At 45.3% G+C, this 72,089-nt stretch overlaps 1 protein-coding gene and 1 pseudogene across 1 annotated transcript; both read left to right on the forward strand.

Annotated features, from left to right (window-relative positions):
* Window positions 1-10,549: 10,549 nt before the first annotated feature.
* Window positions 10,550-29,023, forward strand: LOC147979464 (uncharacterized; annotated as a pseudogene).
* Window positions 29,024-30,794: 1,771 nt separating this feature from the next.
* On the forward strand, window positions 30,795-46,066 carry LOC147979465 (uncharacterized). The gene is made up of 2 exons (XM_087515218.1): window positions 30,795-31,445; window positions 45,785-46,066. The coding sequence occupies exons 1-2, from the start codon at window positions 30,795-30,797 to the stop codon at window positions 46,064-46,066; spliced, it is 933 nt and encodes a 310-aa protein (XP_087371344.1).
* The last annotated feature ends 26,023 nt before the right edge of the window (window positions 46,067-72,089 follow it).

The raw sequence follows: 72,089 nt of genomic DNA on the forward strand, positions 1-72,089 counted from the left end.
CGACCGAGATGATGGAGGAGGTTTAGGTGGGTTTTGAGCCACTTTGGAGGGTGTTGGGTTGCAACAGACACGAGGTCTTTTCGGTCCCTCGGTTAACCGTTGGTGTATCAAAAGAAGTCCAAATGGCACGAAACTTGACAGGCGGTCTACCGGTAGTAAACCAAGGCCGCATGACAAGTCTCGGTCCAAACCGAAAACGTTTAACACACGCACACAAAAAGAGGTAGAAAGGGACACCGAAGGACATAGGGGCGCCGGAATGCAAAATGAACAACGGGGAAAATGCTCAGATGCATGAGACGAACACGTATGCAAATTCAATGCACCTGATGAAATGATATGAGATGGATGACACGCAAGCAATGACAAGGCAGCAACAACGAATAACTGGAGGACACCTGGCACATCGGTCACGGGGCATCACATTGTGATGGTTTGAGAAGCACCATATTTAAGGTGGTGAAAATTCTGTTCGCAAAGCGAGGTGGGACTAAACTTTGGTCTTATTAGGAGGGGACTGAATATATTAGTAGCGCTGGTAGGGGAAAAAGCATTGTTGCTAAGATCAATAGAAGTAGCGCTTCTTTCCCATGAGCGCTACTAGTATCCCTAGCATACCTGGAACGGTCTGTTAGTTTTAGTAGTAGCGCATTTTGCATTTCTAGCGCTACTGTTATGCCCATAGTAGCAGCGCTTGTAGTGCAACAGTGCTACTACAAAGTAGCAGTAGCGTTTACTCTTTTCCAGCGCTACTACTATGGTACTGTGTATAAGCATTTTCCTAGTAGTGTGGCCTTGACCACGGCATCGTGACCTGGCATACTAGTGACGGCTGCAGCCTGCCTGGGGACCGGGACCTGTCGGTGTAGAGCACTAGGCTACCGCGAGGACTGAAAGGGGGGACCGAGCCAAAGCAAGACACGCAGTCATAGATCTTCATAAGAAGGGAAATATTAACAAAAGACACTATAGACCCTTTACACGCCCCCATGGGGTTCATCTCGACTCCTTGTAGGGAACAAAATAAGATGGTTTCTAGGAGCCCTATCTACATGCGTCACCGTCGATGCCATCATCAATAGTGGGCCATGAGGGGCCGACGCCAACCCCATCCAGATCAACAGTGACGGCGGCCAGACGCCGTTGCTGCACTCCGGGCACGGTGCGAGCTCGGGGGCACAAAGCTTTCGTCGCTGGTCTCTATAGTCTCGTCGGACTCAGGAGAGTCGCTGGACCACCAGGAGCCACCGCTGCTGCAAGAGGAGATATCGGTAGGACTAAGGGAGGGCTGAGCGCCTACCGCCGCACCGTCTTGGCGGCCCCCTCCAGGACAGCAATCCAGGCGATTGGCCTCCTCATCGAACTCGAAATGGATGGCGAGTGCCCCCTCCGCATGGCAGACGCGGGCGACCTCACCCCATCCGCGGGCCATGAAGAACTTGCCAGGGGAGACGACTTCGTCCTTCGCCCCTGTCGGCGGGGTGTCGCACCCAGCATGCTGCAGCCACAGCTCCAGCGGCCCCCTCTACGGAATCACGTCCGTGAAGAATAGCGGGAACCGGATCCACGTGCTCGCTGGCATCGCCGCCCACACCACGAGTTCACGTGAGGAGCCCTCGGCGTGGGTTCGCGGGGCGACAGCACGGGCCGCCACTGCACGACCACCACGGCTGTACCGCGGGGGGCGTCGGTTCTTGCTACCTCCTCTGGAGCCCTCTACCTGGGTGTACAAAGGCAGTGGATAGCGCGGGGGAGGCCGTTCGTGCCAAGGCCTTGTCACCCCCGGCCTCACAATAACATCACGCAGGTGAGCCAACCTCTTCTTCGGCGGGAGAGGCCCAAGATCTTCACGGGGGGCTTTCCCCTTCTCGGTAGTGGAGAACCTCCATATCAGCGCCACGGGTGATGCGGCGTAGCAGCGAAGCAAGGAGGAAGAAGGACAAGCAGGAGGAGTGGAAGAAGAGATGGGTGACGGGGGCTCCGCCCCCCTTCCCATTTATAGCCCGGAGGAGGCCAACCACCGGCCTCCAAGATCTAAGGTAATGATGAACTTTTGCTGCATGCAACAGTGACTCGTCAAGTCGGGCAGTTGCCGAGGCAGCATGGCTAAGCGGAGACGCCCACAACCCATCAATCGGCATGCGTCAATCAAGGTCGCACGCTGTTAGGACCCGCGGTGCTCCGCACATGCCCCTTAGCTTTGCCGCGAAGCCAAGCACGAGCGCGCATTGGGCCCAAGGGATACTGTCAGCGTCCTGGAAAAGGGGGTACCTAGTCTTGCCTGCATACGGCCTAGGCCGTGGCTCCACCAGCGGCCTGGTATGGCCCATCTTCATCAACCAACACTCAAGACCCTCGCGAGGAGCCAAGCCTCGCGAGGCGGACGACACAATACCTCCACAGGGGCAGCCTCACTAGGCAGGCTCGCGAGGAGCGGAGAGATCAAGGCATGGGGCACCTCGTGAGGTTTCCGTGGCGTGAGCCATGACGACCAAGGCCAGGTGGGCGCTAGCGGGCGCAGAATGCCAGTTTCCTCTTCGGTGCTAAAGAGGCAGGCACAGGCAAGGAGTCCTGAGGCGTCAGGCAAAGGTTTCCATATCAGTGCAACGAGACCAAGACCGGTAGGACGGCAAGACGGAGGTCATCATGGAGCCCACGACGGCGTCATCGCCAGAGCCTTTGGCAGGCAAGACCACCTTTTGTAACGATAACTTGTACTTGTTGTCCCCCTTCAAACTGGCTGTTGTGGGATCCCTTCTCGTCTAATATTTGGGAAGAGGACCCGGGCCTCGATAAATAGGGCTAGCCACCACCATAGTCAAGGGAGGCTCATCTAGAGACGGATCATTCAAATCATCCTCCACCACACAAGCTCATCGAGATCAAGAACACCTCTCCTCAGGAGGTTGTTCTTCCCTTCTACTTGTTCATCCCTAGCCTACAAGGCAATCCACCACTGCACATTGGAGTAGGGTATTACACCGCAACGGTGGCCCGAACCAGTATAAACTCTTACGTGCTCTGTTCCTTGGGTTCGGCAAGCTAGGTTTTGAGATCGTTGCGAGGGCATGAGCTAAGGGGGGACAGATCTTCGTGTGCGCCCCAGTGTTCGAACCTCAATGGTTTGCTGAAACCCGTAATCCAAAAATATCGTTGTTCAGCCGTCCCTAAGTAGCCAAAACATGTTAGGAAACAGAAATCACAACTCAAATTCTCAAGGACCAAAATGTGTCAAAATTTGTCGAAGTTGCTAGCGGGTAAGCGATGGTGGTTTTGGAAGTGGTGGTACGGTTGAGTATGTCGAGCGGTTAGCAGAATTGGGATGGTGGTGGTCGGAGTGGGTATGCGATGGCGGAAGTGGCGGCGGTGGCTGAAAACTGCACAATATGCAGTTTCGTCAGAGGTAGCCGGATGATTCGGGCCAGGAGTCGGATGATCCGGGCGAGTCCGGATGATACGGGTCAGGGTCCGGATGATCCGAGCAGGTCAACTGCGCGCAGGTGAGGCTAGGGATGAGCTCGAAAACGAGGAGAAATTCGAAGATTTCGTGGGTTTTGATGGATTTCGTGGTGGAGATGGTGGGGAAAGGGTAGATGAACTTCATCATACCAACAAATCACAAAAAATTGGGGCTATTTTTGTGGGGATTTTCGAAACTGGGACAAAATCAACAAAATTGGGCTTGAAATCAAAGGGTAGGGGCTCCAAATTTGTGATCAACCAAGGCTCATGATACCAAGATGATGTAGGGTGGAACCCTAGGGGCTGATCTTTCAGGATTTGGAGGGGGATTCCCAAAGAACACATAGGGAAAAGCAGAGGAACCACCCAAATAGACTTGCTCCAATCACACATGTGCTAGATCCATGAAGACAAAGAGAGACACATGATTCAAATCCCACAAAGGGGGATACAAGTAACTAGTTCTTCTCCAATAGGAGGTCTTGAATCCACTAGGGGGATCTTCTCTGTGAAGAGGTCTTGAATCCACTTGGCGGATCTTCTCCTAGATGGAGGGCTTAGCCTCCAATGGAGTAGGTATAAAGTGGATGAGCAAAGCTCTATCTCTCATATGAACTAAACACAAATGCAGGTGGTGGTCCGGATGATCCGGATGGTGGCCCGGGTGATCCGAGTGTCAGGGGCCCGGATGATCTGGGTAGCCGTCCGGATCCTCGGATGTGTCGCAGCCGTTGAGGGAGGTCCATATGACCAGGAGATGGTCTGGACGTCCGGGTGGTTCCAAATGATCCTGGAATCGATCCGGACCGTACGGCTTTGCGGGAAGGCTTGCTGGTGTCTGGTGCCATTTATCCGGATCGTCCGAGCCAGGGTCCAGTGTAGCACCAAAGATGCGATTCTATCCCAATCACGTGATGAACTCATGATTGGGGCAAAACCACATTTCGGGCGCATAGCAAGGTTGATATCATTACAACATACCATGTACTGAATAGATGAGAATACAAGATAAAGGCTTACACTCGCCACAAACTACAACATGAGTATAATAGTTCATCAATACATAGCAATCATCATATAGAAGAGTAGGATCTGACTACACATGAAATCAAACGAAAAATAAGAACGACATCCACCCTGCTAATCCCAAGCTCCCGACTTGGAACCTATCCCTTGATCGAAGAAGAAGAAGCAAAAGAACTCCAAACAAGCAATCATCTCTCTCACGTCAAAGCTTCGCTTTACCTGTACCTACACCTGTTGTTGTAGTAATCTGTGAGCCACGAGGATTCAGAAATCCCATTACCATGGGTATCAAGACTACCAAAGCTTCATGGGTATGGAATGGATAAGTGGGAGGTTGCAGCAGCACTAAGCATTGTATGGTGGCTAACTTACGAGTACAAGAATAAGAAGAGAAACTACTTATAATGGTCGCAATCTAGTAATGATCAAGAAGTAATCCTGAACTACTTACGAGTCAGACATAACCCCACTGTGTTCTCTTTCCGAACTCACTCTAAAAGAGACATTCACAATTACGCATGCGGTGGTGTATTTTAAATGGGGTTAGTTGTCAAGTTCTCTACAACCGAATATTAAAAATTCCCATCTGCCACATAACCGCGGGCACGGCTTCCAGAAAGATTAAACCTTGCAGGGGTGTCCCAACTTAGTCCATCACAAACTCTCACGATCAACGGAGGAAAATCCTCCTCCCGGAACAACCCGACCAAGCTCGGAATCCTGGTTCACAATACATTTTGACAATGGTAAAACAAAACCAGCAAGACCTCCTGATGTGCCGACACCCTGAAAGTAGCCGCGCGTATCTCGTCTCAGGACACGATTGAATAGGTCAGCCTATGAGTAAAACCAATCCTCGAGTTTCCCCATGGTGGCCCCGAAGTCTGCCCATTTTGGACCAACACTCATGAGGAGCACTTCCCCGGCATTGTTAATTAATTATCCTCGGGGTCCGGAAAGTCCCTATGCAAGTTTTAGTTGTTATTACGCAAATGGTAAAACCAATGTTAGGCCTTGCTGGAAGAGTTTTATTTGAAGCGAACTGTCAAGGGGGCCCATAAACCCCGACCGTGTTAGGAACGCAAAATCAAGGAACATAACACCGTTATGACGGAAACTAAGGCGGCAAGAGTGGAACAAAACACCAAGCAAAAGGCCAAGCCTTCTGCCCTTTACCAAGTATATAGATGCATTAATTAAATAAGAGATATTGTGATATCCCATAATATCCATGTCCCAACATGGAACAACATGCATTGTACCTGCAACAAGCGACGCTATAAGAGGGGCTGAGCAAAGCGGTAACATAGCCAAACAACGATTTGCTAGGATGGTGAAAAAGGTTAGAGGCTGCTTCATGGCAATTAGGTAGGCTTGATAATAAGTGGTAGGTAGAGCGACATAGTGATAGCATCGAGACAACTAGCAAAGCAAAGATAGTAGTGGTATCCAGGGTAACAGTCATCTTGCCTGAAATCCTGCTAGGAAGAAGACCGAATGCATGAAGAAGACAAGCAACATAGTTGAACAAATCCTCACACTCCCAATGTAACCGGAACTATTGAGAAGAAGCACAACCAGAAAGAAGCAAACTCCATGGTAAACAAACAAGCATAAACATAGCATGATGCACAAACAAGTATGATGCATGTCCGGTTTAATGAGTCATGGCATGGCGAAGTGCAACGAACAATACTACAAATTAAGTGGACCCAACAATATTGATGAAACTTCACATTCAATTATTTAGTTCGCTCCCATTTATGTACCCAACAATATTAAATGTTGTTAAACATGGAAAGAGGTGAAGAATAATAAAACTACCTATCTAGGCAAGTTTAAATGAGGCTGGAAACAACAAACAATAAGTCCAGAAAATCCCCATGTGCATATTTTGAATTTGCACTGTTCTGCCCTAAACCATATTTTAGAGTTGTTAAACAGCAAAATAAAATGCACCATGCTAATCTATACATTTTTCTAGACTATTTACACATATAATTTATTTAATTTGAAGCTAGGGTTAATTAGTTATGAAATAAACCATTTTAACATGTCATTATCCAAAATAAATGCAAACAACCATTCAAACATTTTTAACATGGATGAAAGTTGCAAATTGTGAAACTAGATGAAATTCTAAGCATTTTACATATATAAAGTATTTACATATGATGCACGGTTAATGAGGTATTAATGCATGAACATGGAGGGGTTTTTTTGTAAAACCGATGTTCTCTGGATAATATCTAAAGTCGCAACAGGAAAAAAACACATCGGGCCGAAACTGAGATCTAGCCCAGGGTGCGGGGGAGCTGCTCACATCGGGCCTTGAGGCCTTGGAGAGGGGCGCAGCCCATGCGAGCAGGGGAGGCTGCTCGTTCGATGTGTAGGTAGTCAATGCGGGACAACAACAGTCTTCTCCTCTCTGCATGAATGAAGCATAGGTGCGGCATGGCGGGGCTGCAAGGCACAGAAAGGCACAGCTCCGGCGGACAAGCGCCGGAGACGAGGCAGCGGAGCGTTGCGGATCCGACGCTCGGACTAGTCCAAGACGAGTTCTAAAGGGCGGCATCCATGCATTGGGGCGATGTGCTCCTCGTTCCCTGCACGGAGACAATGACGGGACAACGAGGTGAGTACGGGGAAGGAGAAACGGATGGAGACGACAAAGGAGATGGGAGAGATGGAGAGGGAGAGGTGCGGCTCACCGGCGGCAGCTGGTCCAACGCGGCATGGCGGGCGAAGGTGGGGTGCGCGCGAGGAGGCCAGACGAGGTGGTGGAGGCATTGTGGCTCGGCGCACTGCATCTTGCTACCTCTTGAGCATGCGTTTGTTTTCCCTTGAAGAGGAAAGGGTGATGCAGCAAAGTAGCATAAGTATTTCCCTGAGTTTTTGAGAACCAAGGTATCAATCCAGTAGGAGACTACACACAAGTCGCGTAGTACCTGCACAAACAAACAAGAACCTCGCAACCAATGAGATTGTCAGATCGCGGGTTCCGGTAAAACCCTCAAGGTTCAAACACTAGGGTGCGCACAAAGATCTCCCCCTACCGATCCACGTCCTTGTTTCGCTAAGATCTCAAGGACTAACTCGACGAGCTCGCGACACAAAGGACACATGATTTATACTGGTTCGGGCCACCGTTGTGGTGTAATACCCTACTCTAGTGTGGTGGTGGTGATTGCCTTTTGGGATGAGGATGAATAGTACAAGGGGGAAGAACAGCCTCCTGAGATGAGGTGTTCTTGTGCTTGGTGGGTGTGAGGATGAACTGAATGAGTTCCTCTCTCCGCTCTCTCTCTCTCTCTCTCTCTCAGCTTGCCTCCCTATGGTGGTGGCTAATCCTATTTATAGAGGCCCTGGTCCTCTCCCCAAATATTGAGCGGGAGGGGAGACAACAACGGCCAATTTGAAAGGGGACAGCTAGTACAAGTTATCCTGACAAAAGTAGTCTTCGCCTGCAAAAGCCTCTGGTGGTGACGCTGTCTTGGGCTCCACGGTGACCTCCTTCTTGCCGTCGCGCTGGTCTTGGTCTCGTTGCACTAACATGGAATCCTTTTCTTGAAGCCTCGGTACTCCGCACTTGCGCTTGCTTCCTTAGTACCAAAGAGGAAACAAGGACAATGTGCGCGCTGGCGCCCGCCTGGTGCCTGCCTGATCTTGATCGTCATGGCTCACGTCCCTGAAACCTCGTGAGGTTTTCCTGGCCTTGATCTCTCCGATCCTTGCGAGCTAGCATGGTGAGGCCGCTCCCAAGGAGGTCTTGTGTCATTCACCTTGCGAGGGTCTTGGGTGCTTGTTGGTGAAGATGGGTCGTACGGGCCCGCTCACAGAGCCACGCCGTGGGCTGCAGGCAGGCAAGTCTGGGGACCCCCGTTCCTAGAACACCGAAAATGATAAAGGGGTTGTCAATCCCTTCACGGTCTCTTACGAAAGTGAGATCTCATAAAGATAGTAAGATAAATATTTTTGGTATTTTCAATGTATAGATTTGAAAGTAAAGGTTGCAAAATAAAATAAATAATAAACTAGAATTGTAGATCGGAAACTTATATGATGTAAAGTAGACCCGGGGGCCATAGGTTTCACTAGTGGCATATATTACGGTGGGTGAAAAAATTACTGTCAAGCAATTGATAGAAAAGCGCATAGTTATGAGAATATCTATGCATGATCATGAACATAGGCATCACGTCCTTGTCAAGTAGACCGAAACGATTCTACATCTACTACTATTACTCCACACATCGACCGCTATCCAGCATGCATCTAGAGTATTAAGTTCATAAGAACAGAGTAACGCATTAGGCAAGATGACATGATGTATAGGGATAAACTCAAGCAATATGATATAAAACCCATGTTTTTATCCTCGATGGCAACAATACAATACGTGTCGGTTCCCTTTCTGTCACTGGGATCTAGCACCGCAAGATTGAACCCAAAGCTAAACACTTCTCACATTGCAAGAAAGATCAATCTAGTAGGCCAAACCAAACTGATAATTCGAAGAGACTTGCAAAGATATCAAATCATGCATATAAGAATTCGAAGAAGAATCAAATATTGTTCATAGATAATCTTGATCATAAACCCACAATTCATAGGATCTCGACAAACACACACCAAAAAGTATTACATCGAATAGATCTCCAGGAACATGGAGGAGAACTTTGTATTGAGATCCAAAGAGAGAGAGGAAGCCATCTAGCTAATAACTATGGACCTGAAGGTCTGTGGTAAACTACTCACACATCATCGGGGAGGCTATGGTGTTGATGTAGAAGACCTGAGTGATCGAATCCCCCTCCAGCAGATCGCCGGAAAAGGTCCCCAGATGGGATCTCACGGGTACAGAAGGTTGCGGCGGTGGAAAAGTGGTTTCGTGGCTCTCCTGGTTGTTTCCAGGGTATGAGAGTATATATATAGGCGAAAGAAGTAGGTCGGTGGAGCTACGAGGGGCCCGCAAGGGTGGGGGCGTGTGACGCCCCAAGACCGGAGCTTCAGATGCCTTCCAGGGTTTCCGGGTTTTGTCGTGTGATTTGTTTGGTTCCTTGCATTCATCTTTGCATCATGTGCATTGCATCATGTCATATTTTCTCAAAGCTAACTAAAACTCTCTTAAATAAATTGCACGCATCTTCGGTCCATTTAAATCGAGGGAATTCACATGGTGGTTTCTCTTTAGAACATATCCTCCCGATAGTAGGGAGCTATATTCAATATTTCTTTGTTTTGAAATTCACCATAACACACGTGCAAAAATAATCCTCATGACTATTTCCACTTTGAGTTTGACCTTCAAATCTTGTCCACAATTCTGTATCTCTTCTATCGAGGCTCCTCTAAAAAAATCGAACATTTTTGGACCTTCCAAACCTCTACTTCCTATTCACCCATTTGAATTTAATTCAAATGTGTTTGAATCTAAACCTTGCATCCATGCCCACTCCTACTTTCTTGGATTAAACTCATTTTTCTGAGTTTGAGAATATATTCTTTCTCCTACCATATTCTTTTCTCTCTTTTCTTTCTTTCTTGTTTTTCTTCTCTGTAATGGAAAGGAGGGAAGAGGGAGATCTTTTTTCTCTTCTTTCGTTGAATCCAGCTGGCCTGGTCCCTACGCCCAACTCCTGCGGCCTAGCAAGCCTCTCCCTTGCTCTAACCCTAGCCATCGCTCACTCCCTCTCGATCCCATCTCTCCCTCGCATACTCCCACACTGCTAGAGAGCCACGCTCGACCCGCACCTCTCGCCCACTATCCCACTCCCCCTCGATCCCCTTTTTTATCCACCATCGCGCCATCCTCCTCCATGCTTCGTCGTCTGCTTGAGCGCGCCGCTCAAGGGACACCCGCGGCTACCCGAAGTTGGAGCTCCTCCCGTCGCCTGAGTACGTCCCCGCCTCCGGCCATAGCACCCGCGCCCGATACCCCTGCACGCGAGCCTCCGCTGCGCTGCCATATCACCATGATGCACCCGCGCCATTGGGCTCCTCCTCTCAGACCCTGACCTTGGCCTTCGGCCATGGTGCCGCGCCGACGACCACCAGCAGGATGCCGACCTACGTGCGCGACCATGCCGACCTCTCCTTCCTCCTCGCCTGCGTCGCTGCCTTCCCCCGCATCCGCCTCGGAGCCGACCTCCACCACCAGGAGTTGGCGGCTTCTTCCCTGTCACGAGCCTCATCGCCGGAGTGCCTCGCCATGACGCCCTCACGGCGAGCTTCCCGTGTTCGCCGTCTCCCTGCATACAAGCACCCAACGCCGCCACTCATCGACCTCCTCTGTTCCAGTCATGGACAGCTCTTGCCCGAGACCCACCTTCAGCCTCGCCTTGTTCTCCATGACCTCTTCCCGTGCGCGACAGAGCTGCCCTGCCTCGTTCAACCACCACCATCGCCTCACTGTTGCTGCCCTTTTCTGCTCTCCCTTGAGCGCGCCCGCTCCATCGCCTTCTTGCCATTGCCCAACTGAGGCCTTGTGATGCTTCGTTTCGGAACAAAAGACCATCAAGACCGGCAAGACCCGGACTCCGAACGCCAAGTACTACTACAAACCCAAAGAATTCGGATGCATCAAGTCCCCGAGGAGACCCGTTTTTCGTCAAGTTCGACTACCCGTATCATCAAGTACCACTATGGCCGGATACCTCGGACATGCCAAGTACCCCTTCAAGCTATCAATACCGCAAGTGCCAAGTAACACGACGACCCTCGAAGACTACGAATTCGACAAGTCCGATGACGCTCTTGTACAACTACGTTGCCGAGTCCGGGACCGGCAATACCGACGACACGGAAACGTCAAGTACCCCTACGCGCGAAGACGCCTAAGACCATTTCGGGATTCATCAAGTACCGCTACCGATGACATGAACCCCTACGAAAACGTGCTCCACTACCGTCGCCGAGATTGCGAGAACCTCTACCGACGACCTCGGAACGTGTACGACGACCATTGTCGAAGACTCGTACCTCTACCGCTTCCCGAACATGTACCGCTACTTCCACGAGGGTCGTGAACGACTACTTCCTCTACGAACCGATCTACTTTGAAACACACGCTTCGAAGGTATAACCCCGAGACGACCGCCATGGACGAATGCATGTGTTGTATGAGATGCATGTTTGGATGTTGTATCCTCCCGTGAACGTTAGTTGTTTCCCTCGCTTGGCATCGTCGTCGACCCATGGGAACCCGGTATCCGGGAGCACCCCACCATCCTTGCTTGACACGCTCCCGTCACTTTCTTTTGCACCAACGTCTCAATGAGGTGTCGGAACCGGAACGTTGCCGTGGCACCGTTTCATTATTGTCGCTGTGGCACCCCTTTCATTTCTGCCACGATGAAAAATGCTTCATAATATGCTCTTGTTAACATTTTCTTAAATACTTCATAAAACTTGCACATGTCATTCGCATCATAATAATAACATTTAAATGTTTAAAATTTTTGTTGCACCAAATTGATAATTGCATATGGGGATTTACCGGATTTGTTGTTTGTTATATCCGGCCCCATTTAAATTGTTTAGATGGTATAGTTTTGTTATGCTCCACCTCTTGCCATGTTAACCAACATTTGATTTTGTTGGGTTCATAACCCAGAGAGAACTAAATAATTGATTGGGTGTTTCGTCAATATGCAACTCGTTGCATATTGAGCTCCACTTAATTTGTAGTATTGTTTGTGCACTTTGCCATGTCATGCATATTTAAACCGGACATGCATCATACTTGGTTGTGCATCATGCCATGTTATGCTTGGTTGTTTACTTTGTTTCTTGCTTCTTTCCGGGTTGCTTCTCTCGTTAGCTTCGGTTTCGTTCCGGAGTTGTGAGGATCCGTTCGACTACCTCTGTTTGTCTTCTTCATGGACTCGTTCTTATTCCTTGCGGGATCTCAGGTAAGATTACCATACCCTCGAAATCACTTCTATCTTTGCTTGCTAGTTGCTAGCTCTATTGCCATGCCTATGCCGCCATGCCTAACACTTTCTACATCATGCCTCCCATATTGCCATGTCAAGCCTCTAACCCACCTTGTCCTAGCAAACCGTTGTTTGGCTATGTTACCGCTTTGCTCAGCTCCTCTTATAGCGTTGCTAGTTGCATGTGAAGATTGGAGTTTGTTCCATGTTGGAACATGGATATGTTGGGATATCACAATATCTCTTATTTAATTAATGCATCTATATACTTGGTAAAGGGTGGAAGGCTCGGCCTTATGCCTGGTGTTTTGTTCCACTCTTGCCGCCCTAGTTTCCGTCATACCGGTGTTATGTTCCCTGATTTTGCGTTCCTTACGCGGTTGGGTTATAATGGGAACCCCTTGACAGTTCGCTTTGAATAAAACTCCTCCAGCAAGGCCCAACCTTGGTTTTACCATTTGCCAACTAAGCCTTTTTCCCTTGGGTTCTGCAGACTCAAGGGTCATCTTTATATTAAACCCAAGAGCCGGTGCTCCTCTGAGTCTTGGTCTAACCTGTCAGCCGCCGGTGGCCACCAGGGGCTACTCTGGGTTGGCCTACCGGAATCTTGGACAATCTGGTGTTGCCCTAAGAACGAGATATGTGCAGCTCCTATCAGGATGTTGGCACATCGGGCGGCTTTGCTGGTCTGGTTTTACCATTGTCGAAATGTCTTGTAACCGGGATTCCGAGTCTGATCGGGTTTTCCTAGGAGAAGGAATATCCTTCGTTGACCGTGAGAGCTTGTGATGGGCTAAATTGGGACACCCCTGCAGGGTTTTGAACTTTAGGAAGCCGTGCTTGCGGTTATGGGCAGATGGGAATTTGTTAATATCCGGTTGTAGAAAACTTGGCACTTAACGTAATTAAAATGCATCAATCGCGTGTGTAGCCGTGATGGTCTCTTCTCGGTGGAGTCCAGGAAGTGAACACAGTTTTGGAGTTATGTTTGAACGTAAGTAGTTTTAGGATCACTTCATGATCACTTCTAGTTTGCGACCGTGCTTTGCTTCTCTTCTTGCTCCTATTTGCGTATGTTACCACCATATATGCTAGTGCTTGCTATAGCTCCACCTCACTACCCCCTTTCCTACCCATAAGCTTAAATAGTTTTGATCTCGCGGGTGTGAGATTGCTGAGTCCCCGTGACTCACAGATTACATCCAAAAACCAGTTGTAGGTGCCGATGATACTAGTTGCAGGTAACGCAAACCAGCTCAAGGAGGAGCTCGAGGAAGATCTTGTTCGTTGTGTTGTTTTGTTTCAAGTTGATCAGTAGTGGAGCCCAGTCGGGGCGATCGGGGATCTAACATTAGGGGTGGTCTTCTTTTATTTTGGTTCCGTAGTCGGACCTTGATTGTATTCTGGATAACGTAATGCTATATATATGTATTGTTTGAAGTGGCGATTGTAAGCCAACTCTTTATCCCTTTCTTATTCAGTACATGGGATGTGTAAAGATTACCCCTCTTGTGATATGCCTACTATGCGGTTATGCCTCTAAGTCGTGCTCTGACACGTGGGAGATATAGCCGCATCGTGGGTGTTATAAGTTGGTATCAGAGCCTTCCCCGACTTAGGAGCCCCCTGCTTGATCGAATCGCTGACGTTGTTGAGTCTAGAAAATTTTTTTGAGTCTTATAGGATTATATATATCGGAGAGTAGGATTCTTTTTACTCCTCAGTCCCTTTGCCGCTCTGGTGAGGCTTCCTGATGTAGAGTTTTGTTTGTTCTCTCAAATTTCATTTAATTTTTTTTTAGGATCACGCTGGTATCTTGGAATCGTTCCGATGGTTTTGTGACGAGAACATTGTTCTTGGTGCCTCCTGACATTTAGGGGTTGTGGTAGTGTCCCGGGGAGTTGAGCTCCGAGGTGTTGTCGTCACAATTTTATCGTTGCAGTTCTGAAATACCTGAGTTCGCCGACATCAAAAATCTCTTTTATGTAGTTGTTGGTGAGATAACCTCGACGCCACCCAGTACTGGGGCGAGAGTTCGGGAGTATTGCCATAACTCGTATAACGGATGCTTTTCGAAGGTTGAGGTAAATTATTTCCGAAGGTTTCTTGGTTATGTGTTGAAGGATGGATACAGCTGGATGTAGGATTTGTTAGTTTGGGTGAGATATTATGCTTCCCTTGTATCCCCAACACCTGATTGCATAACCGGAAAGTTTCGGGAGTTTATAAGTGGGAACTCAAGTACCTCTTAGGATATCTTTCCGACAGATGTATGATATGAAATTTGGGTTCGACGTCTAGTGGTCCGCCTATCCACGGTTGGTTTTACAGTGGTCTCGTTGTGTCTTAAAAAGTCCTTGGCTATGCTGACTGGGGGACGCTTCGTATGTCATGTGCACTACCTTGTACATGATGGTGCTGTACGATCGAGCCTGTGTGGGCCCCACCAAAAAAACATCGGATGAAATCTCTATCATATGTTTGTTCCGGCTTATTTTACAAGCCAATCCTTTGTTTTGTTTTGTTGTGGTATTCGAGCTACTTCGAAGTCAAATGTTGATTCCATACCTTTCCTAAGCGGTGTTCTCATACTCCTATGTGAATACAAATCCTTCTTGATCTTCGAGTTTTCCATCTCAATTTCTTCCGAACCGGTGTGTCTCTCTTCAAGTGGATCTGATCATTTCAACATCCGCAAGATTCAATCTCAGTTTTCTCAACGGTGTTCGTTTCATCCATCCCAAGTTGCCTTTGTTTTCCCACCCTCCCACCCTTTTTCTTCAAGGACTCAGATCTCTTAATCGAGTATCTTTTTATTGATGGGAAGTCTCTCCATTGCTTTCCGTCAATGTTCTTATTCGGTGATTCTCAGGAAGATACTAACGGAGCTTCAAGTTCATCATTCTTCATTCTTTTCTTCTCCGGTGGATTCAAGTCAAGATTTGTCGATCATATCCTTTTATCGTTTCAAATGCTTACTCATGCCGGTGCACCTCATAATCATTCCCCTCTTACCACTCAACTATTCCGGAGTGCTGAAGATATCTCAGAAGATTCACTTTTCCATTCTCGATCTGTTCAAGCTATTTCGAGGTTGTTATCTCATTCAAACCATTTAAATCAACCGGTGCAATCTCTCTTTTCAAGCAATCGTTCAACGGTGTATCTTTTGAGTGGGCCCTAACCCACATGTCTTTTTCCAGGATCTTACCTGACTCTTCTAATTTTCCTGGAGCTATCCTAAATTCTTTTCGAAGTTTGACGTAAGAATGAATTATCATCAGTCATATGTATGTCTCCAAGATCGGTCTAATTCTTTTCACTGTTGGCTCAACCTTTCTATTCTTCATCCCGTAGTATCTCAACAACTCATTGTGGTGTTTCTCATCGTCATTCTCGGATTTGAAGACCGAAGAAGAGTTTTCCCCTAAATCTTGCTCCATTCTCTTCAAGATCCATGGTTCTAGCCTTATGCCATCCTCTCATAATTGTTTTTCATTGTGAGAATTCTTTTCACCCATCCGGGGCAATTCAGATGTCTTTTCAGTTTGATTCTCCGGAGGCTATCATTTCAGAAGATTTATTCATTCCATATTTCAGCTCTCATCCTCCAAATCATATCGGTGCATCATTCAAGTATTTCTTATTAGCTCGTGATCTCTTCGTTCGCATGTATGTAATTCTCACAAGCATCATCGTTCATGTGCTAATTCTTCCTGGTGTTTCGCTATCTTTTCCTTGATCGTTTTCAATTCTTACGGTGGTCCGTTCAAGATTCCTCTTCCTATGTTCTCATATCAATGCATTCGTGCTTTTCAAATCCTATCGGTGGTTGTTGAAGACCTTACCAAGTTTATGCTATATTTCTCTTAATCCTATCTATGAGAATAAGTTGTATGCAATCCATTGCTTGTCATCAATTTAATTGGTGAAGGATAAGCATAATGTAATTCTTATTATTGTTTCATCGAAGTGATCTAATTTCCTGCTTTCCGGAGTGGTTCATCATATCACAGTCTCGGTTCGAGATGCTTTATCTTTCCTTCTGGAGTTCCAAGTTTCCACTATATCTCATCGCAAAGCTTCATCCAATCACTGCAAGGCTTCACCTTGTGTTTCAACCTTCTCTTTCCTTTCGTTTGATCATTCTTTTGTTACCAGAGTTCTTCATGGAGGCTCTACATGATGGTTCATCAAGGATTTATTCCTTCTCGAAGTGTTCATCGAGATTCTTTTCAAAGGAGCTCAAGTGTTCTTCATCGTGCATTCTGTAGTGCAATTCCTTCTACCTTATCTTTTGAGGTGGTGTTATGTCATTCTTGCTAATTTTCTTTCGTGTTTCATGATTCAAAAGTGGTCAAGAATGAGATATTTAAACCCATCCTTTTCTTCCTTGGAGTTATTTTGGTATAGATTTCACCTAAAGCCTTCCTTTGGGATTGTTGCTATTTATGGTGCTCTTAAATGACCAAAGTTCTTCTTTTATCCTCCTGGTGAAATAAGTTTCTCATCTCCTTGTTGATATCAATCCAATCTTTTGTTTCCGTAGTGGCAGAATTTCGCCTCAATTTTGAGAAGTTTTCCATAAGCCCACTACAAGCTTATTCGTTTCGTTGTTGGTTTTCCAACAACTCCATTATAATTTTCTTGGGCGGGTGTTCTCCAAGCTAATTTGAGGTAGAAGATGTTTCTTTCTCCTCCGTTCTTTTGATTCCATTGTTTTATCTCGTCCGGAGGCATTGAGGTGTTGCTCTCTTAAGTCATCATCTCGGATTGTGAGGACCATGTTCTTTTTGTGCTTATCCTTTTAAACGGAGTGTCGTGTCCTCTTTTTCAAGTATCCTCTCATCTTGTCAAGATCATGTTCAATTCCTTCCATTTACAGTCAGAGTGCTGTCCAAACTATATCATTCTTATTCCTTCTCTATCTTGTTTCAACCGGAGTGTTGTCGTAATTGTTCTTTATCGTTCCTTGTACATCTTGTTTCAACCGGAGTGATTGTATGTACTTTTGTCTGTTGCAACCCTTTTCTTATGTCTTTCAACCTACAAAGTTCTCGTAATGTTCCTTGTTCCTCTTTTCTAATGGAGTGTTTTCAACTCTGTTCATCTTTGTTGTATTCTTTCTTTCAATCTGTTCAACCTCGCAAGGTTCTTGGTTTCACTCATTTGTCCAAGAAGCAACTTTGTTTTACCTCTTCATATTCCGTTTCTCTCTGGTGCCATCCTAGATCTCGGGTCGAGATCCTCTCGTAGTGGTGGAGTGTTGTGACGCCCCAAGACCGGAGCTTCAGATGCCATCTTTTCTCAAAGCTAACTAAAACTCTCTTAAATAAATTGCAAGGATCTTCGGTCCATTTAAATGGAGGGAATTCACATGCTAGTTTCTCTTTAAAACATATCCTCCCGATAGTAGGGAGCTATATTCAATATTTCTTTGTTTTGAAATTCACCATAACACATGTGCAAAAATAATCCTCGTGCCTATTTCCACTTCGAGTTTGACCTTCAAATCTTGTCCACAATTCTGTATCTCTTTTATCGAGGCTCCTCTAAAAAAACCGAACATTTTTGGACCATCCAAACCTCCACCTCCTGTTCACCCATTTGAATTTAATTCGAATGTGTTTGAATCTAAACCTTGCATCCATGCCCACTCCTATTTTCTTGGATTAAACTCATTTTTCTGAGTTTGAGAATATATTCTTTCTCCTACCATCTTCTTTTCTCTCTTTTCTGTCTTTCTTGTTTTTCTTGTCTGTAATGGAAAGGAGGGGAGAGGGAGATCTTTTTTTTTCTCTTCTTTCATTGAATCTAGCCGGCCCGGTCTCTAGGCCCAACTCCTGCGGCCTAGCAAGCCTCTCCCCTACTCTAACCCTAGCCATCGCTTGTCAGGACCCCAATTCCAGGTCACATCGATCTAGCCGGTAACACCTCATATCACATTGTGGCCTCACGCACGGTATCCCCATGGTTGTCGCCTTGCCATGGCCCGGGACCGTTTGCGCCTTTTGGCTCATGTATATGATACTGTCGCTAGCATCCATATGACAGAGAACCCGAGCCGACATGGCTAGTCGTGAACCCAAAACGGTACAGACCTATGGAGACCGGCATACATGAATCACATCGAGCATGTCGTTCATTAGCGAGTGAATCCGGGCTGTAGCACTCGGCTAACAGAATTCCGGGGAACCGCGTGACATTTCCCCGAAGGGACAGACATAGGAACGACGTGAAACACATGCCGGCCAGTCAAGTGTCCAGAGCAGTAGTGCTGGGCTAGCAGGACTCCGGTGAACCGGGCTGTAGCGGACTACTATCGCTCAGGAAGCACTAGACTACATTTCCCCATATGAGAGGCTGCCAAGGATAAACAACTAGATTGTCGGATCCCACTCATACCAAGCATTTCAGTCATACACACAATATGCGCGATATGAGTACATACAACATGGCATCACAACAAAACTCTACAACTCAAGTACTTTATTTAAAAAGGCTCCGAGGAGCCATACATAACATATTCATACAGGTAGGGGTCACATGACCCGACACTCAAGTCATACAATCAAACAAGCACATGCGGAAGCAACTAGTCTTAGTGCAGACACTAGAAAGAAAGAAGGCTTCCCGAAGCCTGTCTATCTACATAGGGCCCTCCATGGCCAGGATCACGACCTTGGTGGCTAGTCACTCGTCGACATCAAGGTCTACGCAGAACCCATCGGAGGGGATGGTGTTGTCGTCTGAAAATAGTAATTAAACAGTAATTAAGTTGAACGGTTCTAGTGGCACAATCAATCTTAGCGTAATGAGCTGACATCCAGTCCATACCCAAGATGATGTTAATGTCCGAGGACTTGAGAACTATTAAGGATGCAAGGAAGACAAGTCTATCAACAAGAATTTCGTTCCCATGGCTTATTCTAGAAGTTTGCCATTTGGAACCCGGAGTTTGAATTACCATGGAAGTGGGCATGTCACAGAATGTCGTGTTATGCAATCGAGCATAGTTCTCGGATAGGAATGAATGAGATGCTCCAGTATCGAAAAGAACAGATGCCGGATGGCAATTAACAAGGAGCATACCAAGGACGACGTTAGGATCCTCATGAGCCTCCTCGGCTGAGACATAGTTGACATGGCCACGTGAAGTGGTGATCGTCTTGGCATAGAATGTCTTTCTCGCTGGCTTACCACGGCCAACGGACTTTCCAGACTGATTGGGGTTGTTGTTCTGGGGACACTCTCAACGGTCTGGCCTATCTCAGCACTGATGGCTTTATTGACCAACTTCTGAAAGGAGGTGCACTCGTGCAGACGAAGATCGCGGCGAAGCTCAGGGATAAGTCCCTTGCGGAACCTTGCCTGCTTCTTAGCGTCGGTGGATACCTCTTCAGGAGCATATCATGCCAGATTCCCAAATTCACGACTATATGCATCCACAGTCAGTCTTCCTTGGGTGAAATTGCAGAACTCTTCCCTCTTGCGATCTATGAGACCTTCCGGAATGTGATGCTCACGGAAAGCCTCACGGAATTCAGCCCAAGTAGTGATTTGGCCGACCGGGCGCATAGCTTCAAAATTTTCCCACCAAAGGCTAGCAGGGCCTTCGAGGTGATAGGCAGCATAAGTAACCTTATCAGCTTCGGCTACGTTGGCAGAACGTAGCTTGTGGGTGATGCTGCGAAGCCAGTCATCCGCGTCGAGAGGCTCGACGGAATGGTTAAACTTTGGTGGGTACAGCTTGATAAAGTCATTCATTGACACCAAGTCATTTCGCTGATGGCGTGCAGTGTTCTGCTCAATTCGCTCCAGCAAGCGGTTAGTCTCACGCTTGTTTCTTTCTGCCTCCAGCATCACTTCGGCCAGAGAAGGCGGGTGAGGCAGATTTTCACCTCTAGCTGCACTGGCTACCCCCTGCTCCGGGGCAGCAGGGTTGCTGCGGGTGTTGACCATCCTAGGAGAAAACAAGACAACAGTTTAGATAAGGATGGCACAAACTTAGCAAGGAAGTGCAGAATGTAATGGATAACACGAAATGCAGAGATGTTCATCCGTATGTCATGGTAATATAGAACTGCCATATATATACCAACGGTCATACACACCATACATAGTTTAGTACAAGCCCAGGCTACAGTACAACTATGATGAAAGACGTTACATCTCATCGGAGGCATTCCAAGCTCCTATACATTATTTGTCTACACCTCCGAAATTGATTACACACTAAGTCATATTCCACAAGTCACGCAGGACAGTGGAGATACAACTATTACAATACTAGTGATACTACTACTAACTCAGACAGCTCCATAGTAGTCCTCATAGAAGTCACCTCCATAGCCTAGAAGTTCAACGTGATCATCCGTGAACAGAAGGTCTTGAGGAGCTTGTGGACCTAAGGGGCTAGGATGAGGTCTTGGACCAACAAACGGTGGCCTGCGGGGACAATGGGGGTGGGGTGATGCCTCCCACATCACGCCAATCCACCATGTCTTGTAGAGCAGATCTCACAGGATACAGATCCCTCGTATCCATACATCCATCTTGCACAGCCGGTGCAAACCGAGTCAAAGTGGCCCAATGATCAGCACGGGTGTTGAAAAGCTCCAGCCTCAAGGCCTGATTCTCTCGGTCCTTATCCTCGAGCATCTCGACAGTGGTACGAGTTAGTGAGTCCTCCTGAGTGGAGTCAGCATAGATAGCCTGGAGATACCCTTGCACTCCCGGAAGTGAAGCTGGCATATAATGGAAGTCGGTGTTCTGAAGCAGGCCAGTCCGGACTCGCATGATGGTCATCATGGAATAGGCAGCATCCTGCACAGCCATCTCAACAGTAACCCCGGGTCCATAGGAACTGTGGAGGGGCTCGGTAGATCCAGGATAAGAAGGAAATATCCTGACGGTGCAGAAATATTGGCTTTGATTAAAGTCGCGGAATTGCTCTTCGACAGTGTATTCGGGATACCAACGGTAACTCGTCTCGATCATTACCCGGACTAACATAGCAGTATGACCGGGCACATCGGTGCACCGGGTCAGGCGAACCACTTGGTTTTGAGCATGAGTGGCCATCTAAAAGCACAACCACAATGCAAAGACATTAGAGTTTCTAGGGAAAATTGGACAGCATAACAGATGTAAATGCTTAGAAAAAGATTTGAGACATCCACAACAGTTGCAATACCACTCAACAACATCATATCAAGGTTCTGATTCAACTGGCAACATACTAAAAGTAGTAGAAACTGTACTGAGGCTTGTAACAACAATCCTATAAGCTACTACGGATTAGTAACACGTGAACCTGACAGAAGAAGACAGCTGTAACACCCCGGATATGACTTTCCCAATTCATACTCCAACTCTTGCCGTTTCCGGCGTTAACTTATTTTATTTTCTCGAGTTCAGGTTTTTGTCTCTGTGTGTTGTTGTCGTTGTCATGCATCTCATATCATGTCATCTTGTGCATTGCATTTGCATACGTGTTCATCTCACGCATTCGAGCATTTTCCCCGTTGTCCGTTTTGCATTCCGGCGCTTCGTTCTCCTCCGGTGGTCATTTCTAGCTTTCTTTCGTGTGTGGGGTTTAAACATTTCCGGATTGGACCGAGACTTGCCAAGCGGCCTTGGTTTACTACCGGTAGACCGCCTGTCAAGTTTCGTACCATTTGGACTTCGTTTGATACTCCAACGGTTAACCGAGGGACCGAAAAGGCCTCGTGTGTGTTGCAGCCCAACACCCCTCCAATTTGGCCCAAAACCCACCTAAACCTGCTCCATCATCTAGATCGTTCGATCACGATCACGTGGCGGAAAACCGCACCTCATTTGGACTCTCCTAGCTCCCTCTATGCCTATTTATACCTCCCCCATTTCCAAAGCCGGATCTCTCCCCGTCCAACCCTAAAAAAAAGATCTCCGCCGCCGCCGGACAACGTCCGTGCCAAGCCGGACGTGTCCGGATCTTCTGCCGCCTACCGCCGCCTGCCACGTGGCCATCGCCTGTCCCCGCCGCCGCCGTGGCCCGGGAGCACGAGGCCGGCCCCCGCGGCCCGCCTCTCCGTCGCGCCCCGCACCTCCTCTCACCTCGCCGCACGCGCCTCCCGCCTCCTCCGCCCGGCGCCACCGCGCCCCTCGCCGGCGGCCGCCGCTCCACCGCGTCGGCGCCACCTTGCCGTCGCCCGCTCGGCCCCGGCCCGCGCGCCTCGCCGGCCGCCGCCTCCATCGCGCCGCCCCGCGCCGGCTGAGTCCCCGGAGAGCACCACCACCAACGCCGGCCACCGTCCTCTTCTTCTCCGGCCGTGAACAGTAAATCCGGCGATCCTTGAAATCCGCGCCGGCTGGATCAAGATCTGTATCTGAGACGGTTGACTTTTTGCCCAAAACCCTAATCCATATGCTCCTGTTCATCGCAACATAACTTTGCATCCGTAGCTCCGTTTTTGGCATATAGCATATCAAAATGTTCATCTCAGAGAGTACATCATTTCATTCCATTGCATCATTTTCATTTGAGTTCATCTTGATGCCCTAAATGCTGTTAGAAGAGGGCTACTTGAGTTAATTATCAGATCTGCTACTCCATTTGCATATTTGTCATTTTTGCCATGTTTATTGTGTGCATGATATGCCCATGAGTTTTACATATGTTTCGTTAAGGGTTTTGCCATATTTCCAGAGGCGCAACCCATGTATTTTTGTGATGTGTGTGGTGACTAGTGCAAGCTTGCGAAGTGAGGCACTTGGTAGTGCTGATTTCAGGGACTTTGCAATTACACTAAGTCCTTGACCTGTTTATCTCATATGGCCATATGTTCTTGTTGTTTCCTAGTGATCCATGCCTCTTTTGAGGATGATCAGTAAGGATGTTTTGTTAAACTTGTAGTGCTCTATCCATCCATGTCTTTTTTTTCAATTATGGAGCACACTAGCTTGAGTCAATCGAGCTCTACTTTTGCTACTTTGTGAATCTGGGCAGATTGTCAACTTGTTTGCAATTTTGCCGATGATGTTGTAGTTGACCCGTGCATTCTATGCTATTGTTCTTGCCATGTCTAGCTTGCATTTTGTGTGTTCTTGATAGATGTATGCTTAGCTTTTCATCTCTTGCTCCGTAGTGAGAGCATCGAGATCGTAAACATGCCTACTTGATATCTGTTTTCAGCATGCTCCAGTTTTCACTAAGTCTGTGATCTGATTATGTTTTTGCCATGTTCACATGCTTGCAATTGTATTTTCTGATCCCTTTTGGCTCAAGGTCACTAAGGGACTTTTGTTAAGATCTTTGAGTAGCTCCATGCCATGCTTTACTTTGCCATGTTTGGGTGCTGTAGCATGTTCATCTCATTGCATTTAGTTGGCTACTTGTTGTAAATCGCAGACCGGTGTCATATTTGTTTTGCTTGCCATTTCCAAACCATAACTCCGATTCCAGCGTTCTTTATATCGTTTTCAAGCGATTTCATATCATCTTTCCAGTGGCACACTTGGATTCCCAAGTTGAGGCCAGCGTCATGCATTCCTTGTCACATCTTGCATATGCATCCTGCATCGCATCCCGCATAGCATACCATCCTTGCATCATATTGTTTGATCCTTGCACGTGGTTGATTGTGTCCTTGTTGCTTGTTTGTCTTGTTTGGGTAGAGCCGGGAGACGAATTCGCTAACGAGGAGCCCATTGAGTTTGCTTTCAAAGATCCAGTCAACTCTGAAAACTTTGCAGGTAAGATGATCATACCCTCGAAATCACTACTATCTTTGCTATGCTAGATTGCTCGCTCTTTTGCTATGCCAATGCTACGATGCCTACCATTTGCTTTCAAGCCTCCCAAATTGCCATGTCAAACCTCTAACCCACCATGTCCTAGCAAACCGTTGATTGGCTATGTTACCGCTTTGCTCAGCCCCTCTTATAGCGTTGCTAGTTGCAGGTGAAGATTGGAGGTCGTTCCTTGTTGGAACATTTATTTTCTTGTTGGGATATCATTATATGATCTTATTATCTTAATGCATCTATATACTTGGTAAAGGGTGGAAGGCCCGGCCTCTCGCCTAGTGTTTTGTTCCACTCTTGCCGCCCTAGTTTCCGTCAGATCGGTGTTATGTTCCCGGATTTTGCGTTCCTTACGCGGTTGGGTTATAATGGGAACCCCTTGACAGTCCACCTTGAATAAAACTCCTCCAGCAATGCCCAACCTTGGTTTTACCATTTGCCACCTAGCCTTTTCCCTTGGGTTTCGCGGACTCAAGGGTCATCTTATTTAAACCCCCCCCCGCCCCCGGGCCAGTGCTCCTCTGAGTCTTGGTCCAACCTAGAGCACCGTGCGGGGCCGTCCCTTGGCAACTTGGGTTACGTTGGCTCCCGTATGCTTAGCTTGTCCGGTGTGCCCTGAGAACGAGATATGTGTAGCTCCTATCGGGATTTGTCGGCACAGCGGGTGGTGTTGCTGGACTTGTTTTACCATTGTCGGAGTTGTCTTGAAGAACCGAGATACCGAGTCTGATCGGAACGTCTTGGGAGGAGGTCTATTCCTTCGTTGACCGTGAGAGCTTGTCATGGGCTAAGTTGGGAGTCCCCTGCAGGGATTTGAACTTTCGAAAGCCGTGCCCGCGGTTATGGGCAGATGGGAATTTGTTAATGTCCGATTGTAGATAACTTGAACCTTAACTTAATTAAAATGAATCAACTGAGTGTGTTACCGTGATGACCTCTTCTCGGCGGAGTCCGCGAAGTGGACACGGTGTTGGAGTAATGCTTGCGCGGGTTGTTCTCTAGTTTCTCGCTCGCGCTTTATCTCCTCTTCTCGCTCTCTTTTGCGAACAGGTAAGCCACCATATATGCTAGTCGCTTGCTGAAGCTCCACATATATATTTACCTTGCCTTACCTATAAGCTTAAATAGTCTTGATCGCGAGGGTGCGAGATTGCTGAGTCCCTGTGGCTCATAGATTACTATTACACCAGATGCAGGGCCTGATGATTCCGCTCCATGTGACGCGCTCGAGCTCAAGTGGGAGTTCGACGAGGACTCTCAGTGTTACTATGTTTCCTTTCCTGATGATCAGTAGTGGTGCCTAGTTGGGGGTGATCGGGACCGTGTCGCATGTTGGGTTATCTTTTATTTTGGCGCCGTAGTCGGGCCATGAGTGTTTGGATGATGTAATGTTATTTATGTACCTTGATTGACGTGGCAAGTGTAAGCCAACTATGTTATCTCCCCTTTATTATTATATTACATGGGATGTTGTAAAGATTAGCTTACTTGCGACATATGCCTTCAATGCGATTATGTCTCTAAGTCGTGCCTCGACACGTGGGAGCTATAGTCGCATCGAGGGTGTTACAACAGCCTAGTCCTTAACCCACGTTGAATGAGAAGAGAATGACTCAGATCAGAGGGCATAAGGTAAAGGAGTAAAAGAGCCTTACGTTCCCTCCCACTATCAATTCCCCTACATATAACTAAAGCATTTCTAGACTCGACATCGACCAGTTTGGCTCAACAAACCTATAGGTAGTCCGGCTCTGATGCCAACGCTGTCAGGACCCCGATTCCAAGTCACATCGATCTAGCCGGTAACACCTCATATCACATTGTGGCCTCACGCACGGTATCCCCACGGGTGTCGCCTTACCATGGCCCGGGACCATTTCCGCCATTTGGCTCACGTATATGATAGTGTCGCTAGCATCCATATGACAGAGAACCCGGGCCGACATGGCTAGTCATGAACCCAAAATGGCGCAGACCTATGGAGACACGCATACATGAATCACATCGAGCATGGCGGTCATCAGCGAGTGAATCCGGGCTGTAGCACTGGACTCTAGGGAACCCGGGCAGTAGCAGGCTAGGCAGGACTCCGGATGTCACCGCGTGACATTTCCCTGTAGGGACAGACATAGGAACGAAGAGGAACACATGCCGGCCAGTCAAGTGTCCAGAGCAGTAGTGCTGGGCTAGCAGGACTCCGGTGAACCGGGCTGTAGCGGACTACTATCGCCCAGGAAGCACTAGACTACATTTCCCATATAAGAGGCTGCCAAGGATAAACAACTAGATTGTCGAATCCCACTCATACCAAGCATTTCAATCATACACACAATATGCCCGATATGAGTACATACAACATGGCATCACAACAAAACTCTACAAATCAAGTACTTTATTTAAAAAGGCTCCGAGGAGCCATACATAACATATTCATATAGGTAGGGGTCACATGACCCGACACTCAAGTCATACAATCATACAAGCACATGCGGAAGCAACTAGTCTGAGTACAGACACTAGAAAGAAAGAAGGCTTCCCGAAGCCTGTCTATCTACATAGGGCCCTCCATGGCCAGGATCACCACCTGGGTGGCTAGTCACTCGTCGACAACAAGGTCTACGCAGAACCCATCGGAGGGGGCGGTGTTGTCGTCTGAAAACAGTAATTAAGCAAACATGAGTACAAAGGTACTCAGCAAGTCTTACATCAGAACCTACTATACATGCTCATTCTCAATAAGGTGGTGGAGTTATTGTAGCAAGCCAGCTTTGACTCTTGGCTAAGCTATCCTTCGGGACACCACTAGTAAAATAGTTTTCGCACACGAGTCCACTAATCACCAACACAATACTCCACCGGGGATCCTCCCTCGTCATCCTATGAGAGGGCCATCCTCGGTACTCACACTTATCTTGAGTCTTTTAGTACTATCCATTAACTTGTCTATGAACTGTATAGGCAACCAAGTAGTCCTTTACCGCGGACGCGGCTATTTGAATAGATGACATTAACCCTGCAGGGGTGTACTTCTTCATACTTGCTCTCACCACTTACCGCCGTTTACACGATATGTACTCGGCAACCTTCAAGCGCAAGCCCAACGAGGGTGTCGGCCACGGCCTACCTAAACACTCAAGTCTCTAGTCCAGGTTTATTGCCTATTCAGGTTCCATCCACAGGGAGTCCGGCCGAGGTTTCCACATACGGCCCCGAACGATGTGAACAGGGTTCCCGAGACACCAAACGAGTGACTCGGTACACCGTGCCATGGTGTATCTACCGCAACATAGCCCACCCCTAGGGTCAGCGCTACGCATGGCCGCCAACACATAACCTACAAACACCATAAACTAATTGCAACTCCTGGATAGAGTACTAGGGTGATTAAGAAGCCGAGAGGGTCCATTGATTTCAGGCCCAATGTATGGTAGTAACTGAATCTTAAATCACACATACAGATCTCAGTTCTTAGGGACGGCCTCAATGAAACAACCCACCATGTACTCCTACATGGCCTCTCATCGATACCTTTACCAAAACATGTTCAACACATCCCTCACATTACCGACATAATCATTTCACTCTAGCCCATCACCCAGATGAACCAGACCTGACACAACTATAAGCATAGCAGGCATAGCAAGGTAGGAATCGCATACATGGCTCAATCAACTCCTACACATGCTAGTGGGTTTCATCTAGTTACTCTGGCAATGACAGGTCATGCAGAGGATAAGGGTTCAACTACGGTAGCACACAACAGTTTGAATCGCATTGTCTTAATGCAGTATACAAGAGCAGAAGCAAGAACATGGGTTTGTATCAGAATGAGCAATGGGTTGCTTGCCTGATGTAGTGGTAGTAGGGTACTGCCCTTCAGACGGATACTCGGGGTTATCCTCGGAGGCAGAACCTACCACGAAAGACACACCGAACATAATCAACACATGACAATATGCAACAATATGATGCGTGCTATGACATGGCAAAATGAATGTATCTTGGCCTAATGCAAGCTAAAACAGAAAGGAATGAACAAATTTGAATCAAAGATTCAAATGTTAGTTCATTTAACATAGCCATATTAGTGCATTATCTTATTTTGCTTAAACAGCAAGGTTATCTTGTTTTTTCATGCATGAAACCATTACAGATGGATAGATTGAATTTTTCTGATCATTTTTCATATATAAATTGTTTGATTTGGAGCTATGGTTGATTTTCTATGATTTTTAGAAGTTTTGGCTATTTTCTGGAATTTCCTATATAAAAATAAATCCAGGAAATGAATAATTGCGTCAGCACTACGTCAGTGTGACATCAGCAGTCAACTGGGACGGTCCAGGTCAAACCTGACTAGTGGGTCCCGTATGTCATTGACTTAGCTAATTAATATGGTTAATTAACCTTAAATTAAGCCTAACTAAAATGTCAGTGGGGCCGGGGCCCACATGTCAGCGGCTAACCTAACTAAATTAGTGTTAGTTTAACTCCTAATCTAGGTTTGACCAGGGGGCGGGGCCCGCATGGTCAAATGGGTCAAACCCACCGACGACATAACGCCGGCGAGGCCCGGGACGGCGGCGCGGCTCGGAAACGCAGCACAGGCGATGAAACGAGCGGCGGTTTGGCTTGGCGTGAAGCCGGCGCTCGTCCGCATCCAACAGAGCAATCGAGGAAGGCTGTGGTGGAGTGAGCTCGCCGGAGTCGAGCTCGTGGCGGCGGCCGGGGCTCGGGAAACGACGGGTTCGGCGCTACGGTGCAAGGCAGGAGGAGCTGGTGGGCGCTACGTGCTCCTGGAGCCGTGCTGAGCGCAGAGGTGTGCTTGGCTTCGAGCCACTGTGGCTCTAGCCACGACGGCGACGAGGCACGGCGGCGGCGAGCTTCGACCGCGGTGGTTAGTAAGGCTAGAGGAGGAAATAGACGGCGGGGAGCGAAGGGTTCGGTAGAGGAGCTCACGGCGGTTCCAGAACGCGTCTCAGCGGGCTCGGGGGAGGTCGGACAACGTCGGGGCGTTGGCGGTGATCTCGGTTTCTAGAGGTAGAAGACGACCGCAGTGATGACGTTTGGGGGCATCCGGGGTGGCATGGCTCGGTGGAGTGAGCTTGCCGGAGTCAATCTCGTGGAGGCGGCCGGGGCTCGGGCAACGATGGGTTCGGCGCTACGGTGCAAGGCAGGAGGAGCTGGTGGGCGCTACGGGCTCTTGGAGCCGTGCTGAGAGTAGAGGTGTGCTTGGCTTCGAGCCACTGTGGCTCTAGCCACGACGGTGATGAGGCACGGCGGCGGCGAGCTTCGGCCGCGGTGGTTAGTAAGGCTAGAGGAGGAAATAGACGGCGGGGAGCGAGGGGTTCGGTAGAGGAGCTCACGGCGGTTGCAAAACGCGTCTCAGCGGGCTCGGGGGAGGTCGGACGACGTCGGGGCGTTGTCGGCGATCTCGGTTGCTTGAGGTAGAAGACGACCACGGTGATGACGTTTGGGGGTGTCCGGGGTGGCGTGGCTCGGCGGAGAGGACGAGGGCGACGAGGCGGGGCTTTTGGACGGGTCAGTGAGGCGAGAGGAGCACGGTGGTCACGGTGGCGATGAACGGCGGCGACGGCTTCACCCTGCTTCGGGAGAGAGAGCAAGAGAGGCGAGGCAGGGGGAGAGTGGAGCGGTCGAGGGGTCCAGGGGGTCAGCGTGGCACTCGTAGACGGCGTCTGGGCATCGGCAGAAGCAGGAGGTGGCCGGCGTGTGGCTGAGAGCGCCGACCACGCGCCTCTCGTCCTCCTGGCGAGAGGAGGAGGATGACTGGCAGTGGCCAGTGGGCTGGGCCGAGCTGGGCCAGGCCAGGGCGACAGGTAAGTCTCTGCTCTCTCTCTCTCTTTTTCTATTTTTCATTTATTCTATTATTTCTATTACTTCAGGGCTTTATTAAAAATGCCAGGGCATTTTCGAAAAACATAAAATTAATCATGGCTATTGCTTAGAATATATCCAACAGCAAACATTTTAGTTTATGATTATTTGAGAATTTAAAATATTTTTGCCAAAGCTTTTAACCCAAAACAAAAAGGGTGGGCTTTTTAGAAGGGCATTTCAGGTTCATTGAAAAAGTTTTTAGTAAACCCTAGTTGTTCCAGGGGGGGGGGCTGGGGGTTCTATCATCCCCATTTCAGTTTTCTGGGAATTTAAACATGATGCAAATGTTCAACCAATCCTAATGCATGACTAACACAGGGATGTGACATCGCTCACTCCCTCTCGATCCCATCTCTCCCTCACATACTCCCACACCGCCGCCAGAGAGCCACGCTCGACCCGCACCTCTCGCCCACTGTCCCACTCCCTCTCGATCCCCTTTTTTTCTCCTCGTCTGCTTGAGCGCGCCGCTCGAGAGACACCCGTGGCTACCCAACGTCGGAGCTCCTCCCGTCACCCGAGTATGTCCCCGCCTCCGGCCATAGCGCCCCCGCCCAATGCCCCTGCACGCGAGCCTCCGTTGCGCTGCCGTATCACCATGATGCACCCGCGCCACCGGGGTCATCCTCGCAGACTATGACCTCGGCCTTCAGCCATGGTGCCACGCTGACAACCACCAGCAGGATGCCGACCTGCGTGCGCAACCATGCCGGCCTCTCCTTCCTCCTCGCCTGCGTCGCTGCCTTCCCCCGCGTCCACCTCGGAGCCGACCTCCACCACCAAGAGCTGGCGGCTTCTTCCCTGTCACGAGCCTCCTCGCCGGAGTGCCTCGCCATGACACCCTCATGGCGAGCTTTCCGCGTCCGCCGCCTCCCTGCATACAAGCACCCAACGCCGCCACTCGTTGACCTCCTCTGTTCCAGTCATGGACAGCCCCTGCCCGAGACCCACCTTCAGCCTCGCCTTGTTTCCTATGACCTCTTCCCGCGCGCGACCGAGCTACCCTGCCTCGTTCGACCACCACCGTCGCCTCACTGCTGCTACACTCTGCTGCTCTCCCTTGAGCATGCCCGCTCCATCACCTCCTTTCCGCTGCCCAACCGAGGCCTTGTGATGCTTCGTTTCGGCACAAAAGACCATCAAGAAGAATTTGGATGCATCAAGTCCCCGAGGAAACCCGTTTTTCGTCAAGTTCGACTAGCCGTATCATCAAGTACCACTACGGCCGGAGACCTCGGACACGCCAAGTACCCCTTCGAGCTATCAATACCGCAAGCGCCAAGTAACACGACAACCCTCAAAGACTTCGAATTCGACCTGTCCGATGGCGCTCTTGTACAACTACGTTGCCGAGTCCGGGACCGGCAATACCGACAACGCGGAAACGCCAAGTACCCCTACGTGCGAAGACGCCTAAGACCGCTTCGGGATTCATCAAGTACCTCTACCGATGACTTGAACCCCTACAAAAACGTGTTCCACTACCGTCGCCGAGATTGCGAGAACCTCTACCGACGACCTCGGAATGTGTACGATGACCATTGTTAAAGACTCGTACCTCTATCACTTCCCGAACATGTACCGCTACTTCCATGAGGGTCATGAACGACTACTTCCTCTATGAACCAATCCGCTTCGAAACGCACGCTTCGAAGGTATAACCCCGAGACGACCGCCATGGACGAATGCATGTGTTGTATGAGATGCATGTTCGGATGTTGTATCCTCCCGTGAACGATAGTTGTTTCCCTCGCTTGGCACCGTCGTCGACCCGTGGGAACCCGGTATCCGGGAGCACCCCACCATCCTTGCTTGACACGCTCCCGTCACTTTCTTTTGCACCAACGTCTCAATGAGGTGTCGGAACCGGAACGTTGCCGTGGCACAGTTTCTTTATCGTCGCCGTGGCACCCCTTTCGTTTCCGCCACGATGACAAATGCTTCATAATATGCTCTTGTTGACATTTTCTTAAATATTGCATAAAACTTGCACATGTCATTCGCATCATGATAATAACATTTAAATGTTTAAACTTGTTGTTGCACCAAATTGATAATTGCATATGGGGATTTACCGGATTTGTTGTTTGTTATATCCGGCCCCATTTAAATTGTTTAGATGGTATAGTTTTGTTATGCTCCACCTCTTTCCATGTTAACCAACATTTAATTTTGTTGGGTTCATAACTGAGAGAGAACTCAATAATTGATTGTGGTGTTTCGTCAATATGCAACTCGTTGCATATTGAGCTCCACTTAATTTGTAGTATTGTTTGTGCACTTTGCCATGTCATGCATATTTAAACCGGACATGCATCATACTTGGTTGTGCATCATGCCATGTTATGCTTTGTTGTTTACTTTGTTGCTTGCTTCTTTCCGGGTTGCTTCTCTCGTTAGCTTCGGTTTCGTTCCGAGTAGTGAGGATCCGTTCGACTACGTCTGTTTGTCTTCTTCATGGACTCGTTCTTCTTCCTTGCGGGATCTCAGGCAAGATGAACATACCCTCGAAATCACTTCTATCTTTTCTTGCTAGTTGCTCGCTCTATTGCCATGCCTATGCTGCGATGCCTACCACTTGTTAAATCATGCCTCCCGTATTGCCATGTCAAGCCTCTAACCCACCTTGTCCTAGCAAACCGTTGTTTGGCTATGTTACCTCATTGCTCAGCCCCTCTTATTGCGTTGCTAGTTGCAGGTGAAGATTGGAGTTTGTTCCATGTTGGAACATGGATATGTTGGGATATCACAATATCTCTTATTTAATTAATGCATCTATATACTTGGTAAAGGGTGGAAGACTCGGCCTTATGCCTGGTGTTTTGTTCCACTCTTGCTGCCCTAGTTTCTGTCATACTGGTGTTATGTTCCTTGATTTTGCGTTCCTTATGCGGTTGGGTTATAATGGGAAGCCCTTAACAGTTCGCTTTGAATAAAACTCCTCCAAAAAGGCCCGACCATGGTTTTACCATTTTCCACCTAAGCCTTTTTCCCTTTGGTTCTGCAGACTCAAGGGTCATCTTTATTTTAAACTCTCGGGCCAGTGCTCCTCTGAGTGTTAGTCCAACCTGTCAGCCGCCGGTGGCCACCAGGGGCAACTCTGGGTTGGCCTACCGGAATCTTGGACAATTCGGTGTTGCCCTGAAATGAGATATGTGCAGCTCGTATTAGGATGTCGGCACATTGGGTAGCTTTGCTGGTCTTGTTTTACCATTGTTGAAATGTCTTGTAACCGGGATTCTGAGTCTGATCGGGTCTTCCTGGGAGAAGGAATATCCTTCGTTGACCTGAGAGCTTGTGATGGGCTAAGTTGGGACACCCCTGCAGGGTTTTGAACTTTCGAAAGTCGTGCCCGTGATTATGGGTAGATGGGAATTTGTTAATATCCGATTGTAGAAAACTTGACACTTAACTTAATTAAAATGCATCAACCGCGTGTGTAGCCGTGATGGTCTCTTCTCCGCGGAATCCGGGAAGTGAACATGGTTTTGGAGTTGTGTTTGAACGTAAGTAGTTTCGGGATCACTTCTTGATCACTTCTAGTTTGTGACTGTGCTTTGCTTCTATTCTCGCTCTTATTTGCGTATGTTAGCCACCATATATGCTAGTGCTTGCTGCAGCTCCACCTCACTACCCCCTTTCCTACCCATAAGCTTAAATAGTCTTGATCTCGCGGGTGTGAGATTGCTGAGTCCCCGTGACTCACAGATTACTTCCAAAAACCAGTTGCAGGTGCCGATGATACCAGTTGCAGGTGATGCAAACCAGCTCAAGGAGGAGCTCGAGGAAGATCTTGTTCATTGTGTTGTTCCGTTTCCAGTTGATCAGTAGTGGAGCCTAGTCGGGGTGATCGGGGATCTAGCATTAGGGGTGGTCTTCTTTTATTTTGGTTCCGTAGTCGGACCTTGATGGTATTCTTGATGATGTAATGCTATATTTATGTATTGTTTGAAGTGGCGATTGTAAGCCAACTCTTTATCCCATTCTTATTCAGTACATGGGATGTGTAAAGTTTTCCCCTCTTGTGACATGCCTACTATGCGGTTACGCCTCTAAGTCGTGCTCCGACACGTGGGAGATATAGCCGCATCGTGGGTGTTATAGGGCGCACCACCCTACCTTGTGGCTGCCTCGTTGCTTCCTTGACCTCCACTCCAAGTCTCCTGGATTGCGTTTGTTCCAAAGAAGATCCCCGCGAAGGTTTAGTTCCGTTTGGATGCCATTTGATATTCCTTTTCTTTGAAACACTAAAATAGGCAAGAAACAAAAATTTGCACTGGGCCTTCGGTTAATAGGTTAGTCCCAAAAATAATATAAAAGTGCATAATAAAGCCATTAAACATCCAAAACAGATAATATAATAGCATGGAATGATCAAAAATTATAGATATGTTGGAGACGTATCAAGCATCCCAAAGCTTAATTCCTGCTCGTCCTCGAGTAGGTAAATGATAAAAACAGAATTTTTGATGTGGAATGCTCCTAACATAATTTTCAATGTTATTCTCTTTATTGCGGCATGAATGTTTAGATCAAAAAGATTCTAGACAAAAGTTTAATATTTACATAAAAATAATAATACTTTAAGCATGCTAACCAAGAAATTATCTCTTATCAAAATAACATAGCCAAAGAAAGCTTATCCCTACAAAATCATATAGTTTGGCCATGCTTCATTTTTGTCACACAAAATGCTCCCATCATGCATAACCCCGATGACAAGCCAAGCAATTGTTTCATACATAGCCTTTTCAAGCACTTTCAACTCTCACGCAATATATGAGCGCGATCCATGGACATAGCAGTATGGGTGGAATAGAATGTGATGATGGAGGTTGTGTGAGAACACAAAAAAGGGAGAAAGTCTCACATTGACGCGGCTGATCAATGGGCTATGGAGATGCCCATCAATTTATGTCAATGCAAGGAGTAGGGATTGCCATGCAATGGATGCACCAGAGCTATAAATATATGAAATCTCAACAAAAGAAACTAAGTGGGTGTGCATCAAACTTGCTTGCTCACAAAGACCTAGGGCATTTTGAGGAAGCCCATCATTGGAATATACAGGTCAAGTTCTATGATGAAAAATTCCCACTAGTATATGAAAGTGGCAAAATAAGAGACTATCTATCATGAAGATCATGGTGCTACTTTCAAGCACAAGTGTGGAAAAAGGACAGTAACATTGCCCCTTCTCTCTTTTTTCTCTTTTTTTATTTGGGCCTTTTTTTCTCTTTTTATGGCCTTTTTTCGTCCGGAATCTCATCCTGACTTTTGGGGGAATCATAGTCTCCATCATCCTTTCCTCACATGGGACAATGCTGTAATAATGAAAATCATCACACTTTTCTTTACTTATAACTCAAGAATTACAACTTGATACTTAGAACAAAATATGACTCCATGTGAATGCCTCCGACGGTATACCGGGATGTGCAACGAATCAAGAGTGACATGTATGAAAGAATTATGAGGGTGGCTTTTCCACAAATACGATGTCAACTACATGATCATGCAAAGCAACATGACAATGATGGAGCGTGTCATAATAAACGGAACGGTGGAAAGTTGCATGGCAATATATCTCGGAATGGCTATGGAAATGCCATAATAGGTAGGTATGGTGGTTGTTTTGAGGAAGATATAAGGAGGCTTATGTGTGATAGAGTGTATCATATCACAGGGTTTGGATGCACCGGCAAAGTTTGCACCAACTCTCGAGGTGAGAAAGGGTAATGCACGGTACCAAAGAGGAATGATGGAAGGGTGAGAGTGCGTATAATCCATGGACTCAACATTAGTCATAAAGAACTCACATACTTATTGCAAAAATCTACAAGTCATCAAAACCAAGGACTACGTGCATGCTCCTAGGGGGATAGATTGGTAGGAAAAGACCATCGCTCGTCCCCGACCGCCACTCATAAGGAGAGCAATCAAAGAACACCCCATGCTTCAAATTTATCACACAACATTTACCATACGTGCATGCTACGGGACTTGAAAACTTCAACACAAGTATTTTTCAATTCCACAGTTACTCCACTAGCACAACTATAATATTACCACCTTTATATCTCAAAACAATTATCAAGTATCAAGCTTCTCATAGTATTTAATGCACTCTATATGAAAGTTTTTACTATACCCATCCTCGATGCCTATCATATTAGGACTAATTTTATACCCAAAGAAAATTACCATACTGTTCTAAAAGACTCTCAAAATAATATAAGTGAAGCATGAGAGATCAATAATTTCTATAAAATAAAACCACCACTGTGCTCTAAAAAGGTATAAGTGAAGCACTAGAACAAAATTATCTAGCTCAAAAGATATAAGTGACGCACATAGAGTATTCTAACAAATTCTGATTCATGTGTGTCTCTCGCAAAAGGTGTGTACAGCAAGGATGATTATGGTAAATTGAAAAGCAAAGACTCAAATCATAAAAGACGCTCCAAGCAAACCACATATCATGTGGTGAATAAAAATATAGCCTCAAGTAAAGTTACCGATAGATGAAGACGAATGAGGGGATGCCTTCTGGGGCATCCCCAAGCTTAGGCTTTTGGTTGTCCTTTAATTTTACCTTGGGGTGCCTTGGGCATCCCCAAGCTAAGGTTCTTGCCACTCCTTGTTCCAAAATCCATCAAATCTTTACCCAAAAACTTGAAAACTTCACAACACAAACTCAACAGAAAATCTCATGAGCTCCGTTAGTATAAGAAAACAAACCACCACTTTAATGTACTGTAATGAACTCATTCTTTATTTATATTGGTGTTAAACCTACTGTATTACAACTTCTCTATGGTTCATACCCCCCAATACTAGCCATGGATTCATCAAAATAGGCAAACAACACACGAAAAATAAAATCTGCCAAAAATAAAACAGTCTGTAGCAATCTGGAAGTTTTGAATACTTCTGTAACTCAAAAAATCCTGAAAAGTTAGGAAGTCCTAAATAATTTTTATATTGATCTACTTCAGTTGTAATTGGTATTTTATATCTCCCTGGTAAAAAATGAAAATTATTCTCTTGAGCGCAAACTTTCTGTTTTTTAGCAAGATCAAACAACAATCACCCAAGAAGATCCTAAAGGCTTTACTTGGCACAAACACTAATTAAAACATAAAAAACAATCATAATAGAGGATAGATGATATATTTATTAATAAACAGGAAAAAAAGCAAGGAACAAAAATAAAATTGGGTTGCCTTCCAACAAGCGCTATCGTTTAACGCGCCTAGCTAGGCATTGATAATTTCATTGATGCTCACATGAAAGACAAGAATTGAAGCACAAAAGAGAGCATTATAAAACACGTGACAAACACATCTAAGTCTAACATACTCCTATTCATAGGCATATTATAGGACAACAAATTATCATATCAAGCAAAAACTAGCATATGCAAGGAAGCGGAAAGAAACAATAGCAATCTCAACATAACGAGAGGTAATATAGTAACATGAAAATTTCTACAATAATATTTTACTCTCTCATAATAATTACATGTGGGATCATAAGCAAATCCAACAAAATATCTATGACATAAAATATTTTCAACACGATCCACATGCAAGCAAATTTGACACTCTTCCAAAATAGTGGGATTAACATTAGCTAAAGTCATGACCTCTCCAAACCCACTTTTATCAAAAAATTCATAAGATTGAACATTCTCCAAATATATGGGATCTAAAGTTGACACTCTTCCAAACCCACTTTATATATTATTGCACACATTATTATCAATCTCATATTCATCATGGGGCTTAAATAAATTTTCAAGATCATAAGAAACACTATCACCCCAATCATGATCATTGCAACAAGTAGGGGACATAGAAAAACTAGCATCCCCAAGCTTAGGGTTTTTCATATTATTAGCACAATTTACATCAATAGAATTTATAATAAAATCATTGCAATCATGCTTGTTATTCAAAGATCTATCATGAATCGCTTCATAAAGTAATTCATCACACTTTTCAGATTCACGAATTTCAAGCAAAACCTCATAAAGATAATCTAGTGCACTCAACTCACTAGCAATAGGTTCATTATAATTGGATCTCTTAAAGAGATTAGCAAGTGGATGAGGATCCATAAACTTTTCGCAAGAGAAGATGCAAGCAAAAAGAAGGTACATGATAACACAAGCAAGCAAAAGATCGAATGGAAGAAGCGCGAATAAAATGGCAAAGGTGAAGTCAGGGAGAGGAAAACGAGAGTCGAATGGCAAATATTGTAACGCGAGGGATAAGAGTTTGTGATGGGTACTTGGTATGTCTTCACTTGAGCGTAGATTTCCCTGGCAACAGCGCCAGATATCCTTCTTGCTACCTCTTGAGCATGCGTTCGTTTTCCCTTGAAGAGGAAAGGGTGATGCAGCAAAGTAGTGTAAGTATTTCCCTCAGTTTTGAGAACGAAGGTATAAATCCAGTAGGAGACTACATGTAAGTCGCCTAGTACCTGCACAAACAAAGAAGAACCTCGCAACCAATGTGATAAAGGGGTTGTCAATCCCTTCACTGTCACTTATGAAAGTGAGATCTGATAAAGATAATAAGATAAATACTTTTGGTATTTTTGTTGTATAGATTGGAACGTAATGATTACAAAATAAAATAAGTAGTAAACTAGAATTGTACATCAAAAACTTATATAATGTAAAGTAGACCCGAGGCCATAGGTTTCACTAGTGGCTTCTCTCAAGATAGCATATCTTACGGTGGGTGAACAAATTACTGGCGAGCAATTGATAGAAAAGCACATAGTTATGAGAATATCTAGGCAAGATCATGAACATAGGCATCATGTCCGTGTCAAGTAGACCGAAACGATTCTACATCTACTACTATTACTCCACACATCGACCGCTATCCAGCATGCATCTAGAGTATTAAGTTCATAAGGACAGAGTGACGCATTAGGCAAGATGACATGATGTATAGCGATAAACTCAAGCAATATTATATAAACCCCATCTTTTTATCCTCGATGGCAACAATAAAATATGTGTCGGTTCCATTTCTATCACTGGGATCGAGCACCGCAAGATTGAACCCAAAGCTAAATACTTCTCCCATTGCAAGACTGAACCCAAAACTGATAATTCGAAGATACTTGCAATGATATCAAATCATGCATATAAGAATTCAGAGAAGAATCAAATATTGTTCATAGATAATCTTGATCATAAACCCACAATTCATCAGATCTCGACAAACACACCGCAAAAAGTATTACATCGAATAGATCCCCAAGAACATCGAGGAGAACTTTGTATTGAGATCCAAAGAGAGAGAAGAAGCCATCTAGCTAATAACTATGGACCCAAAGGTCTATGGTAAACTACTCACACATGATGGGAGAGGCTATGGTGTTGATGTAGAAGCCCTCCGTGAACGAATCCCCCTCTGGCAGATCACCGGATAAAGGTCCCCAGATGGGATCTCATGGGTATAGAAGGTTGCGGCAGTGGAAAAGTGGTTTCGTGGCTCTCCTGGTTGTTTTCAGGGTATAAGAGTATATATATAGGCGAAAGAAGTAGGTCGGTGGAGCTACGAGGGGCCGACGAGGGTGGGGGGCTCGCCTACCCCCTGGGCGCGCCGCCTGACCTCATGGCCGCATCGTTGCTACCTTGACCTCCACTCCAAGTCTCCTGGATTGTGTTTGTTCCAAAAAAGATCCTCATGAAGGTTTCGTTCCGTTCGATGTTCTTTTTATGTGAAACACTAAAATAGGCAAAAAAAATAGTAATTTGCACTGGGCCTTCGGTTAATAGGTTAGTCCCATAATAAAGCCCATTAAACATCCAAAAAAGATAATATAATAGCACGGAACAATCAAAAATTATAGATACGTTGGAGACGTATCACATCTCATGCACGAGGAGAAGAAGATTCGGCCAGGACTTGCTGCGGCTGACGAAGAGGCATGGCGGCTCAGGTGTGGGATGGCGAGGGTGGCCGGGTCTGCACGTCTCAGCCGGATGCCGACACCCCTTTCGGACGACACTTGAAGGAAGTCATTAAGTACGTGAACATCGACATACCAAGCTTCACCGGAACCTTCACTGGAAGTTTACCAGAAGAGAAGCACTGGATAATTCAAGTTCGTGTTCCTGGAAGGACTTTTGCATGAATTACCGAACCCATCATGTTTTCCTTGATGCACCAATCTGGAGCTTACGAAAGAGCATGGCCGCCCACATCACCATTATAACATCCCAAATTTTCAATTTGGAATGTTATACATTGGTCATCATATGCATATCTTATTTTATTTGCATTTGGGTTTTGATCCTAGAAATTCTGAGCAACTCAAGGACCCATGGAGAGAGTTGGGGATTTCATTCATTTTCATATTTGAATTTTTCTCAAATATTGAAAAGAGGATCATTTTGGTTTTAATTATTTTTCTCTCCAAAATATTTCGTATATAAAAATAAAAAAGAGGAGATAATATGAATTCTACAAAATAAAGAAATATTGGAGGAAAAATATTTAAAACCAAATAAATATTTATTGGGATATTTATTGCTATTTTATTCGAATTAGAAAAAGATGCATTTTTCAAAAATTGCATTCTAGGCCCGAAAAATGTTCACTTTGTTCTAAATATTTCATTTAGACAGTGAAAATTGTTTTTGGAATTTTTTAGATTTTTTATATTTATTTAGGATTTTTCTTTTTTGGTGGAATTTATTTTATAAGAAAATTCCTGGAGCGAACTGGGCCGAAGGCCCAGCCAGCCCGCTGCAGCGCCGCCTTCTGCGCCTCGCCCTACCGTGCCATCGCCGGACTCCCTAGGGAGTCCGAGCTCGCCACGCCATGCCACGCCGCCGATCCCCTCCCCAAGTCGGACCACCCCTACCCCCCGGAGGCTATTTAAGCCGCCGCCCCCGACCACTCTTCCCTCATCCCGTCCCGCCGCCGCAACCACCACGGCCGCAGCTGCTGCCTCGCCGCAGCCGCAGAGCCCCGCCGGAGCCGCCTCGCCGTCCGCTGGCATGGACCCCGCCGACCCACCGGTTTTCTTCGGTAAACCGGTAAACATCGCAAAGTCGCCGCTGTGTTTTTTTAAAACCCTAATCGTTTTTTCAGATCGGTTCGGTTTTCTCGATTTTGTTCTATTTACGTTACTTTGTGAACGTTTGTTCGTTCATTTTAATGAACGAATTCGTTCGCTTGCCTCTGTTAGCGGAAGTTCGCGCCGTAGTCTTTTTCTGTTTATTTTATTTTCGGCCAGGGACCTATCCACGATTATTTTTATAATAGATTAGCCCCTGATCTTCAAACCCTCGCAAATTTTTAACCGTTCATCCAAATCCAGTGAAACCAACGCCAAAATCTTCATCTCGAGGCCCTCTTTCTGGTTAATCAACTTGAACTTGGTTTTGACAATTTAAAAATGGTTTCTAGCAGATTTTAATTCGAAGTTCTTTTGACCATAGTTTGAGTTCCGTAGCTCCAATTCGATTGATTCTTTTTGCAAAGCAAAGCTTTTTAGTTGGACTTTCATATTTGGATCTTCTCATTTGAGTTTTACCCTTGCATCTATGCTTGATTGCTTCTGTATGCTATTGTTGTTTGCGATAGAATTCCTGTAGTCCGAAGCATGCTACTATGAGTCTTTAGGTTTTGCGGATCGTCAGGAAGGCAAGTAACACATTGACCATACTCTTTTCATACCCAGTATTTATGCATTAGTTACAATCCTCAAACACTTCATGATTAGGATGTGATTAACTTGTGGGTATTGGGAAGTAGATGATGAGGTAGATCCTATTGCCCTTTTATTATCAAACCCTTGGGAATTACTTCTACGTTATGCTTATACTGCTATGTTATGCTTGTAGACGTGGTTTGCTTTGAGTGATCCATGAAAGATGTGAGATTGTTAATTAATGGTTAATTTAAGGTGGCTACTTAAATACACATCTAGGTGGATTGGTTGCGGGCACCTGGGGATATACCAGTGTTGTTCTTTGGTTCGCCACCCAGACTCAAAGGGATCATAAGATAATTCATGCTAGAAACTACCGTGTGCAGCCACAAGCTATTATGGGATCTAGCATAGTTGAGTATGTTGCATGACCTCTTTTAGTGGTGGGCTAGCAGATGTAGAGGAAAGTAGGTGTAACTGTCCACCCAGAGTAAAGAGTTATTGTTTCTGAAAGACTGTGTCTCGGTCATCCGTTTCTCAAACACCATGTACTGCGAGAAAACCAATGGAGGAGATCGAGTCTTGTGGGGAAAAGTGCGCAAACCTCTGTAGAGTGTACAAACTAATCATGGTTAGCCGTGTCCCCGGTTATGGACAACTTGAGTATCTGGCTCTTGGATTATCATGTTGATCTCGTCACTCTAAACTAATTTGTTGGGTTAATAATTACTTTTTAATTGGGATTGTGATGGGGGTACCATTCTCAATGTTTATCAACTACCATGATAGTTAAATAAAATATATTCCTTTGATTGGAAAAATGGCTTTTCACAAAAACATTATAACCATAGAGCCTCGACCAGCCATATATGCATGTAGTGATAGCATTTATTCTGTTCATTGCTCTATTGTGTTATATTGCCATCACATTCCATGTGCTGACCTGTTTCGGGCTGCAACATCTCATGTTGCAGACCTTTCAGACGAAGAGTAAGGTGCGCTAGGTCATTGTCGTGCTCTCAGTTATGCCGTTGGATTTGATGGACTCACTTTATCTTCCAAGCCTTCCGCTGTTATCTTATTTAGATGGCCTTAAGCCATATTATTGTAATAAGTTCACTTTTGAGTCATTCGATGTAATAAGTGTGTGATTACACTCTGTTATAAATCCTTCAAGTACCGTGTGTGTCAGCATTACCGATCTAGGGATGACACTTAAGCACATAGATTTGACCATTTGAGGTCGGATCGCTACAAGATGGTATCAGAGCACACGTTGATTGTAGGACACGACCACCAAGATGAGCCATAGGTCACTCTTCTCTACTCATTTCTGACTCCTATCCATTTTCCACTCTATAGGATGGCGGACTCAAGGAACAAGTTTGCACAACCAGATGAAGACACACCTTTTGGATGACACTTGAAGGAAATCACTAGGTACCTAAACATAGGAATACCAAGCTTCACCGGGACCTACACCGCCACTTTACCAGAAGAGGAGCGTTGGATGATTCGAGTTCAATTTCCAGGAAGGACATTGACGCTAGTTACTTAACCCATAGAGTTTTCCTTCGATGCACCAACCTGGAGTCTGGGAAAGAGCATGGCAGCCCACATCGCCATGGGACGCATTGGCAAAGTTTATCACAAGGACCTTAAGGACACCATCTGTTGGGGATATAACTATTAGGTATGACCCGCCCAGGAGGGGCCGGGTCATCCCTATGAAGACTCATCACAATGAAGCCCAAGGTCACATGGCGATTCATAGATAGGCTTAGTAGAGGGCCCAGACACGAAGGCGGCTTAAGGACCATAATTGTAAACCGCCATGTATGTAAACCTGTATTGTAAGGCATGTGAGAAAGGTTGCCGAGCCGGATAAGTTGTATAATCCGGCCGGGACTCTGAGGGCCGCCGGGCGTTAACCCATGTATATAAGGGGACGACCTAGCGGATACTTAGGACAAGAAACAACGCATCAAGAGCCGGGTCAAGCGTATTCACTCCCTGCTCATCAAAACCCTAGAAATACCAACTACAAACTGGACTAGGCTTTTACCTTCATCGTAAGGGGTCGAACCAGTATAAACTCCTCGTGTCCTTTGTCCCGATTAACCCCTTTAAGCTAACCTCAACGCGATGGCTCCACGACTAAGTCCTCACACTAGGACACCTGCTGTGACAATTCCATGATAGTTGGCGCCCACTGTGGGGCTATCGCATGATGGTTTCGAGTTCTTAAATGGAAACTTCGAAGGGATCAACGGATACGCCATGGGCCGGATGACCAAGAGTCACCGCGACAAGCTCTACATTGACGACGTAGGCTGGAGCCCCGAGGCCGGCTCAATTGAGTATGGGTATTGGGTCCCCTTCGACGGAATTCATGTATTCATCAGCAAGGTCGGCGAACCGGGCCCTGAGCCGGACATCTGCACCGACATCATCGAGACGGCTCAGCGTGCGAGACCTGCCATGAATCGTGCCTTCGTGGGATCTATCCATGGAGTGGAACCTGAGGATAGATCGGCATCTGGTGGTGAGACTGTCGTTTATTCTGATGAAGAGTCATCTACTGGTGAGACCAAATCATCGTATCAACTGCAAGAGGGCCGGCTTGGGGGATGTTCCAATGGCGACAATATTCCAGACCCCTGGGAGCCGCCGAATCGAGTTGCAATTTTTATGGCCGGTACACAGCCTGTGCAGCATTCATCAACTGCGGCGGAGCTGGTTTCCGGGTCAAGGCGCCAGCGGCTACCGGGGCAAGAGGCCCTGAGCGCCTGTCGACCTAGGCTTTAACTGATTTGCTGGATAAATTGACGACGATGTTAACAACGGTGGTTAACCCGGCGGATCAAGATCAACATAACGCGGCGATCACAAGATTGAGCGATGAGATAGCACAGGCTAAGGAGGAGCTAAATGCAGAAAGCACTAAGATGGCTGAGGAACAAGCTGCTTTGGATGCCCAATCACAACGGATTCAGGCGGAGTCTTACCGGCTCATGTTGGATCAGAATGCTTCAAACAATGTCATGAGGAGGAAGAATCAGACCCGTCTACCATCGGTTTACGAAGCAAGACATCTTTTTAACATGCCAGGAGCAGGAACCAGTAACCCGGCAGGGGTAAACCGAGTCGAATCACCTAGGACGGGTACGCCGGTTCAACCGCGCGTAGTGGATCCACCTCGTCAGAACAACAACCCGCCACAGCACGTGCCGACGCCACTGGGTCATTACTCCAACCCTTTGGATAACATGACCGCTGCGGCATCTTGATAGGCAGCTATCCTGATTGAAGGTGAATCACCAGCGATAGTCGAGACACGGAGGGCCAGAGATCTTCTTCAGACATCATTGGTTCAACAACAGGCTTATTCTTACAGCCGCGATCGAGTTCATTCTACCCCTCGCCCGAGCCGGAGTTACAGCAGGCATCTCAATGAGCCGGTTGTATCAAGTAATGGGCGGAACCGTAACCCACCCTGTGGGCATGACCCGGCGGGCGGTGGTGCAAACGCTCAGGACGTGGTGGATAAATGTAGAGCTTGTCGAGAGGCCGAGCTGGCAGCTCAGTATGCGCCTCGTCAACCAACTCCGGTTCGTCTGACCACCTCTGTGGAGCGAGGTGTAACCTATAGAAACTTGGGCGTACCGTGCTTGGTGCCGGATCTACGTAATGAGTGTCTGTCCAAAGATTTCAAAGGCCCTCGCAAGGTGCCAAACTATACAGCTAATTTATGTCCGGAGGCATGGATTGAGAGTTATGAGATGGCCATGGAGTTGCTGGACGTCATCGAGGCCGCGTGTGCTAAGTATTTTCCCCTAATACTAGAAGGAACGGCCTGTGCCTGGTTGAAGGGGCTCCCTGACAATTCCATTGGGTCATGGGCCGAGCTGAAAACCCGGTTTATCCAGAACTTCAAAGATACGTGTAAACAACCCATGTCGATTGTGGATCTGGCCACCTGTGTTCAGGAAGAAGGTGAATCAACAACCCATTGGGTGAGCCAGGTCACAACAATCTTACACTTGTTAGATCGCATCAATGCCGACTCAGCAATGTTGATGTTGGAGAACAACTGTCGTTTCACGCCCTTGAAGCAGAAATTAGGGCGGCTTAAATGCCACTGCAATGACATGGGGACGCTCATGGCGGCTCTGATTAAATATGCTGACTCTGATAGTACTAAAGACCCCGAGTATGATGATGATAAGGCGGGGAAGGGGAAGAGGAGGAGCAACGCTAAGGGGCAATAGTATAACCTGGGAGGCAACGGTAAGCGCAATGCTGATAATAGTTTTGACTTTGTGGCTAACACCAACGCACAAAATAATGGTCAGCATCGTAAGGGTAAACTACCCCCACAAGCCGGCGGATCCGACATCAATCCTGAGTGTATATTGAATCAGCCCTGCCCACGACATGGTAATAAAGGAAGACCATCCGGGCATCTATGGAAGGATTATCACATCATGATGGAGTACAAAAATTCAAATATTTTCCATGACAGCCATGGGCCAGGTGGCGGTTCTGGGTCCGGCTCTCATAGTCTGGGTTATGGCGGTGGCGGTTCTAATTCTGGTTTCCATGGAAATCAAGGTAATCACAGCAACCAGGGTGGTTACAACCAGCAGAGTAATCAAGGGGGTCAGCAACAGCAACGGTCTAGTTACCAGAGCAACCCGAAGCAGTTGAATAGTGGGCAATATCATGTGTTTACCACTAGCTTATGTAAGCATGACCAGAAGCTTCATAAGAGATTAGTCAATGCAGTGGAGCCGACAGTTCCTCGCTATCTACGTTGGTCTGAGCAACCCATCATGTGGAGTCGGGAAGATCATCCACTGCGGGTTGATAATTCGGGTCATTTGGCTTTGGTGGTTGCACAGCAGGTCGGAGGGTATAAGTTTACCAAAGTACTCATGGGAAGAGGGAGTAGCATCAATATCCTTTATTATGAATCTTTCCGGCGCATGGGGTTAACTGATAAAAATCTTAAGCCGTCAAACACTGTTTTCCATGGCGTGGTGCCTGGTAAGTCAGCATATCCAGTCGGTAAGATAGCTCTGGATGTTGTTTTTGGAGATGATCATGACTCCAGGTCAGAAACATTGACCTTTGAAGTGGTCAAGATCCACAGCCCATATCACGCTCTGTTTGGACGGCCGACTTACGCCAAGTTCATGGCGTGGCCGTGTTATGTGTATCTGCAGCTCAAGATGCCGGGTCACAAAGGAGCCATTACAGTGCATGGGAGCCGTAAGATAGCTCTGGAGTGTGAAGAGGGGGATGCGGCTTATGCCGAGTCAGTTTGTGCAACGGAGGAGTTGAAGTTTTACAAGGACAATATTGATCCAGTAGATATGACGTCTTTGAAAAAATCAACCACAGAGCATGATTTGGTGTTAAAATTTAAGTCGGCAGATGATACCAAGATGGTTGATTTTGTTCCTGGCGACTCATCCTAATAGTTCAGCATCAGTGCTAATCTGGATCCGAAATAGGAAAGCACGCTCATCGAGTTCATCCATGAGAACCGGGACATCTTTTCATGGAAGCCTTCACACATGCCTGGTGTACCGAGAGAACTCGCTGAGCACACTCTTAATATTGATCCAAAGTTTAAGCCATTGAAGCAGTCTCTTCACCGTTTTAATGAGGAGAGACAGAAGGCGATTGGAGAGGAAGTAGCCCGGCTGTTAGCAGCTGGGTTTATCATTGAAGTTTTCCATCCTAAGTGGTTGGCTAACCCGGTGCTGGTACTTAAGAAAAACAGCACTTGGCGTATGTGTGTGGATTACACGGATTTAAACAAGGCTTGTCTAGATAATCCTTTTGCTCTCCCTCATATTGATCAGATTATTGATGCTATGGCGGGTTGTCAGCGTTTGAGTTTTTTGGATGCTTATTCTGGTTATCATCAGATCAAGATGGCAGTTAAGGACCAGGAAAAGACGGCTTTCATAACTCCCTTTGGAGCCTTCAGCTATGTGTCTATGTCTTTTGGGCTCAAGAGTGCCCAGGTGACTTATCAGAGGTGTGTGCAAAATTGCCTTCATAACCAAATTGGGCGTAATGTTCATGCCTATGTGGATGATATTGTGGTGAAATCCAGAGAGAAAGAGACATTCATAGATGATTTGAAGGAAACCTTTGATAATCTCCGGGTTTACAAGATCATGCTTTACCCGGCCAAGTGTGTTTTTGGTGCGCCGGCAGGCAAGCTCTTGGGTTTTTTGGTGTCTAACAGAGGAATTTAAGCTAATTCGAAGAAGATCAAAGCTATCACCTCTCTGGCTAAGCCAGTTCATAAGCCGGCGTGTACCAATGATGTGTAGTGTCTGGCGGGTCGTATTGTAGCGTTAAGCCTGTTCATAAGCCAGTTCGGGGAGAAGGCTATCCCTCTGTATCAGATGATGAAAAAGACAGGTAACTTTGTCTAGAGTGATGCTGCTGACGCAGCGTTTGAGGATTTGAAGAAGCAGCTGACTAAGCCACCAGTACTCGCAGCCCCTATTGATAAGGAGCCTTTGTTGTTATATTTGGCTGATAATAGCCGGGCCGTCAGTGTTGCTATTGTGGTACAAAGAAAGGAAGCGGCAAAGGAGTATCTGGTTCAAAGGCCGGTTTACTATATAAGTGAAGTGCTTATTGAGTCCAAGCAGAGGTATCCACACTGGAAGAAGCTTGTATATGGGGTGTTCTTGGCCAGCCCATCATCGTGGTCAGCTCTGCACCTTTGGGAGATATCATCCAAAACAGAGAAGCAACTGGATGGGTCGCTAAGTGGGCCATTGAGCTTTGGCCTCACGGGTTAAAATATGTGCCTCGCACGACCATCAAGTCTCTATCACTGGTGGACTTCATCAACGATTAGAGAGAGTTGTAGATGCCTGAGGAAAAGCCAGATAACCCATATTGGACTATTCACTTTGATGGGTCCAGGCAATTGGAAGGCTCGGGGGCTGGAGTTATTCTTGCTTCCCCTCGAGGTGATAAATTTTGCTATGTTCTTCGTTTGATGTTTCCTTGTACTAACAATGCAGCTGAGTATGAGGCCTTACTCCACGGTCTTCGAATGGCTAAGGAAATGAACTTAAGCCGGGTTGGATGCTTCGACGACTCAGATTTGGTGGCTCAGCAAGTCTCTGGTACTTGGGATTCTAAGGATCCACTCATGGCGGCTTATCGACGAGAGGTGGACATTATTGCTGGTCGCTTCAAAGGTTATCAAGTTGAGCACGTTGATCGGAGGAAAAACTAAGCGGCAGATGCTTTAAGCTGGCTGGGCTCTCAACGTAAGCTGGTTCCGCCTAATGTCTTCCTTAACGTCTTGCATAACCCGTCGGTTAAGATTCCTACAAAGGAGGATTTGGCTATTCCTGACCCAGAGGCTCAGTTGGTGGCGCCTCTTCATGTAATCCCAGATGACCCAGGGGCGAGTTACCTGAGGATGAAACCTTAGCCAGGCAGATAACCCGGCGGTCTAAGTCAATGACGATTGTCAAAGGAGAGTTACATCATCGCAGTGTCACAGGGGCGTTTCAACATTTTGTTTCTCCAGAAGAGGGCTGTGAGATTTTATGAGAAATTCATGAAGGAGATTGTTTTCATCATGCCAATTCAAAGTCCCTTGTGGCTAAAGCTTTCCCTCATGGGTTTTATTGGCTAACAGCTCATGCTGATGCAGAGGACCTTGTTAGCGGGTGTGATGGATGTCAGAAATTTGCACGTTGAGCCCATGTGTCAGCTCAAGAATTAAGGATGATTCCAATTACTTGGACGTTCGTCGTTTGGTGGCTTGATATGGTTGGGCCTTTCAAAAGATCCAGGGATAAGAAGACCCACCTTTTGGTGGAGGTTGATAAGTTCACTAAGCGGGTAGAGGCAGAACCGGTGAGTATGTGTGATGCCGCAATGGCGGTTCAATTCATGAATAAGGTGATCTTCCATTTTGGCTTTCCACACAACATTATAACAGATAATGGCACTAATCTCCCTAAGGGTGCTATGGAAGAAATTTGTCAACATGGGCATATCCGGCTTGATGTATCATCAGTAGCTCACCCTCAATCCAATGGTCAAGCTGAGAGAGCAAACCAAGAGATCTTGAAAGGCATCAAACCCTGTCTTATGGTTCCCCTGCAGAGGACGCCGGGTTGTTGGGTGGAAGAGCTACCTTCCGTGTTATGGAGCATCAATACCACCCCAAACAGATCTATGGGATACACACCTTTCTTCATGGTTTATGGAGCAGAGGCAGTTCTCCCTAGTGACATCCATCATGACTCGCCTCGTGTGATGGCTTATGTTGAAGCTGACAATGAAAGAGCACGACAAGAAGCACTTGATCTGTTGGATGAGGAGCGTGACATACAACAGATCGATCAGCGATTTACAAGCAAGATCTGCGCCGTTATCATAGCCGCCGGTTTAAAACCAGAACTTTTCAAAAAGGCGACCTGGTGCTCTGGCTTATCCAGGGTCAGACTGATATGCACAAGTTATCCCCACCTTGGGAAGGACCTTTTGTGGTCAGCAAGAATCTATACAATGGGTCATATTACCTTATCGATGTTCGAGACCACAAGGCTCACACATGTCGGAGGAGGAGACCCGTCGGCCCTGGAATATTGCTCAGCTTAGGCCATACTACACTTGAGCCACCGGCTCATCCAATGTACATATTTTGACGATGTATATATTATGATTAAACTAATAAAGCCGGCATCCCTGCTAAAGCAGGGCCTCTATCGTTTTTTCTCTCTTAATTAATGAGTCCTCGATTACTTGGGGGCTTCTTCTTTATACAGCAAAGTTATAATTATCCTTTGATCCGGCTTATAGGCCACATACAAAAACTTGGGACCAAAGAGAGTTTGTGGCAAAATCATGACTCAAACATAGGTACCCCCTGAGCACAGCTCAAAATGTCACTTGGGGGCTCTTTTGTTCTAAAGAACGAAAAGTTCATAACCTTGTGATAGGCTATAAAAGCCAGGCTTGGAAGCCAGGTGTATTCAGCTAAAACCCCAGGTTATCCTGCCTGTATGCCAGATGCTTCTCCATCAGGTAATCCTAATTGACCCGCCGAACTCTTAAACAGTCAATCTTTTGAACAAGACCTTGAACTTGTTATGGTTAAAACGCCGGTTTGTCATGAGAGGGCATGGTTTTACGGATAGCAAGGAGAAGCCCAGGCTATAAAGTCACCTTCCTTGAAACTTGGATAAATCGTCCTGTGATGCACGATGCTGCTCTAACCCCACGTACTCCAGATAAGTCTATCTTTGAATAAGAACTGAACTTATCCGGGTTAAAATGTCGATTGGGTCAATGAGGGCCGGCTCATGCAAAGGGCGTACCTTCCAGTGGCTATTGCTAGTTTCATTGAAGAAGATATTTTGGCTTGGCGGCCTATGGAAGCCTCAGATTTTTTTCTATTGTTTTGAATTGAATGACTTTTTGAGATTTTTTCTTGTGTGACATAGTAATATGTGATTGAAAAACAATAAGGCTTATAATGCCTTCTGAGTCATATATGACATTAACTGGTGTTTATTAACCCGGCCTGGTCTTCGACTATAAGTCGCCAGTATAAAATAAAGGTAAATATTTGTTGTTTATTGACCCGGTCCAGTTTTGTTCATAAGCCAGCAATCTTTGATAACTACCAGTACCAAAGTCTTGGGTTATCTCCCTTACTACACTGGCTTGGTAAAATCAACAAGTGTGATCAAATATCACAGGTATGATATATTCTCATATATGATTATTATCTTGACCAGCCTTGGTTATAAATAATGATAAGTTCATGTTGGGGCATAATAACCCGTCCAGCAGTAAATCGCCAGGACACTTCTGACTGTTGTATGCAGGAACAAATTCAAAATTGTTAATGTCATAAGGGATATATAGCATATCTTCACATAACGAATAAATAAGTGTTATAAGCAGCATAATATGCACGATGGCATAGCAGAGCAAGAAGTTTAAAGCTAGCCTATTACAAGGCGCTTGGAGCACAAAATGATACACTGTTTTTCGTTCTCCCATATGACAGATGATAAAGTGGAGCCGGTTTATGAGTCTTGGACTGGCTGACTTGATGGTTGCACCTCATCCCTTAACGGTTCGTCCTCCTGCATTGTTTGGAAGTTGGGTTTGGAGCAGTCAAAGCCATGAAGGGCGATGAATTCAGCCTCATCATCAATCAGACCAGACGGGTCAATCTCAGGGGCAAAAGTGTGCTTACGGATCAACGAGATTAAGTCCATCACTTTATAGGAAGGAGTCTCCATCTTCTTATTGTCTGCATCAAAACCTGGCTGATACTTGGTGAGATTGGTTTCTTCACCAATGATGGTAGCATGAGGGCGAATTTCTTTGACACAAGCAGAAAAATCTTGTTGGTCGAAAGGCGTTCCATCTTCTTTGAGGCTGGGATATCCACTGGCTACGTCCGCCGAGTCTAATTCTGGTACCCAGTCTTTGGCACAGCCTAAAGCTATTACTGCTCCGGCTCTAGCATACGATCGCTTGATTTATTGGAACCGAGCGGGCAAGATGGACAGCTTCTTCAAGATGTCACTTAATAGAGTCGGCCCTTGATTCACGGGGGGGTAGTGGCAAGAGTCCGTTGAGCTCCGGTGTACAATTGTTCAACCAGCGTATAGAACGCCTTCAACTTTACCACGGTATCTCGGCTCAGATTGCTGCTCCTGGGACCTCTAAAGTTTACACAATGAGTTAAGTGGCGGCTTACAATGGAAAATACTCACTTTGAATAGGTAACAAGGTGACTTACCGAAGATTGCAAAAACCATTTGAGACACACGGTTCTTTAAACCGGTGAGTTCAGCGGTAACCTCTTCCAGAGCCGCCTTAGCCTTCTCCGCACGCTGCGTCAAGGCAGTATTCTCATTGGCCCAAGCCTCTTTCTCCGCAGTAAAGATGGTCTTCAGTTTTTCTATTTCAGACACACTCAACTGGAATTTGGATTCAGCTTCCTTTGTTTCAATCTCTTGAGTCGCTAGCCGGGTCTTGGCCTCAAACAATTGGGATTCCAGTTCTGTGATCGCAACCTGCATACACCATAAGGTTGTTCAGTTTCATGGCAGATTATCAAAGACAAGTCCCAAGTGCTTTGCAAGAAATAACACTTGGCACTTGGAGGCTAATGTCTGTCAGCGCAAATTTTTCAAAGCAAACACCTGTTTCTAAAAAGTCCTAAGTGTTTTGTAGGCAACAACACTCTGCACTTGGGGGCTAATGCATATTGCTTGACTTTTTTCTACAGATGAGCCGGATAAGCTGTCAACAGTCTTAGCTGGCTCATGGGGGCTATACGGTTCAGTTCTATCCAATGACTAGTAGGACCGACTCATTCATACTGATTAAACCGGCCCTTGGGGGCTACACATGCAAAGTGAAATACTATCAGCATCCGGTTTAGTTATAAACCGGACTTGGAGGGAGTCTAAGGCAGAGGCTTATAAGTCTTTTAAGTCTACAGATCATTCAACTTTATCATAATCAGAAGACTTGGAGGCTGGCAGGGTATATAACTTATATAAACCGGAGAATGTACCTCATATTTTTGGTGCATCAGTTTGACCATCTCAATTTCTGAATCACGGCCGGAATGCACTTGACTGAGATAACCAGATAACACTTCACTAATACTCAGGTGAGTAGAGTGGGAGATGTCAAACCTCACCTTCTGCCTTTCCATAACTTCTTGTTTGGCAGAGTGTCTGGCCAGAACAGTTGGGTTCCCCGGTTCAACAAATCTGGCACCAGTGATTAAATCGTCATCACCGTGCTTCTTCGGCGGGTTAGTTGAGCTTCACGGCTCAATACTTGATGGATCAATAGCAGTTTCATCCGTAGACGGTTTAGGTAAATCTAGTTGAACGTTGAAGGTAGGGTCCTATGGCTGTTCAGCGTGTTCTGGCACAAAATTTGACTTCTCCAGTTCTTCAGGATGTTCCGGTACGACGGTTGGCTGCTCCGGTTCAGTGGTTTTCGGATTCTCAACCGACTTTATCATCTTTGCTTTCTTGGGCTTTTCTTGACCACTAGAAAAGGAGTTAGACAGTTCAGTATAATGATGCATATATAAAGGTACATAAGAAGGGTAGTTATCTTCACCCGGGGCGGTCTTGAAGGCCGGCAATTGAGTTTGTGATGAATCGCCAGAGGAGGAACGGGGAATATCCTGCAAAAATGGAATAAAAAATGAGTGAAGAAGGTAATTCATTGAACAAATAGAAGGGTTAAAAGTCAAAAAGAGCCTCATTCTGGCCATATTTGACTTTCCAAAAGTCAGATTTAGCCTATGGAAAGATAACATATCGAAACTCACGCAAATACTTCATTGTTGAGGAAAAAGAAGTCATGTAGATTTACCTCTAGCGCCGGGTTAAGCTTGTAGAAAGGATTCAACCCTAATATGTTGCAATATTCATACTTGCTATTGACAAGAGTGGTTTCCATTTCAACAATAGTCTCTTCAGTTAAACGCACAGAGCTATGACGTAAAGGATCATCAGTTCCTCTGGTGTATGAACACATCAAGCCGAATCGCCGGCTTAAAGGTATGATCCGCCATGCGACCCAGCAGCGAATCAAGTCAACTCCGGTCAAGCCATTTCCTAATAACGCTTCGACTTTTCTGATTTTGGGTATAAGTTTCTTGCATTCGGTAGGGGTGAGTTTATCAGGAAGTGGGTGCTTTGCGTCCAAACGATCAGCTCGACAACCCAGCATCAGATTTTCATCTAACGACGAGGTATGTTTGCAGTAGAACCATGTTTGATTCCAATCCATGGGATGGCTTGGCAGGACTACTAGGGGGAAGACGGCATCTCGTCTGTGTTGAATTGAAATCCCGCCAAGTTCCAAGCTGGGACCATTGGTATACTCGTTCTGGCAGTTCAGGTAGAAGTATTCCCTGAAGTGTTCGACGGTAGGTTCTTCTTGAAGGTAAACTTCACAAAAAACATGGAAGTTACAGATATTAGATACGGAATTGTTCCAATATCTTGCGGATGGAGTTTGAAAAAGTGTAGAACATCCCTAAAGAATTTTGAGCCGGGCAGTGAGAAGCCCCGGGTCATATGATCAGTAAAAACAATGATTTCACCATCTTTTGGCTGATGTCTCTCTTCAAGGTTAGGAACACGATAATGCATGACACTTCTCTGGTACGAATCCCACAGTGAAAAAGTCCTTGAAAGTACTCTCGGTGACTGTGGAAGGAACCGAGTTGCAAGTTGTCATCGTCTTCGGCGGCATGGTGAAAGGACAGTCTAAAAAGAAAATAATTGGCCGGCTCAAATCAGTTGATGGGATTGCAAGTTAACAATTACAGTGCATAATGGCGGCTTAAGCAAGGGCTAATGATATATGAAGAAACGATAAGCCGGCAGGGTAAGCCACCATGACTAATATGTTCAAGAGTTACCAAAAACAAAATTTGCTAAGTATTGGGACAAACAGATTCTGCAGATTGAGGTTATAAATTTGGATCTACCGCAGTTCCTAAAATGGGGATAAATTCATCTACAAAAAGTGACAGAGGAAGAACAAGGGAGCCCTAGAGAAGATCTGTCATGATAGGGATATGTTCTAGTATTAAAACAAGTACTGAAACTACTACCACGCAAGATTCCTATAGCTTTTGGATATGACCTATGGATCTAAACAAAGATAAAGGAAGGGCAGTGATGAACATCGACATCCACCGAAGAACACCAACAAACCCTAATGACGGATCCGTGATGAGGAACGGAAAGCTTACCGATGCCGTTCAGACAGCGGGGTGGCGCTGCAGTTGATGGTGACGCAGCGGTCGGAGTTGAGGTCGAAGACGGAGGTTGATGGTGCCAAGGTTTGTGCGGGACGTCGCGTTCCGAGGAGGAAGAAAGAAGAAGGATAAGAACGGAAGATGGCTTTCTGGTCCTATTTATAAGGAAACAAGAAACAGGCGGGCGGGAAAGACAAGGAGGCCAACTGATGGTTAACCAGCTAATTGGACGCGTCGATTTTCAGGAAGACAGTAAGATAAAGATCTGTTGAAGTTGACGTCGTGGCGGGTTTCCGAAATTCCTGGAGATGATGTCATGGCGGGTTACAATGTTTTTTGCAGCGGATATGGAAGGTTTTTTCTATGTCTTGAAGGTTGACATGAACAAGTCCAAATCAACCTGGGCCTTATGTTGGGGATATAACTATTAGGTATGACCCGCCCAGGAGGGGTCGGGTCATCCCTATGAAGATTCATCACAATGAAGCCCAAGGTCACACGGCGATTCATAGATAGGCTTTGTAGAGGGGCCAGACCCGAAGGCGGCTTAAGGCCCATAATTGTAAACCGCCATGTATGTAAACTTGTATTATAAGGCATGTGAGAAAGGTCGCCGAGCTGGATACGTTGTATAATCAGTCCGGGACTCTGAGGGCCGCCGGGCATCAACCCGTGTATATAAGGGGACGACCTAGCGGCGGCTTAGGACAAGAAACAACAGATAGAGAGATGGGTCAAGCGTATTCGCTCCATGCTCATCAAAACCCTAGCAATACCAACTATAAATTGGACTAGGCTTTTACCTTCACCGTAAGGGGCCGAACCAGTATAAACTCCTCGTGTCCTTTGTCCCGATTAACCCCTTTAAGCTAACCACGACGCGATGGATCCACGACTAATTCCTCACACTAGGACATCTGCCGTGACAATTCCATGACACCTTCTACCAGATATGTGGGCGCCGAGATGAGCAATGGGAGATGATAATCACCAGGAGGGACAAGTCCATTGCAACTTCCATCCAGGAGTTAAACTAGCACATTCGTCGCCAGGAGAACCAAATGTGTGCAAGCATGATAGACCTGAAGAAGGTGATGACCAGGAACATGGAGCTTGAAGAGGAACTCAAGTCTACACGCGACGGATATGAGGAGGAAATCGCAATATTAGTGGAGAAAATGACGACCTGACAAGGAAGCTAGGAGTGTTCATGGGAGACCCCGCGCCAGGAGGGGATGACGACCCTTCCGAGGACATCCGCTCCGAAGACTACATCATCATCGACGACACCGACTCCGATCCCGACAATAGTGATGATGACCATGAAGACGAAGCTAGAGCGGATATCATGGAGTCTTCCACCGATCAAAACCTCTAGTCAACCACCATAATATCAGTAGTATTCCCCCATCTATATAGTAGTAGCCCGAGCACCGTAACGATAGTTAGATCGATTGTATGCCCTTGTTTGAATTGATTTGGTGTGATATGGATGTGTTTGTCTCATGTGCATATGGGTAGTGCTTTCTCACTAGACCTCATTCTATTCTAATCTCTCCCCTCTAAACCCATCAGATGCCTCCAAGACGTGACCCCAGATTTGTCTTCCCACCGGAGCTCACTCAGTTGATCCAACAGCAGAATGCCTTAACGCATTTACTAGTCCAGTGCATGAAGAAGTGTGAGTTTCGCATCTTACGCCAGGGAAACCATACTGTGGGGTAGTACGTGGATGAGTTCAGCAAGTTAGCCCGCTATGCCACAAATGATGTGGCCACAGATGCCGCGAAGCAGGAGAAGTTTATGGAAGGGTTGAATGATGAGATGAGTATGAAGTTAATGGTGGCAACATTTAACAACTACCAGGAGTTGGTAGACAAGGCTCTTATGATTGAAGGGAAGCAGCAGCATATTTAGAGCCACGAGAGGAAGTATGGACAAGGGAAGTACAATTCAGGAGCTCAGCAGAAGCCTCGCTTTATCCCAAACTCGGGAGGATATACCCATAACCATGGAGGCCATATGCACAATGGAGGAAGTTCGCATAACCACAGTGGCCCCAAGAATGGAAATGGGAATGGAGCAGGCAGCAACCAGAACCGCTCTAACCTAGCCACACCCGCCAAGAAGGACCAAAGTCACATTACTTGTTTCAAGTGCGGGAAGACTGGACACTATGCCAATGAGTGTCCTAAAGTAAAGAATGGAAATGGCAATGGAAGCTCTAGGAAGAAGCCCAACCCTTTCAATAGGGGACAAGTGAACCACGTTAACGTGGAGGAGGTTGAAGAGCAGCCAGATGCAGTTATAGGTAAGTTTATGGTTACTTCATTTACTGCAATCATTCTCTTTGAAACTGGTGCATCACATTTGTTGGGGATATAACTATGCACGATGGCATAACAGAACAAGGAATTTAAGTATATGCATATTACAAGTCACACTGAGCCCAGAGAAAGATAAGTTGTTTATGATAAATCGAAGCCGGGTCATGCGTCTTGGCTTGGCTGATTCGATGTTTCCGCATCATCCCTTGCCGGTTCATCCACAACTTGGAAATTGGGTTTTGTCCAGTCAAAGCCTTGAAGGGCGACGAATTCAGCCTCATCATCAATTAAACCATACGGGTTAATCTCAGGGGCAATGGTGTTCTCCCGAATTGGCGGAATTAAATCCATCACTTTATAACTGGGAGTCGCCATCTTTTTATTACCATAGTCAAAACCCGGCTGGTACTTATCAATATTGGTCTCTTCGCCAAGCATGGTAGCATGAGGACGAATTTCCTTCACACAAGCAGCAAAATCTTCTTGGTCAAAAGGAGTCTCGTCTTCCTTAAAGCTGGGGTACCCTTTGGCTAGGTCCGCCGGGTCTAGCTCCGGTACCCAGGCTTTGGAGCGGCTTAGAGCAGTTAAGGCTCCAGCTCTCACACAAGACCGCTTAATCGGTTGAAACCTAGCGGGGAAGACAACAACTTCTTTAAAACATCGCTCAATAAGTTTGGCTCCTGGATTACTGGAGAGATGGTGGCAAGGGTTCGCTGATCTCCAGTGTATAATTGTTCCATGAGTGTATAAACCGCCTTCAGCTTCACCAGAGTATCTTGGTTCAGATTATGGCTCCGGGGACCTGTGCAGTTTACACAATGGGTTAAGTGCCGGCTTATGGTATATTGACAAAGATTCACTTTCAAATAAAGTAATAAGAAGACTCACCAAATATGGCAGAAACCATCTAAGACACACGGTTCTTTAAACTGGTGAGCTCAGCGGTAACCTTTTCCAAAGTTGCTTCAGCTGTCTCCGCCCGCCGAGTCAGAACCGTTTTTTCTTGAGCCCAAGCCTCCTTCTCTGTTTTAAAGTTGCCTTCAGTTTTTCTGTTTCAGAAATGCTGAACTAGAATTTAGATTAAACTTTCCGGGTCTCAGTTTCTTGAGCTGCCAGCCGAGTCTTCGCATCAGTCAGTTGAGAATCCAAGTCAGTCATGGCGGTCTGTAGACAAGCACAGATGTGTCAAAGAATATTCCAATAAAGGTCATCATAATTAAAGTCCCAAGCACTTTGCAAAGCAACACTACTTCGCACTTAGGGGCTAATTTCTGCCACAACAATTCTTACATGCAGAAATGGCTCTTCTAAAAAATTCCCAAGTGTTTTACATGTAACAACGCTTGGTACTTGGGGGCTAATGCATGGTATTCAGAAGTTTGTCCCTCTTGAGCCGGATAAAAGTATTAGCAGTTTCGACTGGTTCATGAAAGTTATGAAGTTAAGTACCAGCTCATTCATGATGATTATGCCGGCCCTTGGAGACTACAGGTACTAAATTACGCTATCAGTTAAATCCGGTTAAAACATTTTAAACCGGACTCGGGGAAAATATAGGTCAGAACATCAAGCTATATCTCAAGTCTACAAATCATTCAAGTTTATCATAATCAGAAGACTTGGGGGCTGGCAGAGCATATAAACTTGCGAAAGCCAGAGAGCATACCTCATATTTTAGTTCCAGCTGTTTGACCATCTCAATTTCAGAGTCACGGCTGGAATGCACGTGACTAAGATAGCCATATAGCACGTCACTAATACTCACGTGAGCATAGTGAGAGATGTCAAACCTCACTTTTTGCTTCTCCAAGACCTCTTGCTTGGCAGAGTGTCTCGCTAACACAGTTGGATTTCCCGGTTCAGTAAATCTAGTCCCAGTGATTAAAATATCATCGTTATGAGCGCCTGGCGGGTTAGCTGAACTTAACGGCTCAGTAGTGGATGGATTGAGGACAGTTTTGTCAACATACGGCTCAGGAAGATCTGAGTGAACATTGGCAGCAGGGTTTTCTGGTGCTTCAGGTTGTTTCGAGGCAATAGTCAACTATGCCGGTTCAGTGACTTTCGGGTCTTCAGCCGGTTTTATCACCTTGGCCTTCTTGGGCTTTTCTTGACCACTAAGGAGAATTTAAAAAGTCAATAATACGATACAGGCATAAAGGTGTGAAAGAAAGGATAATTATCTTTACCCGAGGGCGGTCTTTAAAGCCGACAGCTGAGTTTGGGAGGAATCACTAGAGGAGGAACGAGCAATCTCCTGGAAAGAAAAATGGAATTATGGTTGAGTGATTTATAAAAGAGAATCGTTCATCAGAGTTAAGAGGTAATAGAACCTCATTCTGGCGTTTCCAAGGAGTTTTCGGTAAGCCGGAGGGCAGCTCATTATCTCCACTAGTCCGGGTCTGCAGGCGGCTCTCATGTTGTTGTTTTTTCAAAAGAAAATGAGGATCTAAATAAGCCAAGGGGTGTGAAAGCCTTACTTTCCGGGTTACCCGCTGAGGTTTTTGCCTTGGCAAAGGTTCTGAATCGGAGGAAATAATAGTTACCTCTTCTTCTACTGCCTGGCTGGCCCCCGTGTCATCCTGGTAATAGTTAGTGTCAATAAGATAGTTTAAAAGCAGGCCAAGAGAGTCAAGGGCTACCTCCGACTTAGAGGCGTCATCCATCTTGAGTAACTCAGAAGCAGTTGGTTTCTTTTTTGATTTTCTAGCTGTCTTCTTGGCGGCTATTGCAACGGCTCTAGCTTTTTTTGCAGCCTCATGATCATATTTTGCCTTCCAAAAGTCAGATTTAGCCTGTAGGAAAATAACAGGTTGAAACTCATGCAAATACTTAAACTACTGAAGAAAAAGGAGTCAAGGGGATTTACCTCTGGTGCCGGGATAAATTTGCAGAAAGGATTCAATCCTACTTTGCTGTAGTCTTCATATTTGCTGTTGACAACAGTCGTTGACATCTCAACAATGGCTTCTTCAGTCAGACGAAGGGAGCTATGACGTAATGGATCGTCTGTTCCTCCGGCGTAGTTGCACATCAAATCAGATCGGCAGCTTAGAGGGATGATCCGTCATGTGATCCAACATCGGATCAAGTCAACTCCTGTTAAGCTGTTTCCCAACAAGGATTGAACCCTTTTGTTGGTTGGTTGAAGTTTCTTACGCTCAGCGGTAGAGAGTTTATCGGGGAGCGAATATTTAGCGTCAAGGCGCTCAGCATGATACCCCATCATTGGTTTTTCATCAGCTAGTGACGTATCTTTGAAATAGAACTAGGTTTGGGTCCAATCCTTGCGATGGCTTGGCAAGACTAAAAGAGGAAAGACAGCATCCTGTCTGCGCTGAATGGAAATCCCGCCAAGTTCTAAACTGGGGCCATTGGTGTACTCATTCTGGAGGTTCAAGTAAAAGTACTCTCTAAAGAGTTCAATAGTAGGTGCTTCTTGAAGATAATCCTTGCAGAAAACTTGGAAATTACAGATGTTTGATATGAAATTGGGTCCAAGATCTTGTGGGTGAAGCTTGAAAAAATGCAGAACATCTCTGAAGAATTTTGAGCCTGGCGGTGAAAAACCCCGGTTCATATGATCGGTAAAGACGATGATTTTGCCATCTTTTGGCTGAGGTTTTTCTTCGGCCGGTTCAGGGGCGCGGTAGGACATAACGCTCTTCTCTGGTAAATACCCAATGGTGAAAAAAAATCCTTCATAGTGTCCTCACTGACTGTGGAAGGGACCCAGTTGCTAACGGTCGTCGTCTTTGGCGCCATGGTGAAAGGACAAGCTAAAAAGGAAGTAATTTGCCGGTTCAAGTTAATTGGTGGAATTACAGGTTAAAGATTGCAATACAGATGTGTAATGGCAGCTTAAGTAAGGGCTAATGGTATATGAAGGAAAAATAAGCCGGCATGGTAAGCTGCCATGACTAAGGAGATTCAAAAGTTGCCAGCGACAAAAAATTGGTTAAGTACTGAGGTAAACAAGTTTCACAGACTGCAGATATTACTTTTGATCAACGGCTATTCAGAAAAGAAAAATAAAACTATACCTAAAAGTCAGTACAGATGAGTTCATGAGCTTTCACAAGAGTTTTCTTCCAAGAAAAGGGGATCTATTGGTATTGAATGTGGAATTAAAACAGCTACCGCATTGGTTTTACGCCATTTTCAGATTAAGAAGTTCACAACACAGCATGGAAGATGACCTATGATGAACTACGACAAAATATGAAGAACCCACAGGTGCTCGCGAACCCTAGTGCCAATCTAAGCTATGGAAAGGCCGAAACTTACAGATGTAGATCTACCGCGGAGGATCGCCGCCGTTCTCTGGATCAACTCAGGCTGATGCAGCGGCCGAGGTGGAGGAAGATGAGATGCTCTGCGACGGCAGCGGAGTTTGAGTGGCAGAAGGGTTGCGAGAGGAAGAAGATGCTGGAAAGGGGGGGAATGAGGAAGACCGGTCGTATCTATTTATAAGGAGACACGCGAACATGCAGGTGCAAAAAACGAGGAGGGCAAATGAAGGTTATCCAGCTAGATGGACGTCTCGATTTTCGGAAAGACATTAAGGCAAAGATCCATTGAAGATGACGTCATTGCAGTTTCCAGAAATATTGGGAGGTGACGTCATGGATGGTTATGAGGTTTACATAGATAAGAGGAGGAAGAATTTTTTCTAAGTCTTGAAGATTGACATGAACAAGTTCAAATCAACCTCGGGCCTAATGTTGGGGATATAACTATTAGGCATGACCCGCCCAGGAGGCGCCGGGTCATCCCCATGAAGATTTATCGTTATGAAGCCCAAGATCGCACGACGGTTCATAGATAGGCTTAATAGCAGGCCCAGACCCAAAGGCGGCTTAATGCCCGTAAGCATAAACCGCCATGTATGTAAAACTTGTAATGTGAGGCATGTAAGATACGCCACTAAGCTGGACACGTTGTATGAGCCGGCCGGGACTTTGTAGGCCACAGGGCGTCAACCCGTGTATATAAGGGGATGATCCGGCGGCAGCTTTGGACAAGAAACAACAGATTCGAGAGCCGGTCAGGCGTATTCGCTCCCCGCTCATCGAAACCCTAGCAATTCCACATACAATTGGATTAGGCTTTTACGTTCACCGTAAGGGGCCGAACTAGTATAAACTCCTAGTGTCCTTTTTCCTGATTAATCTCTTTAAGCTAAACTCAATGCGATGCCTCCATGACTAAGTCCTCTCTCTAGGACATCTGATGTGATATTTCCATGACAACATTGATACATTTCAAGGGGATTTGTGGATAAGTATAAGTTGCCAACCAAAGTTCTTAGGATACTCATGTTAGTAAGCTCGCCAGGAGCGGAGTATATGGCAAGCCAAGGATGTTTTCAGATGCCAGTGACAATAGGTAGGTGTGAGAACCTGGAATTAACTTCCAGACCCACCTGTGCATATTTGTCAACCCCAGGATCATTGTTGACAACACAGTGAAATGGTATCATTGCAGAACACGTAAAAGCATTACAAGTAGTATATTTGTCACAAGACATACCTAGTGAGATGCCTCATGACATTTACAATCAGAAAACAGCGGAAAGTAAAATGCGTAGTGACTCCATCTCAGCCACAGGCAGTCGATGTAGTCCACGTGACATCACTCCTACGGATCACCATAGTAGTCATAATCATCGCCTTCGTCTTCATGGAACTCTGTTGTCAACAAAATTCTTGCAATGAGTAAATTACGTACTCAACATGCCTCCTTCGGAGACGACCTAATAGCTACATGTGGCTTCAATGGAAGGCTGTATGGCTCATTTGCATAAAAGCTAATTTTGTTTGAAATAACATAGCAATTTGATAAAAGCAGTTTTTGATGAAAACATGTTTTATCTCCAGAATAACTTTCATCGAAGAGAGGATCCTCGATCAACTCACACTCTTCTTAGATTCCAAGAATAGGGGCAAGAGGGAACAAGCAAGACAGGTCCTGTACGTCAAGAAAGATTCATGTGTCTCCCATGACCGTTGACACGGCTATTCGAATAGTTTTACACTCTACAGAGGTCGTACACTGTACCCACACGACACAATCCCGACTTGTTGCCACTAGTGGACGCTGGTATAGTACTCCATTTGGTGTATCGGCAGGGGGGTTGTGACGAAGTCTTTGGACTAGATCCCCCAAAGATGTGACATGCCCACCGGGTCTGGCGCACGGAACTGAGAGTACGTCCTCAAACCGGTCACCCCATCTGTGCCAAGGATACTCCTCGCAAGGCAGCTATCCCATCTGCGGTACGGCGACATCGACGCCTAAGGCTGACTAGCTTACTTGACCAAGCCAGTGCCCATATAGCATGTGGCTGTACTGTTATCACAATCTTCAAATCCAAGACTTATTAGGCCCTATGCGGCACGGACGACCGATTTCCCCCTTCAACTTATGAAGGGCAGCCAATCGCTCCTTCAATCCTTGATTCAGCTGTCGCCCACGCCAGTATTCAGATGGTAAGTTTCACCCAGAGTGGAAGAGGATAATGAAGGTCAACAAGCCAACTGGCCTAGCTCGGCGATAAGTATCAACTGTAAATGACTCACAGGTCATTCAACAAAGCACCTATAGGGTGATAAGCATGGCTAAGCGTTTCTACTCTACCGGAATACTATAATTCTACTCATGTGTCAAATGAATAGGCGACAAGCGGATCAAGGTAATGTGTCAATCGACACGCTAGCTATGAGAATTAAAATAGCATGCATATAGTAACCCTAAAATACAATGCAATTTTGTAAACATAGGATAAGTATGATCAAAGAAGGAGGCATGCCTTCGTTGTTGAGTCCTTCGATAACCTGTTTCTGTCCATGTCCAACATCGTCGTCACTCCCTACTCGTCGTAACGAAAGCAAAGGAAAAACAATAAATACCAAAGCAATAGAAAATCCAAATAACATCCAAAACAAATTAAGAGTGGATGAATAGCAAGATACTGATCAAGATGGAGATTCCAAAAGGAGATAACATGACTGGAAGGTAAGTAGAGGACTCGATGAATTGACAGGGTTTAGTTGATGATGGATAATCAAGGCTTGCCAACAACACTAATGTTCTAATACAAACTATGGTACTAACCCCTAGAAAAAGATTACCACAGCATGCATAACAACAAACTAAACTATGTGCACTAAGCGTATGAGGAAGGAACAACTCAACTAACATGAAAGGTAAACTATCTTAACATGCGAGGAACTATTGCAACACATATACAACACTCATAATAGTAGCATGAGACAAGTCAATCATATAAGAGCAACACAAGTACAACGATAACACATGGAACACCATAAGACATGAAAGATCACTTGCATGAATGGCATCTAAATATACACCAATGCAAGAACTAGATACACTGTATAACCCTAAGTATGAATGATCATCACACGAGATGCCAAAGTATGATACTAATAGAATAGAACTCGGAGAAATGAGATAACTTAGTTAATATAAACTAACATGGATATCAATAATGGCAAGATCACACAAACTTACATACTAGTTAATTATATCATATCAGCATATGGGCATACCATACCGCATTTAGGCAGGTAAATAACTAGATCATGGCTTCTACCAATTTAACATGTATTATACTCACATGAGTAAGAAAGTGGCATGTATCTATATTTAGCTCATCCAACACTTGCAAGTACCTAAAGTACACAACTAGGCATCATATAACATAAAAATTGGTTCACACACATGATGCTGTCTAGTTATGCAATCACAAGAACATGGCATAATATTGAACAAGCAAGAAGTTATTTAATAAAAGAAAGTGCGAGATCAACAAACTAGTATCATGTGAATCATCTCAATGAAGGCTAACCATATGTGCTATCACATGGTATTCCATAGTAGCATTGCTATAACACATGGTAGGAGACAAGTAAACAAGCTTTCTGCTTGAAGCAATTGTTAACATGGCATGGCAATAAACTAAGATAAATAAACACACACCAAACAATTATGAAAAGTAATAAACAAGGTTATATGCCATAAGAAAAAAATTCTATATAGCAATACAAATATGAACCATGTCATAAAGCAACCAACCATGGATCTAGAATGGTGACATGTAAGAAACCATAGGAACAACTACACAAAATATGTTATGCCATAGGGAACTATAATGAAATTGTTCTAAAGTAACATATCACTTCGTTTAACATCTAGAACCTATCATAAAGAAAACTATGCAAAATCACACACGATAAATACCTAAACAACTATCATAGGCATGATATGATTTCAAACCAATAAAATTAACATGCAACATGGATGGAAATGAATTTGTGAACCATATCTAAGATATATCCATGCTACGGAAAAATTAAAATAATCAGGACATAAAGTAATTCATGATAAATCTAAATATCTCAGAAATTGCTACAAATAGATATCATACTACTACATGGACATAAACAATCATACAAGAAATACTAACATAATCATAAGCGAGACACAAATCAATAATTCACGCAACAACTATTATATACCTATAGACATCAAACAAATCCTATAGATTAAACATGGAGATTTCTACGCATGGCAATAGTTCTAAAAAATTAGAACACAAGCAAAAAAGAAATATATATGGGGTAGCACAAATTACCGCACCAGAGGAAATATGTATAACTATTTTAACAATTTAAACAAGAGTAAAATAAATCTAATAAATCGTATTTTACTCCTAAAAATAAGAAATAATTAGGAGCGACTCCTAGGCACATATAAAAAACTACGAAGATTACATTCTACCAATAAGTTCACTGAATAATCTACACATGCATAGGAGTGGACTATAGACAATAAACAAATTGTCCACTCAAAACAATATGCAAAACTTATTTTAAATAACTATGATTCATAAACAAATAATCTAAAACCTCACATGTCACACCAAAAAGAATAGAGGCATAACACGAACATATGGAAATTTCATATAAAAAGATCATCGAACTAGAAAGCCCCTTTTATTCTACCGCAATAATAAGTACAAAAATATATATTGTACTGCTTGCAAGATCAAACTATCAATCTAACACCATAACATGGTTACTACAACTACAAGAAACATTTCATATGTTGACCACAAGATTATCCGACAGACCAGAAATATAAAGACAAGCCGATGCCATCAAATCGAAATTTGTTTTGGACAAGCGGCCAACGAGATAGATAGTTTGAAACATGACATCTATGAGATACTACGAGTGATGTTGAGAAGGTGTGCATGAGGAATTGGATAGAGGCTCACCGAGTTGGACGGAACGGTGTGGTGAACTTGACGAACAGTGTACACGCACATGGGAAATTCTTCGCGTGTGGTCAACGGAATGCGTTCCTTCTTTCCTGAATGGATTCATCGCATCGAGGGGAAGCTTCTGGCGCAAGGGCATGGATGGAGATGCTTGAAGTCGCCGGGAACAAGCACCAGCGTTCATGGAGCATCAACACTTGGTGGATGTATTTTGGAAGAACAAAGAAGGGAGAGGGCAGGAGGTGGTAGGGGATTGCAAGAGGAGGTGGAGGCACACATATATATACTCACGGATTTGAGAACGGTTGAGAGTTAAGGGAGTCAGAGGATTGTAGTGCCTGTACGTTTCAGCTTCGCGTGCGCATGTACCTGCAAGTGTGGGTGGAGCCGTGAGGAAGGAGAGCCCTTGGGGTTTACCTTGGAAGATGGAAAGTGGAGAGAAATAAGGCAGGGGAAGTCAAGGAGAGGGAATTAAGGAGGCAACACGCAGAAGTGACTATGTGCATTTTCTGTTTGTATGTTTCTCTAGTATATGCATGTGAGATTTATGTGTGTATGTGAGGTTTATGTGTGAGGTTTATGTGTGTACGTGACAAGGAGGGGTTCAGCTACCATGTGGTAAATGGGGTAAGGCCCATGTGGAAAATAAAGGAAGAAAAGAAAAGAGGAGAGATGGACTTTGGCTCATTCGGTTGAGAAAGATAATAGAATCAGGTGGGCTGCACCTAAGAAAAGAGTTAGAGAAAATACAAATAAAAGCGAGAGATTAAATTGGACTATTCGATGGACAAAGAAAAATAAGATACATACTGAAAAGAGAGAGATGGTTTGGGACATAGAAATTCTGTCTGGAGTTTGGTAGATGGAAAATAAATTAATTTCCCTTTTAGTAAAATATAGAGAATTAATAGAAGCTCAAGCAAATATCAAGCAAACTAAGAAATCCAATAAATTGGAGAATCACATATTTAAATATGATGAAGAGGAAAAAAAACCATCCAAAAGAAAAGAACAAAACTCAAATTAATTTATGTTGGCATTAGTTCAAATTAAATCCTCGAAATTAGAAGAGTCCAATTAAGCTTTGTTAACAAATAAAACCAACGAAAATTTTCTTGCCCTAATTTTTGGAAAACCTTTTTTTAAAACATTCCGAGAATTGGGATGTTATAGATCTAACCTCCTTAAAAGAAATCTCATCCCTGAGATTCAGGCTGACTAAATAGAATGGGTTTGGGTTAACTTCATCTTCAACACAGTTCTTCTCAGAAACTGATGTAATCATGGTTGATTCTGATCTTCGTGGAAAACAACTTCGGGGTCTTGATTGAAGATTATTCGATTGTCGACACTGTCTCAAGCTTTCTCAAGGCTCAGAAGTAGTCCTTCGATCTTGGTAATGGTAATTTGATATATTCTCTGAGTGGTTACTACTCTTCTATCTTGCCCTTCTTCTTTAGGCCAAGCATTGGTGTGGATAGACTCATTGATCCCTCTTTAGGTTGAACTTATAGTAGGTGATGTGAAGGTCTTCAAATCTTCGTATTCTTTGCAAATGAAGGTCTTCAAATCTTCGATCTCGCCATGAACCACCGTCTACTACCCCCCTTAAAAGAGATTTTCCGTGGGGTTCAGATTGATAATAGACCTCGGAGCATGATGTTGCAACTTCGTTCCCCTCAAGTGTTCTCCAAGGTTTATAGAGAAGAGAAATAGAGCATAAGAGGAGTAAAAGAATCCTAAACATGGAGGAGATACCCCAGAAGATAAGTAAAAGATAACACCTACATAATCATGAAACTATCCAAATAAAGCTCAGAAGCAACTCATTTTTGCAAATAGGGTTTTAGTATGACTGCATAGGAAAACACCCAAAAAAATATGCAAACAATACTCACACACAAAAGGTTTTGCGTCTACAAGCTACGAGTTCTATCACTACAGGGGTGTTAACCAACCTAATCCTATATGGCCGGTCACAATAAATCATGGGGCAAATCTTTGACGTTGATGATTGGATCATGATCAACGGTTGTTGGCTTCTTGAGGTCTCTAAGTGTCTTCTCTTGGAAAAATGTTGCTACTAAAAGCTTCAGGGGTTGAAGTTATCTTGATATTCTTGGCACATCATGTGAAGCTTCTGACTTTTCAACATGAAGGGCAGGGAAAAGGGTTTCACTTACTACAACGAAGATGGTAGAGAAGTAGAGTTTAAATTTCAATTGAATAAGATGAGGTCACAATAGCAATAGTGAAGGAGAAGAGTACGAGAATGATCCTTTTCAAATATATTTTTCTTAAGAAAATAATTCCAAAGGCTTTCCATTTCTAACTAAGGCCACGAGAGTAGGTTGACATCGGCTCTGATACCACTTCTCTGAGAACCTGGAATTAACTTCCAGACCCTCCTATGCATATTTGTCAACCCCAGGATCATTGTTGACAACACAGTGAAATGGTATAATTGCAGAATACGTAAAAGCATTACAAGTAGTATATTTGTCACAAGACATACCTAGTGAGATGTCTCATGACATTTACAATCAGAGAACAGCGGAAAGTAAAATGCGTAGTGACTCCATCTCAGCCACAGGCAGTCGATATAGTCCACGTGACCTCACTCCTACGGATCGCCATAGTAGTCGTAATCATCACCTTCGTCTTCATGGAACTCTGTTGTCAACAAAATTATTGCAATGAGTACATTACGTACTCAACATGCCTCCCTCAGAGAGGACCTAATAGCTACATGTGGCGTCAATGGAAGGCTGTATGGCTCATTTGCATAAAAGCTAATTTTGTTTGAAATAACATAACAATTTGATAAAAGCTGTTTTTGATGAAAACATGTTTTATCTCCAGAATAACTTTCATCAAAGAGACTATCCTTGATCAACTCACACTCTTCTTAGATTCCAATAATAAGGGCAAGAGGGAATAAGCAAGACAGGTCATGTACGTCAAGAAAGATTCATGTGTCTCCCATGACCGTGGACACGGCTATTCGAATAGTTTTACACTCTGCAGAGGTCGTACACTTTACCCACGTGGCACAATCCCGACTTGTTGCCACAAGTGGCCGCTGGTATAGTACTCCATTTGGTGTACCGGCAGGGGGATTGTGACGAGGTCTTTGGACTAGATCCCCCAAAGATGTGACATGCCCACTGGGTCTGGCGCACGGAACTGAGAGTACGTCCTCAAACCGGTCCCCCCCACCCCATCTGTTCCGAGGATACTCCTCGCAAGGCAGCTATCACATCTGTGGTACGGCGACATCGACACCTAAGGCTGACTAGCTTACTTGACCAAGCCAGTGCCCATATAGCATGTGGCTGTACTGTTCTCACAATCTTCAAATCCAAGACTTATTAGGCATTATGCGACACGGACGACTAATTGCCCCCTTCAACTTATGAAGGGCAGCCAATCACTCCTTCAATCCTTGATTCAGCTATCGCCCATGCCAGTATTCAGATGGTATGTTTCACCCATAGTGGAATAGGATAATGAAGGTCAACAAGCCAACTGGCCTAGCTCAGCGATAAGTATCAACTGTAATTGACTCACAGGTCATTCAACAAAGCACCTATAGGGTGATAAGCATGGCTAAGCATTTCTACTCTACCGGAATACTATAATTCTACTCAGGTGTAAAATGAATAGGAGACAAGCAGATCAAGGTAATGTGCCAATCGACACGCTAGCTATGAGAATTAAAATATCGTGCATATAGTAACCATAAAACACAATGCAATTTTGTAAACATAGGATAACTATGATCAAAGAAGGAGGCATGCCTTCGTTGTTGAGTCCTTCGGTAACCTGTTTTTGTCCATGTTGAACATCGTCGTCACTCCCTACTCGTCGTAACGAAAGCAAAGGAAAACCAATAAATACTAAAGAAATAGAAAATCCAAATAACATCCAAAACAAATTAAGAGTGGATGAATAGCAAGATACTGATCAAGATGGAGATTCCAAAAGGAGATAACATGACTGGAAGGTAAGTCAAGGACTCGATGAATTGACAGGGTTTAGTTGATGATGGATAATCAAGGCTTGCCAACAATACTAACGTTCTAATACAAACTATGGTACTAACCACTAGCAAAAGATTACCACAACATGCATAACAACAAACTAAACTATGTGCACTAAGCATATGAGGAAGGAACAACTCAACTAACATGAAAGGTAAACTATCTTAGCATGCGAGGAATTATTGCAACACATATACAACACTCATAATAGTAACGTCACACAAGTCAATCATATAAGAGCAACACATGTACAACGATAACACATGGAACACCATAAGACATGAAAGATCACTTGCATGAACGGCATCTAAATATTCAACAATGCAAGATCTAGGTACACTGTATAACCCTAAGTATGAATGATCATCACAGGAGATGCCAAAGTATGATACTAATAGAATAGAACTCGGAAAAATGAGATAACTTAGTTAATATCAACTAACATGGATATCAAGAATGGCAAGATCACACAAACTTGCATACTAGTTAATTATGTCATATAAGCATATGGGCATACCATACTGCATTTAGGCAAGTAAATAACTAGATCATGGCTTCTACCAATTTAACATGTATTATACTCACATGAGTAAGAAAGTGGCATGTATCTATATTTAGCTTATCCAACACTTGCAAGTACCTAAAGTACACAACTAGGCATCATATAACATAAAAATTGGTACACACACATGATGTTGTCTAGTTATGCAATCACGACAACATGGCATAATATTGAACAAGCAAGAAGTTATTTAATAAAAGAAAGTGTGAGATCAACAAACTAGTATCATGTGA

This window comes from Triticum urartu, chromosome 3A, assembly GCF_056163025.1.
Source record: "Triticum urartu cultivar PI428250 chromosome 3A, HENAU_Tu73, whole genome shotgun sequence".
NCBI lineage: Eukaryota > Viridiplantae > Streptophyta > Magnoliopsida > Poales > Poaceae > Triticum > Triticum urartu.

Coding starts and splice junctions, on each gene's coding strand:
- LOC147979465 (XM_087515218.1), top strand. CDS start 30,795: ATGCCGACCTGCGTGCGCAACCATGCCGGCCTCTCCTTCCTCCTCGCC. Junction 31,446..45,784: donor ACCTGTCCGATGGCGCTCTT/GTACAACTACGT, acceptor ACCTGTGTTCAG/GAAGAAGGTGAATCAACAAC.